Source organism: Abrus precatorius, unplaced genomic scaffold (assembly GCF_003935025.1).
Source record: "Abrus precatorius isolate BTA unplaced genomic scaffold, Abrus_2018 Scaffold3, whole genome shotgun sequence".
In the NCBI taxonomy this organism is placed as follows: Eukaryota; Viridiplantae; Streptophyta; class Magnoliopsida; order Fabales; family Fabaceae; genus Abrus; species Abrus precatorius.
Genome location: NW_020874373.1, coordinates 3,686,735 through 3,740,721, shown reverse-complemented (window position 1 = coordinate 3,740,721; position 53,987 = coordinate 3,686,735). Strand labels below are relative to the sequence as shown.

General features: G+C 33.4%; 8 protein-coding genes and 1 non-coding gene across 14 annotated transcripts; 6 read left to right on the top strand and 3 right to left on the bottom strand.

Annotated features, from left to right (window-relative positions):
* Positions 1-942: 942 nt before the first annotated feature.
* Positions 943-3,156, bottom strand: LOC113863062 (secoisolariciresinol dehydrogenase). 3 transcript variants are annotated; one of them, XM_027496459.1, is made up of 3 exons: positions 3,032-3,156; positions 2,573-2,650; positions 943-1,879 (listed from the first exon to the last, which is right to left on the bottom strand). In XM_027496459.1, the coding sequence occupies exons 1-3, from the start codon at positions 3,049-3,051 to the stop codon at positions 1,075-1,077; spliced, it is 903 nt and encodes a 300-aa protein (XP_027352260.1). In that variant the 5' UTR covers positions 3,052-3,156; the 3' UTR covers positions 943-1,074. The 3 variants fall into 3 exon arrangements, with proteins under 3 accessions (XP_027352260.1, XP_027352261.1, XP_027352263.1); XM_027496460.1 differs by having other exon boundaries at positions 2,573-2,644; positions 3,032-3,138; XM_027496462.1 differs by lacking the exon at positions 2,573-2,650 and having other exon boundaries at positions 3,032-3,142.
* Positions 3,157-3,820: 664 nt separating this feature from the next.
* On the bottom strand, positions 3,821-3,892 carry TRNAP-AGG. Its single transcript has one exon. It is a non-coding gene; the product is annotated as a tRNA-Pro (tRNA).
* A 246-nt stretch (positions 3,893-4,138) lies between these two features.
* LOC113863058 lies at positions 4,139-8,822 on the top strand. Its single transcript, XM_027496449.1, has 8 exons — positions 4,139-4,233; positions 4,585-4,959; positions 5,142-7,054; positions 7,130-7,399; positions 7,485-7,565; positions 7,717-7,828; positions 7,922-7,988; positions 8,710-8,822. Exons 1-8 carry the CDS (start codon positions 4,185-4,187, stop codon positions 8,789-8,791), a joined length of 2,949 nt encoding a protein of 982 aa, XP_027352250.1. The 5' UTR covers positions 4,139-4,184; the 3' UTR covers positions 8,792-8,822.
* Positions 8,823-12,740: 3,918 nt separating this feature from the next.
* LOC113861854 (RNA-binding protein BRN1-like) lies at positions 12,741-18,872 on the top strand. 2 transcript variants are annotated; one of them, XM_027494925.1, is made up of 9 exons: positions 12,755-13,049; positions 13,169-13,251; positions 15,910-15,961; positions 16,105-16,230; positions 16,320-16,399; positions 17,545-17,724; positions 17,902-18,235; positions 18,395-18,538; positions 18,616-18,869. In XM_027494925.1, the coding sequence occupies exons 1-9, from the start codon at positions 12,881-12,883 to the stop codon at positions 18,741-18,743; spliced, it is 1,296 nt and encodes a 431-aa protein (XP_027350726.1). In that variant the 5' UTR covers positions 12,755-12,880; the 3' UTR covers positions 18,744-18,869. The 2 variants fall into 2 exon arrangements, with proteins under 2 accessions (XP_027350727.1, XP_027350726.1); XM_027494926.1 differs by having other exon boundaries at positions 12,741-13,049; positions 16,105-16,209; positions 17,902-18,872.
* A 4,218-nt stretch (positions 18,873-23,090) lies between these two features.
* On the top strand, positions 23,091-23,462 carry LOC113860987. Its single transcript, XM_027493577.1, has one exon. The coding sequence runs from the start codon at positions 23,091-23,093 to the stop codon at positions 23,460-23,462; it is 372 nt and encodes a 123-aa protein (XP_027349378.1).
* Positions 23,463-24,651: 1,189 nt separating this feature from the next.
* On the bottom strand, positions 24,652-27,654 carry LOC113862692 (rho GTPase-activating protein 2-like). Its single transcript, XM_027495818.1, has 4 exons — positions 27,067-27,654; positions 26,306-26,426; positions 25,846-26,196; positions 24,652-25,666 (listed from the first exon to the last, which is right to left on the bottom strand). The coding sequence occupies exons 1-4, from the start codon at positions 27,378-27,380 to the stop codon at positions 25,070-25,072; spliced, it is 1,383 nt and encodes a 460-aa protein (XP_027351619.1). The 5' UTR covers positions 27,381-27,654; the 3' UTR covers positions 24,652-25,069.
* Positions 27,655-32,670: 5,016 nt separating this feature from the next.
* Positions 32,671-37,292, top strand: LOC113861887 (NPL4-like protein 1). Its single transcript, XM_027494977.1, has 2 exons — positions 32,671-33,825; positions 36,583-37,292. Exons 1-2 carry the CDS (start codon positions 32,842-32,844, stop codon positions 36,835-36,837), a joined length of 1,239 nt encoding a protein of 412 aa, XP_027350778.1. The 5' UTR covers positions 32,671-32,841; the 3' UTR covers positions 36,838-37,292.
* Positions 37,293-38,505: 1,213 nt separating this feature from the next.
* LOC113863173 (sister-chromatid cohesion protein 3) lies at positions 38,506-48,257 on the top strand. 3 transcript variants are annotated; one of them, XM_027496639.1, is made up of 22 exons: positions 38,506-38,792; positions 38,896-39,097; positions 39,359-39,471; positions 39,686-39,778; positions 39,966-40,129; positions 40,208-40,444; positions 40,574-40,718; positions 40,833-41,011; positions 41,108-41,253; positions 41,345-41,472; positions 42,650-42,823; positions 43,250-43,411; positions 43,489-43,689; positions 43,783-43,920; positions 44,012-44,215; positions 44,314-44,458; positions 44,757-44,863; positions 44,953-45,090; positions 45,613-45,878; positions 45,962-46,086; positions 47,343-47,651; positions 48,005-48,257. In XM_027496639.1, exons 1-22 carry the CDS (start codon positions 38,748-38,750, stop codon positions 48,016-48,018), a joined length of 3,435 nt encoding a protein of 1,144 aa, XP_027352440.1. In that variant the 5' UTR covers positions 38,506-38,747; the 3' UTR covers positions 48,019-48,257. The 3 variants fall into 3 exon arrangements, 2 of the variants coding, with proteins under 2 accessions (XP_027352440.1, XP_027352441.1); XR_003504521.1 differs by having other exon boundaries at positions 38,622-38,792; positions 38,893-39,097; positions 45,613-46,086; positions 48,005-48,233; XM_027496640.1 differs by lacking the exons at positions 45,613-45,878; positions 45,962-46,086; positions 47,343-47,651; positions 48,005-48,257 and adding an exon at positions 45,395-45,494 and having other exon boundaries at positions 38,590-38,792.
* A 1,389-nt stretch (positions 48,258-49,646) lies between these two features.
* LOC113863041 (60S ribosomal protein L21-1) lies at positions 49,647-50,506 on the top strand. Its single transcript, XM_027496421.1, has 2 exons — positions 49,647-49,947; positions 50,066-50,506. The coding sequence occupies exons 1-2, from the start codon at positions 49,711-49,713 to the stop codon at positions 50,321-50,323; spliced, it is 495 nt and encodes a 164-aa protein (XP_027352222.1). The 5' UTR covers positions 49,647-49,710; the 3' UTR covers positions 50,324-50,506.
* Positions 50,507-53,987: the final 3,481 nt, after the last annotated feature.

Sequence of the window (53,987 nt, the reverse complement as noted above, 5' to 3'; positions counted from 1 at the left end):
AGTATACAACCAGAAAATATATATTCCTTTTGTTATGATAATTAGTGTGCCTTGTGTAACAGGCACATGTGCAATTCTAGTTTTTTAATGGAGTATTACTAATCATCTATTGCTTCCAAATTTAAACATCAATTTATTTCTCCTTATATTTGGAAACAAGGTATCTAATCTTCTTGTCCCAGAAGATGATGTGCAAAATTGTTTTAACAATTTTTATTTCTTCACACCCTACTTTGTTAGCAACAAGATGCTGCATTACCTACCATATATTTGTATTCTACGACCATGGCATCTTATGTCAATACTCACCAGAATGGCAATCCAGCATAGAAATGCATGCAGGTTTTGTTAAGGTCCTACTCACTATGAAATTGTTATTCACTTGCAAAATAATGCGAGGCTTGGTTTCTATTTTTTTAAAATTATATATAACGTTTAATGGTTAATGAATGAAAATCAGTTTATGAATAGGCTGCTTGCTTACTTCGGCTTTGGCATTCTTTATATTCCTCTTTCTGCGGATCTGCGGCAAAAGTTATGATCACTAAAATTACTTTCACAATCCTCCAACATTTTTACGAGAATAATATTTGTTCTTGTTCTGTAATAAAAATATATGATAATTCCACCGCCGCCTCTTTTATATACTTTTAAGAAGTTGTTTTATCTACAATAAGATCGAAAAACTCTTTGCTGAGAGCTTGAAACCGTCTTGTTTTGCCCGGACTGAACTAAAATGCCATGCCCTTTGTTAGTCCTTTCGTGGGTATCCCAACCTTTTGGGTGTGAAAGTGATCTTGTTCGAGGTCACCCCTCAAATGCTGCACTTTAATGCATTTATAGCATGTTTGGTTTGCTTAAATCTAGAGAAATAATAGCTTATTTTTCAGAAGCTTTCTTAAAAACTATAAATAAATAAATGATTATTTTTCTAAAATAAAATGAACCAAACGGGCACTTAGAAGAGTACTCAGAAAAGAGAAATCTGAAATTGACTCATTCTTAGTATTTAAAATTTGAAATTGGAAGTGTTTTTTCAATCTTGTTACCTTTTTCTGAGTATACATTGGACTTTTACTGCACTTGATCTGGTGCAGGAAACTCCAAACTCTTAAAAGATGTGAAACCTCCATCCACAACCAAATTGTGCCCACTAACATATTTGGCATTATCAGATGCAAGATAAAGTGCAGCATTAGCAATATCATTAAGTTCACAATTTGCTCCCTGTAGGACACCAGCACTGTGAACAATGTCTATGTGTCGCTGAGCATCAACATGAGGATATATCTGACTCATTTCACTCATGACAAAAGGAGTGGGGATGGCAAAGGGTGATATGCAATTGACTCGAATTCCATACCTGCATAGCTCTGAAGCCAGCGATTTAACAATGGCTATAACTGCACACTTGGATATAGAGTATGTGTGTTGAGCCATCCCTCCCATCACTCCTGTGACACTTGCCGTGCACAGAATGGACCCGCTTTTACGCGGAATCATTACACGTGCTGCATGCTTGATGCCTGCCACAACCCCACGAACATTTATGTCCATGATTTTGTCAAATAATGCCATGTCCAGATCAACAATGCTAGGAGGAGTTCTGCAGGGTATCCCTGCATTATTGTACATGATGTCAAGTTGTTTGTATTTAGATATGGCATAATCAACGGCACCGGAAATATCTGATTCTTTAGTAACATCACACGTTATGAAAGTAGCATTAGGTCCTAATTCTTTTGCAGTCTCTTGGCCTAGTTGTTGTTGAATATCAGCAATAATAACCTTAGCCCCATTGCTGATGAATTTGGTAGCTGTGGCTTTTCCTATTCCACTAGCCGCGCCTGTGATCAGTGCAACCTTGTCTTGTAGCTTCCTGGATTACCACATCAAACGTAAATAAAAAAAAAAGGTGCAAAGATTCTTTGATAGCATTTGTAGTATGCTCAGCATCGTGTGATATGCATCTAATAATTGGTGGCATCAGATATTCATGACTAAAAGGTTTTGAAGTGTTAAATGTTCCATCTAGTCTTGTATGTCCGTATGTGATTAATCATTGTTAGAGCTATAGTCCACTCTTTGCACTTATACATTAATATAAATTATATAATGCATCTGAGTAAAGCAACTAAAATGCAAGAGCTCAATTAGAAGTTAAAACGGTAAGCTTACTGTGTGCGAAGTATCTTCATATAAGACTGCTATGCATTTATTATATTAATTTATCAGGTATACACCAAAAGACTTCAAATTGAAATTTCAGTTTACTATATTAGACATGTAAAACCACAATTATACAAGTATGTGAGTGGTAACAGCGAAAATGCAAGGACTATAAATTAGGAACTTATCAACCATGCATCATGGATTCATGCCTAGATACATTATAAATATTCGTTCACTCCCCCTCCCCTTTCTTACTCCTTTTGCAAAACTTTCAGGTAATCAACTATAATGGTTTTTCTTAGTCTGGTCAGAATAAATAACGGTTTGCCATCATATAGATAATTAGAAAAAGGAAATGTAAACCAAAGACAGTAGACACTGAAGGTTAACTTTGCCTTACCTTCCACTCTGGGAAGACAATAACCTGTGGAAGCTCTCAGCAAACAAAGCCCTTGAATAGAAAACTTTGGCACTGTTTCCAACAATTACCACCCAGTAAGCTGTAGTAGTGTAGGATTATTCATAATTCGGAAATTATCAAAGAACTGAAACGAAAATCCACATGCAGGATCAAAGTTTATAATAATTAGAAAAAATAAACTGTCATTAATTTCATTAACAAAATTGTCAACCCTGCACACACAATCCTTCCTCCCAGCACTGTAAAGAAAATCTATAGCCATTTTCTTAATCCAAAATATTTCCATAAGCAGAAAGCTGATTCAAAACATTCAACACTAGAATAAGTGGAAAGTACAAAACATCCTATAATTAATTTTTTAATCATGAAACTGAAAAGATAGATATACGGAATAATTAAAACACACAAACAGGTGTAGACAGAAAGTGTGAAACCAACCTCAAACCAATTCTAAACATGATTTTCTGCCACAAAATAGCTTAGAAGCAGACACACAGATTGGAGATATTGCCCGTTGACTGTTTGAGCTTTTAGTTTTGGATCTCTGTCAGACTAAACAAGAGTTGGAGAGAGAATGAAATTTGTGGAGCATGATATAATATCATATAAAATGCTACAAGGGTAGTTTGGTCAATATGGCCAAAGAATATATATGTACGATTGGCATTCATTCATAGAATAATTTTGCTATTGAACCTTTCTCAGAATGCATTGCATTGCAGATACTGAGAACTTAACAATGATGGAATCAGCTCCTAAGACTCTGAAATATGAAACCGAATATCTTATTAATACTAGTTTGATTCAAGTTCATGCACTAACCTAAACAGACATATAGACGTAATTTTTCAAATATTAAATTGACAATTGAAGTGCCATATGCACAATTATGTTTATCATGGACACAAATTGGTAGAATTATTCTCAAATGCTGCACCCACAAAGTTTCTCTTTTAATCTATTACTACGTACTACCAGTAAACTCGTGTGACACACACGTGCATATGTGTCAATAATAAAATTTACATGAATTGAAAAGAGACTAAAGTTCAAGGGTCATTTTCAGAAGAAAAAAGGTGAAGAGTAATTAAGTGATTGATTCAATTAAAGCTCAGTTACTTTTGGAGGTTACAATTGATAATTGAATATCCATGAAATGGACAAGTACATGGAAAATTAACTAGCAAATATAACTGAATATAAAATTGAAAATAACAAAATTTGTATGGGGCATTCCGAGAATTGAACTCGGGACCTCTCGCACCCTAAGCGAGAATCATACCACTAGACCAAATGCCCGCTTGTGATTACGGAAACATTACATAAATTAAAGATTTATAAAACAAAGTCGTTTCCCTCCAAAACATCGGACTGAAACTTTTACTTTATTTTTTGTCCTTTGATTTTGATTTCATCTTTAAAATTGGTGGTGCGTCTTCTGAACTTCACCTTCTTCTCTGTACGCACTGTGATCAGTGATCACTGAATTAGGGTTTTACTTCATTTTCACTACTGCCAAATTTCATCATCCATCTGCGTCCTGCTTTCAAATAAGATTTTAAAATAATCATAATAATAAATTCCCATTCTGATGGCTGACGGTTCTTCACCTCACTCTCAACCTTTATCACTACTAGCAGGTAATTCTTCATTATTTTTATTAATTTGTTGTAAACTTGTTTATCTTTTATTTCGATGATTTGATCGTTCCCTGTACCTAAAATGCATAGAGAGAGAAAGAAATGCGAAAAATCGAAGACGACAAATGGGTTGTTCTTTGATCGTATTGAATTTATTGTTTTGGGTACTTAATCCAATCATTAGATTCTATGCATAAATTGAGTTGAAAGATGTGGTTTTCTAGGAATAAGAAATGTTTGAAACTGAAGTGTAATTATGAACTTTATGCTTATGGTTCTGCCTGTGGAATGTTATGGATAGACTCATAGAACTACCTTAGACTGATGAGAATGTTGTTTGGCTTCAATTAGGAGATAAAGTTAAAGATGCAAATCAAGATGATCGGTGTAGGGAAACTGAACTCTTCGAGGACACCTTGGCACTCAATAATCATTTCACTGAAATGGAGCTTGAATATCTCAATCTGAACACTGAGATTGTAGAGGATTCAGACCCTGCAGAAAATGTGACAACCAACCCAGTATGTGAGTACGAACAAGAAGTGGTGCTTGATAGTGAGGACGAAGAAATGAATAATAGAGATGCAGCAACTGTTGCCAAAGGATTTATTGAGGATGAAACTAGTCCAACAGTGAAAAATCCTTTGATGCTCCAGAAGAGGCTATACAAGCCACCTTGTGAGCAAGCAGACTCAAATGCCACCATTTTTGGAAAATCTGCTGCTGGTATGTGTTTGTTATCTGCATTTTAATGTTGAGTACCATGTTTCTGTCTTTGTAATAATTTTTATTTTTTTCTTTTTTCTTTTATTGGTATGGTATCTCTGTAAGTTATTCTTGTTACTTGCATTTCACTGAAATAACACTTCATGAATGATTAACTTTCCATGATCATAATATGCTTGAAGGGGCCAAAGTAGCTTCCGTTGATGCTGACAGCTTTGATAACGACAACCATTTATATCTCTCTGCAAGGTTAAATCACATCCACTCACCAGAGCCTGGGGATTCAACCCAGGCTGCACTTGGCTTTGTGGATCAGTATTTGTCATTGAATGATGTGGATTTGTTTCAAGGAATTCATCGTAGAAAGACCACCAGGGAGAAATCACCTCATGTCCTGAGTGCAAAAGGACCACTAAATCTGGCTAAGAAAATTAAAGTTCAAACTCAAAATGAAGAAAAAGAACCTTTCAAATGGGTTGACAGTGAACAAAATGACGACAAAGCTGGTTTGTTTGGTAAAAAAATTAAAGCACCTCCAAACTTTGGAAGCTACAAACAGACATATACACGAAGAAGACAGAAAAAAGGTGGTCATCTTCAGAGCCAAGGAAACTGCAGTGCAAGCAGTAGATGTGATGAGACTTTAGGCCAAGGACCAAGAATGGCAACTGAAAATAATAACTCTATCAATGAGTTGGATGTTCAGTCAAGTGCTATGAGAGAGAACTTTAATGTTTATTCCAGTGTAACACATATAGGAGACATGTCTGATATTGGTTTAGACACTCAAATAGCTGCTGAAGCTATGAATGCCTTAGCCTTTTTGCACCCTTCTGGCTGTCATTTCAATGATACTCACCTACCAGAGAATGCATCTGATGGCTCTTTAAGTGATTTCATAGAGAATGAAGGTCTTCTGAAAAATTCTTCATATAGACAGAATCCTGGTTTACATTCTGTCACAATAGAGTCAAATAAGAAAAATGCATCTTCCTCTAGATTTAGTAATATAACTTCTAGCTCATCTTGCAAACACACTGACAAGCAGGAGCCAAATCTTGTCTCAGAAAAAATGAAAAAACTTATGAAAAGCAAGTTAACTGCTGAGGGACAGTTTGAAAATAATACTAGTTTGCCAATATGCAGTAAACATGCATCACTTGAAGAGGATCACTCACTAGGAGCGCATGTAAGTTTTCAGTCTACTACAAAGGAATGCACAAATTGGAACAATGAGAGCAGACAGACATGGATCAAAGATCAACCAAGCTATCCTACAGAGAGGAAGAATAATGTCAAGGATAAGAGTATTATTAGACACAAGAGGAAGGGGAATGGTTTAGTAGCATCTGATCCAGTGAAGTTGGGTGTTGGGACAAAGCGTCTTAAATTGCCTACCAATTTGTGTGCAATTGCTAGGAAGAGCGGGTTGAATCATCAGGCTCAAGTTAGTCCACAATTATCTGCAACCAGCACTCTTTTAAGGATTGACTCTTTCTTTTATCCAAAAAGACCAAGAGGGAAACGAAAGGGGCCTAGTGTGCAAATCAATCTCAATGCACCTACAGATTTGTGCATTGATGAAAAAGAAAGCAATGCCTTCTCCATTGGAAGTCTGGAAGACCAAGATGATGTGGATAAATCATGTTTTCCTCACAACCACCCACTTTGCAATGCTTCATGTGTTGACAATGGCAGATGCATGTTACTGGGGAACTCTGTTCAACCAGGCCCAGCTAGTGATGCAATGAAATTTGAAAACCTGCTTGATATGCATCCTTTATTGCTGGCACATGTTGAAATATCATCAAACAAGAGTGTTGCACAATCGAGATCAGAAATTCCAGCTACAGTTGCCCCAAGCAAAGGCATAAATATTTCAAATGCTAACCATACTTACACTGGGCACCACAAAAAGCCATGTGACAAAAACCTGCCAAAGACTTCGCTTTTGAAGGAGCTTATCAGAATAGGAGGCCCTGACTCCACTTCAGATATGATGTGGAAAGATCTTAGACACCGGAGAGATATGACAGATGTTAGAATTCTGTTTAGCCAACATTTGCATGACAGTATCATCAAGCAGCAAAAAAAGGTAACTGTTGAATTTATGTCTGTGATAGGAGATGCTAATTGTTTCTAGTGACACTGTTATTTCCCCTCCTTGCAGATCTTGGCACGTCTCAATATATCTGTTGCAGCAAGCTCAATGGAGGCCACACATTTCGTAGCAGACAAATTTACACGCACAAAGAATATGTTGGAAACAATGGCCCTTGGGAAATTAGTCGTGACACACTTATGGCTTGAGAGCTGTGGACAAGCCAATTGCTTTATTGATGAGAAAAATTACATTTTGAGGGATACAAAAAAGGAAAAGGAAATAGGCTTTAGCATGCCTGTTTCTCTTGCACAAGCAAGACAGAAGCCACTCCTAGAGGTACTCATATAAACTTCAGTTAGGTATGCTCAAATTCTTCTGCATTTGCCATTTTTTGCCTCAATCTGGTTGCTTGCCTCAACAGGGTAAAAGAGTCTACATCACGCCACATGTTAAACCTGATAAGGAAGTGATTACAAGTTTGGTCACTGCTGTTCATGGACAGGTATGCATATTCACCTGTGCATCCCACTCCAATACTGCAGCTGACCTGTGGTTGCAATATTAGGCGTGTTTGAGCTATTAAGATATTGTGATCCCCACCTTCCCTGGATTTTCAAAAATTAGTTCATGCATTTTTTGTCTTCTCTCTTCAGGTAGTGGATGAAAGTCAGATATGTTCACACAAGAATGATAATACCTTAGATGATTTGTTGATTATTTCTTGTGAAGATGACTATGCGATATGCCACCATTTCCTTGAGAGAGGTGCTGAACCTTTTCACCTACTTGATAAATAACTGGGTTATGATTTTATCTTATATTCGTGTTCCAGAACTCATGGACTAAACAAATTTGCAGGAACTTCTGTTTACAGTTCAGAGCTTGTTCTAAATGGAATCGTAATCCAAAAATTGGAACTTGAGAGGTATGATGTTCTATTCTTTTTTGTCTGCATGTATAAGGAGTTTTTCTAGTATATTCTTTTCTACTTTTTTAACATAGTTTTATATATTAGCCTAGCTATATAAATGCCACCTTTGATCTCAACCACGTCTGGCTGTCTCCCACTGCAATGAATATTTTGGCTTAAAGTGAAGCACCTGTGGATAATACAAAAATTGAGCTCAAAGTGATTTCTAGATACCGAGGGTTTAAGACCCAAAATGTGTAAAAAGCACACGTTGGGCTGTTGAATTACTATGTGAACCTGTATAGTTTTTCATCAGTCTCTCTTGAAATTATGTCTAAGCTAAACTAACTTAAGCATACAAAAAAGCTCTTATAAAATGAGATTATCTCAAAGGTGAACAAGCAAGGATGTATCTATCTACTGTTGAATTATAGCGGGTAAGATCATGATGCACTTAAATGAAGGGTAAGTACACCCTTACTTGTTCACTTCGGAGATAAGTTCACTAAGTAGATCTTTATCCATAGGCACAACTTATGCTATGCCATGAAGATGGGTAAGTTTCAGTCAACTTAATTCAGATTTAGGAGTCTATTAGGAATCTTTCTCATATTTGAATGTAGCGAGTCTATTAATTCATCCCTGAGCCCTGAGGAAAAGGCGTTGTTTGCCCTATAAAGTGATTAGCAATCAAGCATCTCAACAATCTATTAAAATTTAAAATGATCTTTGGCAGACATCAACTCTTCATGAATCAAGTTACAAGGAATAACCCAAGTACGTGTAAACGGTATGGGAAGGTTTACAGTAGGCGTTGAGGCCCTTTTCTGGACCGTGGCTGATTTTTGATGTAAATGTAATATAAGTTGACCAAGGCAATAGTATAAAGACTAGGAAATTTTGTTTATATTCAATGTTTCTAATTTCTTTTTCTGCCTAAATGCAGGACGTAGTTTAGCCCAGCAGCATTATTTTGAACATGTAGAAAATATTAACTGTTGAAGTTCTTTTTTTTAATTTCTAACGCACGATAGACCCATGTGCACAGATTGTCACGTCACAAGATTCTTTCAAATGGCGAATGGCTAATAGATTTTGGTTTATCTTAAAGTAAATCAAGGTTAGAAATATTTTATTTATATGCTTTACATAAATAAGATTTCGGTGAGTAAATTTATTATTTAGATAGATAAATTGACGCTAATTAGAAAATTTTTACAAAAATAAGATTTCATGTAAATAATATTAAAAATAACATCTTGAATAAAGTACGTCAAAAAAGATGAAACTAAGTCGGATAAATCATAATTCACACGTAATTAATTCAGGCAAGTAATTTTTTTAGATAATAAAACATGAAAAAACGTTGTTGATCATAATTTAAAAAATAAGTGGAGAAAAAGAACTTAAATTTAATACTACTTGACACAATTGTACTTTATATGTGCTTTGTGAGGTTATGTCGCAAATTTTTGTTATTTGATTATGTATTGAATTTTTTATATAATAACTGTATTTGAATTATATATTGCAACTGCTAACTCTTAGATTAAGAATGTTTTTGGTCTTGAAGTAAATAGAAACTGAAGCCCACAAGGTCTGTTAAATTTATATTTTTGTAAAGCTAATTTTAAATATCTCATTTTAAATTAATGTTAAAAATAATATTTAAAAAAGGACAATATTTCTTAAAATATAATATGCATATATTTAAAATTATTTTATAAGTTTTATATTTATAACAATTTGTTTTCCATAAAAGTATTTATCTAAGAAATATTACACTTATTATCATAAAATTATTTTTATTTTTTAAAAAAAGGAGAGAACAAATTGAATACTGTTTAAAAGCATTTCGGTAGCCGCAATTGTGAATTTTCACCAAAACAAATGGTCTATAAATCAAACTCATAGAGCAAGAGCCCAAAGGAGACAAGCACAGGACAATCTGACACTGAAAATGTTTATAACAGACCTTACCTTTACTGTTTCTTCTTGTTTAGGAAGTGGCCCAACCCAGGAATGTACCATAATTCACACTCTATTGCAAATGTGACAACCGTCACTGTCCATCCTTTAACTCCATGAGATTATTTCCCAACGTAGCAATCTCATGCAAAATAAAAAAAAAGTGGCCCTACTAGATCTTGATTTGAGCTGGTCCATTGGTGGCGTTTGTATTATTATTCAATTTGAATGCAATTGCATTGGATAAATAGTTTCCCTTTTGCTTCAAAGTTGAAAGGGAATTGCCCTTTTCTTCTTTTGCTGATCGCTGTCATTTTTATAGATATAAGTGATTGGGTTGTTATCATGTGGTCAGGGTCACTTGAGAAATATCCAATATTATGCTACCCCTCACTCACCATCAAAAAGGTAAACGCCCTTTATATTACAATTTGACACCCCTTTTCATTGTCTTGAAAGTGAAATTAAAGAAAGTGAAAATGAACCATCAACTATCTTTAGTTTAGTGCGAATGATTCTGGTTTTCCACTTAGATTTGGAGTATGTTATCAATGAAGACTATGGAAGATAATCAACGGGAAAAGAATGTTCCTCGTTTGTTCAATTCATGACGCATTGACATTTCTTATTTGAATTAAAGATACATGGAGTGGACTCAACTCTTTATCCTAGGATCATGCAATATATAAATTTGCAATTGACATTTGTAACCCAAAGAGAAAAGAGTCTTCACGGTTGAAGTAATTTATTATTTTTAGCTTATTACAGTAATTTTTAAATTGTTTAAACATTTACAAACCAACTAAATTTTTTTAATTCTATTTTCATTCTCCCAAAGAATCAAGACAAACCAAGGTGTCCCCCAAACTAAAAACCAAGAAAGTTAAAGAGGGTCCTTAAAAAACAAAAGGGATGGCAAGGATTGGTGCCATTCTGCCATTATAACGGATACAGTAAAATGGGGGAAATAAATTGAATAAAATTTGAATGCCCTTTTCTTGTCTTGATTCTGTTTGGGCAATGGAGCATTGACATTGGCAATGAAAGCTTTAGTAGAGAGAGAGATGGCAACATTCATCAACCATTTGCGCTGTCTTGGCGGGACAGTCTGGCTTACTTATCTTTGTACCTCGTTTTTCTCGCTTACTACCATACTACCCCTTTACTTATTATTTACTTTTCTGCCCTTTTACATTTTCCTTATATATAATTAGATTATATTATCATTTCATTAAAAAATAAAAATGTCTTATTCACCCACTCCATGAGATCATCATTCTCTGTAAATTTTTTTATCCCCTCACTTCACACCTTAATGTTTGGAGAATGTTTTATTTTAAATTTTGTTAGAATTGACGTCAAAGTGGATTTTAAAATAATTGAAGTTAAAATTTTAATTTGCATCTAGAAAATATTTTTTTTTTAAATCACATATATATTTTTTTATCAAAATTAATCTTATTTAAATTTAGTAACAAATTTATCTATATTAGTATTTAATTGAGCTGCATTTGTTAAGCTTATAAATTAAAGTATAATAATTCAGTTTTGGTTTATTGACATGCTTGATAATAAAAATGTATTTTAAAATTAAAATAAGAAAAACTAGTTTGTTTTATATTGTAAAGTAGGATATTTTAAAATACGAATACAATATATACATGGTATAATATTTCAGGAAGTTTTGATGTAGTGATGAGTTCAATTTTCCTTAATACTTGTTTTTCACGCAGTCTGAGAGGCTTGATGGGAACCTGTTCAATTTTCTTCAGAAAGATGATGACTACCTATCAATCGAAATCAATAGCGTGTGTGATGTGATATGTGTTCCCTTCATCACTCTCCTTGTAGGTTTTGATTTAGCTCCATGTGCTTGCTCCTTGGATTGAAATTGGAAATTTGATAATCGTAAACATGTTTAATTGAATGCTTCTAACTTTTTGGGCATAAGTATGAAAGGAATGGGGATAAGTAGGAACATTGAACATGAAATTTACCATAAAAATAAAATATTAAACTCAATAGTGAAAAAGTTGCATCCAGCAACTAACAATCATGTTCAATGAAAACAGAAGAAAGAAATATAAACAAATGGAATTAAGAGGCATGATGGGACCTTTCCCCATTTTGCTTTACTTCATCCAAACCAATACTCTTCTATAGCAGTTTTCTTATTCTAATGAACTATTATAATGTCTCTCCGTTTTCAAACCATTAAAAGCATCACTAATTTTTATTGTTAGTAACATTATAGAAAGAAAAATAATACAGCATTTGGATGTACATTGGATACCATTACTCAGTTTAATACATATATTTAAGTCAAACAAACTACACTCGTGTACGACAAACGACAAGTCAACACAAAATTCAAGTTGCACATGCTGACTACAATCAATCACTGTGTTTATCCCTTTAATAGTATTACTTATATAATTCATTAAAATTAAATTCTTTTACCTTTAATAAGTCCAACAACTTCTAAAACTTCAAAAATCCCTCATTTATTAGTTTTAACTTGCAAGAAAAATTTCAAGAAAACCATTGTGTCAAGTTAATAACAATAATAAGGGAAAATATATTTGTAATATGAGTTTATTTGAATGTGTGATAAAAGAATTGATTTATTAATTTATAATTAAAGTGATAAAAGAAAAGGATAATTAGATAATCCACTCCACTAGTAGTAGGAGTAGTACCAGCTGTACGTAGTGGCAGAATGGTAAAAAGGGAGAGAAAAATGTCGTTAATGAAACCTTATAATAATTAAAATTGTAATAATTAATAGTTATTATATTTATGCAATGAATTGAAGATCCAAGTTTGCCATCGCGAGAGAGTCCCCAATTTGGCAGCGACGACCCCAAAAACACGAAAACAAATCTGAGAGCGAATTCGAGAGAGAGAGAGAGAGTGAGAGAGAAAGAGAAGCGCTGTTAATGGCGGAAGGGAAGGAAGAGAGTAAATCTAGCGAAGAAAGTGTAAAACTGTTCGTAGGGCAAGTGCCGAAGCACATGACGGAATCGGAACTGCTTGCAATGTTCAAGGAGTTCGCACTCGTCGACGAAGTCAACATCATCAAGGACAAAGCCACACGCGCTTCACGAGGTACCGTTTCATACCCTAATACTCAGTATCAAACTCGCATTCTCCGTAGTCGCTTCCTTATTTTCCGGCATTCGCGCCACATGTCTCGTTGCAACCCTAATTTTCCGTTTCCGTCGCAGGTTGTTGCTTTGTGATTTGTCCATCCAGGGAAGAGGCTGATAAGGCCGTCAATGCGTGTCATAATAGGAAAACTTTACCAGGGGTTGGTGCTGCGATTTTCACGCTCTCTTTATTGATTTTCTTTTTTGCTTTTACGACCGTGTTGAAATGAAAGTGATCCGTTTTGGTGGAATGATATGATGCATTGATGTGAATGGGTGATGCTACTATAATAGTTATTGATGCTGACGACTACATCTTAGTAATGAGTGGCTTGATTGGGCAAGAACGTGTGTCTAATTTTAGCAATTTTTGTGGTGCTACTTACTATATTTGGGTAACCGACTCAACTCGCTCTTACAGCTTCTAAGTGTTATACATTGTGGTGTATTTTCATGTTGGTCACTGGAATCCCCCTGGGTTAAGTTTGGATTTCAATGGAAATCAATCATTATATCAGTTATTTTAGTCGGAAGGATTTTGTTTACATTTTTTTTGTTCAGGAGGAGAGGGGGTTGAGCTTATAGAGTGTCACTGTTATATTGAGCCTTGCTTGTTAGGCATCACAAGCCTGAAATAACTTATCTTGGACTTTGACGTATATAATTATACTATTTTGGTTGATTTTCTATTTTATTCTTAATATTTCTTCTAACATTAATATCGTTAAGGTCTTAGGCCTTGATTCTTATTAGCATCAGGAAATAGAACACTATTTTATAAAGTATTTTTGTTATTGTAATATGTTCATTTATTATTCTTATAAGTGTACCTAACTACATATGACTATTGCATTTAATTTTTGTTAATTAATAAATACATTTAGAGAAGGGGCTTATTATTGATTCAGCTGCCTTATCATAACTGCCCTGCCCCTAACATTCTTCAAAAATAGTAGTGTCATTTGCAACCATTATATCACAAATGTCATGCTTAAGATTCAGTTGTGTGCCCTGCTTGTTAGGTGTGACAAGCCTGAGATGAGTTATCTTGTAGATGTATACTCAAAATCTTAGTTGATTTTCTATTTTGTTCTTAATATTTCATTTAACATTAATATCATTGATGTTTAACATCAGGAAATAAAAAAGAAATGCAAGTCAATGGACAAAAAATAAAAATATTTTATAATTTATTTTCATTTTCATGATGTTTATTTATTAATTATAATTATAAGTGTATGTACCACTATTTTAATTTTATTTTTTTTTATTAATTAATAGATATATGTCATGTGATGTAATGCAAGCAGGATGCATCATTAATTTTTCATTCATTTATAAAGAAGAGGATCATTATAATTTTTTGTCACCCTTAATGATTGAGAATTTAAGTGTATGTTTGGTTTGGAAAAACATGTTTTGTTTTTACTAATAATTACAACAATGCCACCTTGTTTGTTTCCTCTTTGTTTCTTATTTTTAAAGATTTGGCCTATTGTCACCAATTCCAGGATAAATATTTGAAACTAAGAAATGAAGGGAAAATCATGTGGCATTTTTGTGATTATTACTGAAAGTAGGGGGAAAAAAGAACATGGTTTTCATACCAAACATGCCCTAAACATCCTATCAGGAGACACCTTACATAACTGTCCTGGCCTTGATCAATTAGTAAATTGAACCTTGCCCAGAAATATAGCTGTTTAAGATTTTGCAAGCATAGTTAACAATCTCAAATATCAGCTCAGATAGCAATGTGTTGTGGCTGACACCAGAAATGCTATAGTAGGATGGCCACAATTTTAAAAATTTATATACAAATTAAGTATATTATATACATATAAATGCTAAAAAATTTTGAAACTAAAAAATATGACATATTCAAGATTAAAAAAAAATTATATATATATATATATATATATATATATATATATAGGTCTTAATAAAAAGTACGAGTAAATGACAATAAAAGTTAAAAAAAAAAAATGCAAAATGATACAACTAGTTGCAGTGTTGGTGTTGCACAGTAGATTAAAGCGAGGGAAACAATGTCCAATTAAGAATTTTTAAATCCTGCAAAGGGGGAGAGAAATGTCAAAATTGCCCCTAACAAAATCCCCCAAAACAATGCTTTTTTTTAGAGTAAAATCGTTCTTTTTTTAAAAACTTCACTCTGGCACTGCTATGGCTGCTATTTTTACAGCTATGACAGCTGCTGCAGCCACTGTTGAAAATGTTCCACCACTCAAATTTTGTAGCACCTTGTGGCCGCTCCACTATAGCACCACTATAGTTCGTTATTGATAACTATGTTTGCAAGTAGAAATCAAATATGTAATTATTGAAAAAATAATTCTAGAATTGTGTGTAAACATCAGCCTCAGTTTGTTCACAAAAGTGTGGCCTGGGGAACATGTCATTAGTTAAGAATTTAGTAGTCCAATAGAAAATCATTTTGTCAGTGTTTGTTTCTTTCCAAAGATATTTCTATGCATTTTTGGGATTTTTTACCTAAGTAATTTATTTACTGGCTGATGCCCTAGTCCCTACTAGGTCATGCTCCACTTTCAGTTTGTCACTAATATCAAAAGTCTGGCTTCTGTGTGCATGATTAATTGTGTTTGTTGATTGTTCCAGATGGCTGTGATCTAAATATGCATAAAAAACTGAATACAACTGAAAATTTTGATGTATTGATTATCCAAAGCCTATAGCCTTAGTAATATTGTCGTGGAAGTTGATGCTTTAATAACCATGTGATGTGATATGGTATTATTCTCGTTCTGACTTGGAATCATCCTGTTTTGTGTCTAATTCAGGCATCTAGTCCATTGCAAGTGAAGTATGCAGATGGCGAGTTGGAAAGATTAGGTATAAGTTATTCCTATTATTTAATTATTTAACTTCAAATTTTGTTTAGCAGATCAATTTTTGAGAATCATTCATGTGATAGAATTCCTTTCTTATATTGTAGTAATCTCTTTATGAGTAATTTTCTATTGTCTTGAATCCAGAACACAAACTCTTCATTGGCATGCTTCCAAAGAATGTTTCTGAAGTTGAAGTATCTGCACTTTTCTCCAAGTATGGAACTATAAAGGATTTGCAGATTTTAAGAGGTTCTCAGCAAACGAGTAAAGGTGCTGATTTGTAGCTTAATCCGTCCTTTACACAGGACTTTGGTGTTTCTTAATCACAAAGCTTTATTCATAGTTCTATTTTGTGGTAGGTTGTGCATTTTTAAAGTATGAAACCAAAGAACAGGCTCTTGCTGCCTTGGAGGCAATCAATGGAAAGCATAAAATGGAGGTTGGTATTTATTAAAACCATCACCTGAATTTCTATATATATATTTTTTTTAATTTGGTAGTGATGTAGTTGTTTGAGCAATATAATCAATGTGTTAAAATTTCTTCTATTATGCTTTTATTAATGGAAGGAAGGAGAGAATTAGCTTTGATGTACAGGATGGGACTATATTGTTAGCTGACTAATAATATTTAGCAACTTAGTGGTTACTATATTAATTTTGCTGATGTAATATATGCGTAGACATGTCTTATAACTGAAACCCTGTCAAAGATGGCATGATTAGTCATATACACATGAACTATTTTAGATTCAATAACATGTTTTTGGTTCCTTGTGTGTGGTAGAATGGAAAAGTGCATGCCTTTAAACTCAATTACAATTTTAGTTGTAAATGGTGTTTGCAGTATTTTGGACCTTCAAGCGGCATTCAGCCACAAATATCCTGTTGGTGAGGGACGTGAACATTTAATCATGTGTCTCAGATTTCATTATAGATGCACCAATACTTATTATCTCAATTTTTTTTTATCATTGTCTCGATTTGGAAATCTAAGGCTGTCGGTGATTCCTACATTGGTTTGTATAAGATAATGTTTTGGGCTCAGGCTTGACTCATTATATTTATATGATAGGCTTGAACTGGATTCAAGCTTGGAAAGGGAAACTCAATCTAGGCTTGTGGTGCTCATTAAATTTTTGCAATAAATGTGCCCAAGCTGAATAAAACTCAAGATTGGGATCATTACACTTGCACAATCCCCTATGCACGGTTTCAGTCAGCATATATAATCACAATATATATGAAATGTATAAAATGTTTGAATTAAAGCTTATGAACTTGCAAAATGGTGGCATATTGGAGTTAAACTAGCATCTCACTTTTTCACAACCTATTGGACTAGGATTTACTAAATATCACATTTCCTCTGGGCGTTAAATCTTCCAGTGAGATTACTGATCAAACATTAAGCTTCATCTAGACATTATTTTTTGTACTGTGTTTGCATAGCACTAAAGTCATTTGTTTGTGTTTGCTTGATATGTTCTCTTCTCTTACATGACAAAAGTTGTTACTGATTTTGCTAACTTGACAAGTATATTATTTCAGATAACTGCAATCTGATATTTGTTGTCTTCCATAGGGTTCAAGTGTTCCCTTAGTTGTCAAATGGGCTGATACTGAGAAGGAAAGGCAAGCTCGAAGAGCACAGAAAGCACAGTCCCAAGCTTCTAATGTACCACATACTGATTCCCAGCACCCGTCATTGTTTGGAGCCTTACCTATGAGTTATGTTCCTCCGTATAATGGATATGGTTATCAGGTTAGTTGTATTATAATATGCTACAAGACTATTTTCTAGCATATATTTTTTAATTCATGCAGTGTTTCTTCTGCATAGTTATTCATACAATCAGAACCCTTATATTTGTGTATTAATGTTAGTTTCATGTCTAACTTCTTGATGAGATGTGTGATGATAATCATTTTCTCTTGTTAGGCTCCTGGAGGTTATGGGATCATGCCATACCGCTTGCCACCAATGCAGAATCAACCTGGTTTCCATAATATGATGCCTCACATGAACCAAGGAAATGCAATGCGGCCTGATCTTGGCCCCAATATGAACCCTAGAAATTATCATATGCCTCCTGCAAGTTACGTTAGCTCTTATCCTACTGTCCCGGGTCTACAACATCCAATGGCATATCCTGCAGGAATGATTAGTCCAAGGCCTATGAATAGTTCTCCTGGTTCTGTTTCACCTGCTGGTGGAAATAACAACTCTGCTGCATCTTCAGGCGCCAGCAAAAATTCTGGGGGTCAGGTTGAAGGTTGTTATCTATATCTTATACGTGCTTGGGTGTAAATGATTCCATTCATTTATGCATGTTGATACATGTATTTCTATATTTTATCATCACTCTTTCCACACAGCAAGAAAGGTTACTTGATGATAATTCTATTTCTAATTATTTTATGTTCTGACTTAGGACCACCTGGTGCCAATCTATTTATTTATCACATACCTCAAGAATTTGGGGATCAAGAACTTGCGAATGCTTTTCAACCATTTGGTAGAGTTTTGAGTGCTAAAGTTTTTGTTGATAAAGCAACCGGTGTTAGCAAATGTTTTGGTAAGCCTATGCTCCATTTGTTAATGAATTTGGTGGGTTTTGTGTGGAGCTTGTGTTTGATGAGCTCCAGTATGCAGGGTTTGTTAGTTATGATTCCCCAGAGGCTGCTCAATCTGCCATCAGTATGATGAATGGATGCCAATTAGGAGGTAAGAAATTAAAGGTCCAGCTTAAGAGGGATAACAAACAGGGTAAACCTTACTGAGGAAGCTGAACAATGGAATTTTGTATAATTCACATTGTAATTCATGATCCCTCTGATGTTAATACAATTTGTAATTTCTGTAACATGAAAGTTCATTTAGACATTGATTATTAATTTATTGATTTTTCCTCACAACTCCTCTTGATTGTATTATCTTTTATAGTTTCATTCAGGATGAGATGATAATTTTGTTTGGCAAGCTTAGACAGCAACCACGGGTTTCGGACATGGCTTTATTTTCTTATTTGCAAAGTAACGCGGATTCTAATAAAACATAACACACGGCGCATAAAATAAACGTGAAATGACAGATTAATTACTTGATGTTTAATAACAAAATTAGAGATTTAAGCATACTATTTTGTGGAGTTTGCATGAATATCTGCTACATCAATTACGTCCGTTGAGAATGGCAGTGACAAAAGTGAACAGTGGCTTTTAGTTAGGATTAATAAATGGTAATGGATACCTTTTCAATAGGAAATCCATGTAATTATGTTTTAATGAGGTGCTTTTGAACATGTTCTACAGAATTTATTGAGCTTATTTGATTGTGCAAGTTTATAAACTAAAAATGACATCTATTTTGGTTAAAATTGTAAGTATTCGCACACAGTGGTCAGTGGCTTCGTCCCCTACGGATGTGGCGAAAATTAAAATCGATGGGATTCTTAAGCCAGGTATTTAAGAGGTGGGAATCGGAGGTGTAATTACAACTTTTGGGGAGCTCTTGTTAATGGATCAGCAACTTTCGGTATTAAAACTCTTATATTTTTATATTTATTTATTTTTCTACATTCATTCTCGTTTATCTTCTTTCTTCTATGTCTCTTTTTTAATTATTACGTAATCCATTACATCTTTTTTTATTCATATTTCTCTCCTTTTTTTTCGGCTCACCTAACCCAAAAATGTGGGTGTGAACACTTTGATACTATGTGTTTTAATATCTTTATTACTTTGTTTATCCCACTCCGTACCCCCAATGCACACTTGTTGGATACTTATGTAGCTAGTAAAAATTAGAAACATCATGTCATTTTCTGGAAAATTAGGCCCCAACCTCCAATTGCTTCTTTGTTGCTTTGGGCTGTGTTTATTTCTCGTGTACAAAAAAAAAAAAACAAATATCAAAGTAGCTTACAATTATATTTAAAATTAAGTAATTTTAAATTATTAAAATTGTAAAAAGTATGTACAATTAATTTAGGTAGACTTTTTAAAAAATAAGTTTAAAGAAATATTCAATTTGAAAATATGTATAATTGGTTTTTAAACACAGCAGCAGCAGCAACGATAATAATAATAAATAAATAATTTTATGCGCATTTATTCAATTTAATATGTAAGATAGATGCCTCCCAAAACATTGATAATGTGCAAAATGTGTTTTTGGATCCAAAATGTAAATAGAGTCAAATACAGTCTGACAAAGTTTGCAATAAAGAACGTTAATAATATACTTTTATCATTAGATAAATTTCATATAAATCTTATAAATTGAAGAGTAGGTCCAAATTATTTAGTGAGATCTGCCATGAAGTTAACCTAATAATAAAAATGTTTGTAGGAAATAACGTGTTAATAGCATTTACCGTGTGCAATTTACAATATGTGGTAATGAAATATAGCATAGATTAATATCTAATAAGTTTGGTTTAGTTTATTTTAAAAAATTAATAACTTTTTGAAAAACGATTTTAAAAAAATAATAATTTGAAACAAATATAAGTTAAGTTGCAGTTGAACTCTGGGCTGGCATCATTTACGTTGGGATTCAATATGCATCTCACAACAAGGATGGACACAAAGCTTTTGTTTAAATGACTAGTAATTTCTTTTATGGTTTAAGTAGGTTTTTATCCAATAAACAAAAATAAGTTTTTATCCTTATAACTATTATTTTTAGAATTAGCCTTTATCAAAAAGTTTTGTCAGTATTTAGTTTCTAACATTTTAAAGAAATGAAAAAATTAGTTCATATTAAAGATTAAATTCTAACAATTTTTTTTTGCAACAATGACTAATATTTTATTTTATTTTATTTTTATAAATATTAAGGAATAAATTCTAAAATTTTGTTACAGGGATTAATTTCAATAACAGTAATATTTATGGAAAATAAGAAAATGGAACATGATGACAAAAAAAAAGTCATTGTTCGAAGGATTATACAGGAAATGGAAGAAAAAAAACATGAGATTTAAAAACCGTCAATAATATTTTTTAGTGTAAGTACAGAAATTTTTTAAAAAATTGAAAAAGTAATAAAGCGTCAAAAATTATTAATAGTGATTTTTAAAAAAATATTAAAAATAAAAATAAGTTACTAATAACAATTTTTAAAATATTAATTAAATATTTAAAAATTAACAAAATGTAGTAAAAAATTGCTATTGACAATTTTCAGGTAAAAGTTGTCAACAGCAATTTAAAAAAAAAAAACTATATTTTTGAAATTTTCACAAAAAAATCACAAAGAAAAGAACCATTAAAATAATGAATTTATGATTATAGATATTCAAGAAATATTCGTTTATAATTATTTGCTGATGTTAACATGTTCAGTTATATTTAGATAAACTTTTGTTAATATGTCTTACCTTTTCGAAATAGAAAAGATAATTTTTGATAGTTAAAGAAAAAATACACTATATGTTAAACACATCCCCAATTTAGTATTAATTATAAGTATATGCATTCTATTTTAATTATTCTTTGAAGGCATAAATGATGAACACCATAAACTTGTTTTAGACATCTGATGCAATGACAATTGCCCACACGCTTCTCAGATATATGCTGGCCGCCTAGTGCCTTCCACAAAAGTCAAGCTTTCTGATTATCACAACTTTTCTTTTCATTTTTTTTCTTCCTTTCTTTTATTTTTTATTTTTTATTTTTTAAAGAAACGAATTGCCACCCACCAACTATGGACCCATATTCAATGAGCACATCCATATTTCACACTTAATTTTTGGCAAAACAAAATGAAAATAACTTCAGATAGGGTGTGTGTAGATAAAATGTTTAGATAATCACAAATTTAAATGTTACTATATACCTAAAAAACAAATATAAAAAAGAAATAATCATAATATATAGTTAATTAATTATACCTAAAAAAAAAACCCACTTCTCATTTTTACTTATAAATATGAAAATTGTTTTATAAACATTCTTTAAGGTACGAACATTTAAAGACATCAAAAAATATGGTTAAATGTAACAAGTAATGTATAACAAACAAAATTGATTAATGAATAATAGTACTATTGAAAATGAAGGGTCAATTCATGATAATAATATTTCTCATCTCGTACCCCAAAGAAACTTAAAAGTAGAATCTGATGCAAGACAACTTGAACAGTGAAACTTAATTCACACATGTAGAACAACTCAACGGTGATGATTTCTCTTTAATGGACACTTTATTTCCTTATTACTATATTCAATAGTTTTAAGCTACTACCTACCCTGTTCTCTCTTTCCCGCGGCAGGTTAGTTCCTTACATAATTTATATTGAACCTTTGTCTCTCCCTTGCGGTGGAATTAGGAAGTGTAACACAGGTCAAATGTGACCAAAGATTTTTTCTAACTTGGCTGCCTTAAGTTTCATGCAGGCTATGCACCCCATAACGTGTATTCGCTATGCATTATCAAACACGGAATTCATCAGCTCATGACATGACAACAACATTAGCCAACATACCAACCTAAGGTTGGAGAATGTCACAAACAATCTGTACTTCAGTTTTGCCCCTAATTTTTATGCTTCATCTAAAAATATCTCTAAAACAATAACACTAGTACTAATACTAATAATAGTGCGGCAGATTTTTCGGACTTAGTCATTTTCTTCCATTGGTTCCCAAAATCAAAATTAAATATTTTTGGAGTAAGTCATGCATTGATCCAACTTGACTTGAGAACCATGAATTTTGACACCCGGAAGCAAAATATGTACGAAAAAAAATGTGGTTATTAAGATAATTCCCATTCATGTTCCTTTGTCTTCGATTTCTTCTAGAAGAGTGTTGGAACATGTCCCAATTACCATTGGACAAGCTAGTTGCTAACCCTCTAGAAGACCATGACAAATTTGAGGCAAATCCTTCTCCTTTAATAATGACCATTGACTAGTCCCATCTGATAAGAGGCCAAATTTATTGAAAGATTGCTCCATCAGTGTCACAAAAAGTATCACACAAGACACCGCTAGTTTGCCTTTTGATTTCACTGTTATTGGAGTAGCTGAGAGATGCCCTTTTATTGTCTTGGGTCCAAACATTGCAGAATTTCAAGACATCAAACGATAACCATTGCCTCTGGTTGCTACAAGGTCGATGGACATGAAGAACCCTTATGATGTTTCTTCTTCTTGTATGCTTCTTGAGGCCACTGGTGACTCTGAAGTTGATTGTAGTCCCATTATGGGTGATCATGCTTTTGAATTTGGCAGAGCTGATGATGATGATGCTCAGTCTTGCAGCTATGATAATTCTGAGACTTTTAGTGCTGCTGAGCTAGATGGATATGAGTCTTTGAATGATGATGATGGAGATGAGAAGAAAAATGATGTTCATGGAACTTCATATTGTGAAGATGATGAGATGCAAGGACACAATAAGTCCTGTGTGTCTGATGATTCAGGCCAAGAGTTGGTGGATGAGATGGAAAAGAATAGGCTTTTCTGGGAAGCTTGTTTGGCATCTTGATTGTGTTTATGGGATTTTTTTCCTCTCTGAATATGTGTTCTGGCTTAATGACTATCCCAGAGGAGCTTAGCTGCAGAAGCATTTATTCTTATATATATATATATATATACAGACGATTGTGGGGGACGGGTCTATTAAACTTGTCTAAAAGATACAGCTTTCAATTGTATGTATTCATAAACTGATTTGTTTACACCACATTTTATGGTTTTTATCCATTCAAAGGTTCAGGTCTTTTATGCAATTCGTTCCACAATTCATAGTGGAACATACAGGCTGCAGCATCATTCTAATAACTTTAAAATGAATTTTTTATATAAAATTTTTGGTATGTTTGTTTGTACTTGTATAAATCAATGATCCTTTCATTGTATATTATTCAACAAGTACCTTTTATCATAGTTTAACTATTTGTGTAGCATACTCCTGTAGTAATCTTGCTACAGAATTGGTTGATTCAGTAGTCTTTTGAAATTCAGATGATCAGGTATCACTGTGAAGGAGATTCAGAAAAGTGGAGTGCTTCGAAATACTCTCTTGATTTCTGACTTTTTGATGTGGAAGACACGGCACAGAGACACGGAAGGCTTAATGGGCAGGAAAGTATTTGGGTTTAGTTTCGGCTCACCGATTGAAAATCCTCCCATCTTGATGAATCTCTGAAGCTTTTTAGTGAATAATAATTGCAATATAACATGTGATCTTTAGAATATTTGAAAATCAATTACTTTCCAAGTCGGTTGGTGAGACTTTCACGAATTGTGTTAGTGAAAAATAATCGGAATATGACATGTGATCTTTAGAATAATTAAAAAAATCATTTATTCTCCACTGAGTTTTGCACTATATTACTAATATGTATAATCGAATATTCAAATTTCACACATTATCAAAGAACAACTTGCCTTACCATTGAAAAAGAAAAGTATATGGTCAAGTTAGTGGACCTTCGTGACTTGAATTAATGAATAATAATTGCAATACAACGTGATCTTTTGAATAATTGAAAATCACTTACTGTCCAACTCAGTTTAGCATTATATTACTACTAGGTATGATTGAATATTTAAATTTCAAACATAATCAAATAGCAATTTGTCTTTACCAATTTAAAAATAAATAAGTATTTGAGCAAGTTAGTGGACCTTGTTTATGTAATGTGCATTCAACCAAACTTCCAAAATGGTGGAGGCTAGAATAGGATTCAACATTGAGCTACCAGTAATGTAATTTGGATTCATTCCCATCAAATTTTAATCATGCACAGATACAAAGCAAACACCATTTTCAGGCTAGAACAATCTCCCTATTTTCCTAAGAATTCATCAATGCATACAACTTAATCCTATGTGAAATTAAATGGACTAGCTACTCCTTAGATACCCATCTCAAGTACCATAGTTAGAATTGTCTAGTACTGGGACACACAGAATCAGGTCAAATTCAGCCCTAAACTGAACATAACCGTCCCAACAATTCACAATAAACAAACACATTGCTAGTACTAGCTGCTCCGGGTCCTAATTAATTTACACAAGCAACCCTGCTTGTAGGGACAAAATCTAAAAACAAGGGTACTTAAACACTGCGTAAAAGAAACTCATTTCTTAACTAGATGCAAACAATGGAACTAGTGAAACAGAATCTGTAAATTTATCCATCATCTCCACATCATTGGTGCTTGTACTTCCTATAGATGGACTACTTGTGTCAACACATGACCCCTCAGCAGTCAAAGTTGTTCTTGACTCATCTCCACAAGTGGAACTTGAGCATGAATTCCCAGTTTTGATATCAGTAAATGATAAAGCAGATTCCAAGTTATAGCTAGAGGCCCTTGGGCTCTCCAACTTCTCGTTTTGCAAACACCCTGCAGGTTCTTCTGAAAATCTTTTTGTTTTCTCGTCCAATCGCTTCAAGAAGCATTCCACTATCTCACTTACAGATGCAGCACCCACCCCTTCCTCTTCACTGCTATCATCATAATCTAACTTGGTCTCTCTCAATTCACCATTGGTATCCATTTCTTGCTGACTATCATATTCATCCTCAGATTCACGATCTGATGAATGAAATGACATTGGTGAACATGTTGCTATTGCTGCAGCTGTTTCTTCGCGCTCTCTAAGCGTCTTTAGTATCAGAGTCTTCAGTAAATTCATCACTTGGACCGCATGCATCAGGGCAGTTAGTGGATCAGACATCTGTTTCAGGAGACAAACAAAAATTGCGAATTAAGAATACACAATTTCCTAGTTTGCACGGTTGTCATGTTAACTATATAACAACAAAGTATTACGATTGTCTTATGTAAAAGAAGATCAAGCACATTAAGAATATTAATGATTCAAATTTCAAACAGAAAAGGAATATGGAAACGTACCTGAGTCATATTTGGAGCAAAGACCATTGCGATGTTTCTTGCATCCATTTTGTTATACTCCTCATCTACTACAACATCGGCCATTAGATCAATGGCCCAGTTGAGCAGGGCTGACTCAGTTGGCTTTAGCTGCTTCACAAGCTGAACAGATTCTTCTTCTGTGCTGCACTGAAGAACTTGCTCTGGGGATAGTCCATCAAGCACTCCCGAAGGAAGCTCTCGGAACCATGCTTTAATTAGGCCAGCCAAGCAATGGACATCAATGTCATCTGGCACAATGCCCCTATTCAACTGCTCCCTCAAGTGCTCCTCTTGACTGTTTTCAGGGTTTATGCGAAATATTCCTTCAGCCTGAAAATTCATTCAGAAGAGACAACAAAAATTATAGTCAATGATACATTCTCACAACGCAGTAGCAGTTGCTATAAATGACAAAGTATATCACAAATTTGCTACCTACCTTTAGGCCTCCCTGAGAGTATAATTTCTCCTGCATTAACAATAGAATAGTGGGGACACTGTTTCCTTTGGAATCATACGAACACTGCATTGATTCAGCTGAGACGCCAAATACGCTGACACTGCAAGTGTTGGTGATGACAAATCACATTAGAGTACGGAAAAAGAATTAAATAAAACCTTGCTAGATAAACTTTAGGGAAGAAGGAGAAAATGACACGAGTCAAAAATTTTCTAAAAATTTAATTGTAGCAAACACCTCATAATTCATAAGAAACGTTAAATAAACATATAATAGTACACAGTTCAGTAAACAACTCTTGCTTATTTGAAACCAAAACATCCTCAATCCTAGTCGGGCAAAATGGCTTGCTTGCATTTTACTAAGTACACTGTACACGCAAAAGCTGAAGAAAATATGAGAACTTTTAAATCATATATTACCGTTACCCACACTTTTCAGCAAATAAAAGCAAACTTTAAATTGCTTTTAATGCAACTAACTATTAACTTTTTAAATTGGCACCCCCATTCCTCCACACAACATAACAAGAACCTCATCGAAGGATAATGAGAAGCCTCATTACTCTTGTTTGAAGCATTCCTCCGTCAACTCAGACATTAGAAACGTAGAAGAAAAACAGAAACAAACCCACCAACAATGAAATCTCTAAGCAGGAAAAAAAAACAATTGAAAAAAATAAACTTTAAGCGTTTTAAGCAAACCCCATTTGAAATAGAGTGGAAAGAAAGAAGAAGTACCTAGCACTGGGAACAGGAGCGGGTACATCAACCTCTAACTCAAGGGGAAGACCCAGAAAGCCATTGAAGCGATCGAAGGTGACGTGGCTGACATGTTTAACGTTGGTGGGCCATCCAATCTCCATAGGATGCACGGCGGAGATGACGTCATCCGGACTGTCGACGCTGCACGCCACCATCGATTTTCTTAGCGCCGCCAACAGAACCGCCACCGGCGAGGCCTGGTTTTGGTCTTCTTCGCCTTCTCTTGCTCCTCTCCTTCCCTTCCCGCCACCGCATCCTCCACCCTTTGTCACCATCACTGGCCCTGTCATTCTTATCTTCTTCCTTCCACACACACACACACTCTCTCTCTCTCTCTCTATTATCTCTCTCTCTTAAATGGACGAGTGGCGACAGATGTATTTTTATATTTTGTTTGGATTGGGAGTGAAGAGTGGGAGACACAGATTTTAAATCTTAGGATGAGTTTGTTTCCGAATGCATTAGTAGTTACTATGTTTGTGTTTGTGTTTATGTTTAATGTTTATGTAGCTCTCTTCCTTTCTTTATCTGCCTCGTGAACTTTGAAGCGCAACGGCCACTCGTTTCAAATTTTGTTTGAGAGGCTAACTTTATCTAACAGTACTCTGTCCTTTTTGACCTTCGTGTCTATCCCCATTTAACATTTAACTCCATCTTTTGTCTTCAACTCAACAATTGTTTTTTTAATTCTCTTACAACGTTGACACCTGTTAAATTAACTTATTCAACTAAATAATTATATATATATATATATATATATATATAAAGTTATTATAATTTTTGGTTGTTTTAGTTTCCTTTGAATTATTGTCATTCTTTTCAAGGTAAGATATTTTTTTGCAAAATGAAACATAGTTAAATGGTGTAATAATAACGAAAATAAACTATTGAAATAAATAGTACAATGTTGAAGGAGACAATAAATGGAAAACAAAAACACTAAAACGTTGAAGGTAAAAAAATAACTTATGGGATATAAATTCAAGTGTTAAAAAACTATATCATAAACTAATGAAATAAGCCCGTTTCCTAATTAAATCCCGTTTTGATCAAGCAAGTTCATAAAATAATGATGTTATAAATTTACTAAACAATTATGAGATGGTTGAAGTGATTATTAGTACATGTCTAAAATTTGCTGCATATTATTTTGTTTCCTTCTTAATCACTGATATTTTGGTTATTGCTGTGCAAAAGAGGAATAATTTTGAATGACAAACTTTTCCTTCCTTCTCCATGCATTTTGCACTTGGACTTTCAAGTATATCATGAATTTTGAATTCGAAAGAAAGTGATAAAAATAAACGGAGTCAAATTTAAGGACTTCTCGTATTTGGAAATTAGAACAAATTCAGGAATGAAACAATAAATAAATACCTTATTTTTATTTATGGAAACAATAAATAAAAAATTCAGGACTTACCATAGATCCCACAATTTTGTTTTCTCTCTATTCGAGATAACATTTGAAGGATGAATGAAACAATAAATAAATACCTTAATTTTTCCACATACACCTATTTGATAATAAATTAAACTGTGCATTGTTTTATATAAAGGATAAAAACATATTTATATAATATCCAATCAAATAAGTAAATAAATTTTTCATTCTCTTCTACTTTTTCTGATTCAAATAACATAAAAAATTACTTATTTCTTTGTTTTCATGCTTTTTTAAAAATTTACCTTTTCATAGTAAAAAAAATATTAAAATAAATTTATTAATAATAGTTCTCGATTGATTCTAAACATATAAAAATAATATTATTTATTAAAAAGAATAATATCTATTAATTTTGTGTATTTCCAACATAATAAGAATTTTTAAAAAATAAAAACTATCATTTTTAATTTCTCAAAAGAAAATCCAACATTGAATTTAACATTTTATTTATTAAAAATCCTTTTTTTTTCGTTTGACTATTTATATAAATTAGAAACAAAGCAGGGGTTAAAATCTACTTATATAAATTATTAAATCTTAAAAATGTTTCAGTTTTCAGTTTTGATTCTTATAAAATTTTATTCTCATGTTTTTGTAAAATAAAGAAAAACGACTAAAATTAAAAGTCGTACTATTTTTAAGAAATAATATTTCTTAAAAACTGATAAATAATTGAGAACCCGTTAACCCTATAGTCTTTATAGCCAAAAAAGTGATATCATTTGCTACCTGTTAGTGAGTGAGCCAAAAAAAACATGAATGTGTAAAAGTGATTTGATTTGTCTATAAGAATAATGGAATTTAATAATGAAGAACATAATCAAATACTCTGATGGCTGGCGCAAGGACAAGTTATCAATTTCCAAGAATCATAGAAAACTATGTACCATTGCTTGGACAGTGGAATTCGAATTTTATGGAAGACCGTTGAAAAAAGAAGATGATCGTTTTTCCTTTATTGCTTCTTCTTCTTCTTATTGGATGCACCTTTTCATGTCCAGCTAAGTATATGCATCCTTTATACCACATTCTAAATGCTTTATGGGAAGCTTATTGCAATCACAAACGTTTACGTTACATATTCTAAATGCTTTTATGTGACACCTTCCAATAACCTTCTAAATTTTCCCTTCATTTTTATTTGCTTCTCGTTCCTTCAGTGTGTTAAAAGAAACATAATTATAGTTCCCTTAGGCTTTTTTAATGTCAACCAATTATGAGTTTTTTTTTAAATTATTTAAAATTTATGTTACATATGATAACATTTAAAATATTCACTTTGAATTATACATCAAATATTTTCGATCGATTACAGGGCCAATGGGAAGGCTCCACCTGTTACTTGTATACATTTTTTGAATAATAATAGGGTCCTACTTACTGGGTCCTTTTATTCGGTTCTTGGGCACATGGTTATGGTATATGCAATATTTCTTTGCTTTAAACTCGAAACCTTAGCTGTAATCCTTTTCACTTCTTTGTCGTATCTGCCATTAAATCATTCATAATGAGATAGTTGATTCTGTCGATTTTGTATCGATTTTTTTTTTATAGAAGTCTTGCACTGTTCTTCAATTCTATTTACTGTTTTTTTTAATATTAAAATAAAATTTACATAATCTTAAAATAAATGAGTCCTGAATTTTACTTAACTAGTTTGTTTGGTTTATCTCAATAAAAGTTCAGATGAGCTAAATTTCGAAACTTACTGAAACGTAACAAAATGTGTAGCGTCTATTTGCATTGAAAGTGGAACAAAGCTTGGTCATTAACAAAAATTGAGTTCAAGACTTTGATTTTGTCTGAAAAATGTGTTATTTTCTTTAAATGTATAAATTAAATAAAACCTTTGAAAACATTTAAAGAAATGCTTACACAAGGCCCCTGCTTTAGGAATAAAACTCAATTTCACAAATCTACGAGGGCATAAATTTGGTCATTATTAAATTGTATCAACATTCATTATCCTATAAGTAATACTAACTTTTTATTATTTATTCAGAATTATAAAAATTACATAAGCTTTGTTTTTTTATATCTTTAAATTAATATTTTTGTTTCATACTTTGTTTATTTTTTAATAACTTTTAATTAATGATAAAAATATACTATTGCTAACATTATTCTTTATTCAATTTTCACTTCCATTTATTTTGTTGAACAAATACAGCGTATGTGAATCATAGCAAACTGACATGTTTTTAATTGAATACTAAACTTCGCATTTTTCTCCTTATTTTGAATATATAATATACGACTTAAAATATAAATAAGTATTTACAGAAAATGATAATTTTTTTTGTAAAATTAGTTTAAGCAAATTTATTTAATTTAAATGTATTTTATAAATTTTGTTTAAACAAATTATAATAATTTAAACAAATTTTGTACGTTTAAAAAAATAAAAGCTAAGTTAAGTGTAAGAAAAAGAGAGGAATGAAAATAAATGGAGATAAAAAAAACAATTATATAAGAGTGATGAAAAATATAACTGAAGTTTCAGTTCTCGTTTTAATAGACTGAATTAGATTCGATTGTTAATGAGTTTGTTTTAATGTTAATTGAATTTGAAATTTTCTTACTTCCCTAAAACTCCGTTCTAAATGCCTCGTAACTCAGGATTCATCTATAAACTCGGTTTCATGGAATATCCAAAACAGTCAATATTGACCTGTTTGTAGAGCTCTTATAACGAAATTATGGAGAATTGATAATTCGCTCCTCATAAAACATGCCTTGATAAGTGTGTAAACTCAAACAGGTTACAGGTACCATAATTATTATTGAAGAACACCATGGCTGGTGAGTGGTCAGCATAAAAATATCAAAATTATAAAGTATGAATCAATTTAATTCTTAAAATTAAAAAATATTATTTAATTTCTAACCTTATTAAAGATAGATTATGGCAGTCAAACCAAAGAGCTTAGTAAGAGGGTTTGATCAGCACAGCTTATGGCCCTGAAGAGCATGAGTTTCCTCTGATTGATAAACACTAACATGCAAGCATGAAATTACTCAAGTTATATTGAGAATCAACAATTGAAACAAAATAACTAAATGCATTTACTGGGTATGTAACACACAATTGGAACAGGCCGCCACTTATTCAGTATCAGGCTTTTCACTTGAAATGAAAAATGGATCAAGATCCATCTTTGAACCTTTTTTACAATGAAGGTGCCAAGAAACATGTCCATGATGAAACCGTTAATTTGCAGTTTTGCTTTGTGATATACCTTTAAAAAATGATAAAAATGTTATTAATGAATATGTTTTGGATGCAGTTAGAATATTTGAAAATATTTTTTTATAAATTATTTAAATTTTATAAAATGATAAAAGGTAAATATTTTATTATATTAAAATGGATTAAATTAAATAAATAATATTTAAAATAAATTTTATAAATTTTAATTTAAAATTATTAAATACTTAATCTAAAAGAAGACACATGATCCTATGAAAATCTCATTTAATATATAAAAATAAATAATTTAAGAAGATAAATAAATAAAGTAAAAAAAGTATGATGGAGATGTAAAAACAATATAGTGAAAAAAAGCATATTTAAAAAGTTATTGATGTTAAAATTTGATATTTAAAATGTTGCAATGACTTTTTTGTAGTTTTAAATTTTTAGTTGTGAGTTGCATTATTAATATTTGATTGACTGATTTATTTTTTCAATATTATCATCGGAATTTGAATTTTATTGATAGTGGTTTTTTATCAGACTAAATATACGATGGCAATTAGGATATATGAAATTACAACAGATGTGCGATTTATCATATTGTATCTTTAACGATGGATTGTATAACATTGTTATTTATTAATTTAAAGTTATTTGCACCTATACACGTTAACTTAAAATTGTTTTTTTTTTATATTACATAAAATTCACATATTTATTTATAACCATCAACAAAATATTAAAGTTTTTAAAAAATAATAAACTGATATAATCAATCTATGTTAAATCAACCGTAATTCAGTTTTGACACAAATATACGGAGGTGATTTGAAGTAAGAAAATCTGAGCCGAAGATCAGATCCAACGGCGTAGGTTGCATCATGGTACATTTGTTACTGTTGAGTCTATATATCTGTGGCCGTCGACGGCGAGAGTGAGAGTTCTTTTCGTTGCGCGCAGCTTTTCTACTATCACAAGCCATTCCATTCCCCAAACGCTTGAATTCGACTCCAACACAATCAAACCAATTCTCCAACATATAATTGAAATTGCATCGTCTCAATCAGAGAGAGAGAGAGAGAGACAATAAAAAAGTTAGAAATCAACGATGATGCTTAGAATTCGAAGCCGCGACGGCCTGGAGCGCGTGACGGTGGAGAATCCACGCGCCACAACAGTGTCGCAACTAAAGAGCATAATCCAAACGCAGTTGGGGATTCCGGTGCAGAACCAAACCCTCTCCACCAACCAAAACCTTCTTTTAGCGAAGTCTCTTGAAGATCTCCTCCGATTCACCGACATGTCCAACCCCGACGCGCCCCTCTCTTCGCTCAACCTCTCTCACGGTTCCATCGTTTTCCTCGCCTATGACGGCGAACGGAGGGTCCCTGGCCCTGCCTTCAACCCCGCCGGCTCCTTCGGCCGCAAGATGACCATGGACGATCTCATCGCCAAGCAGATGCGCGTCACGCGCCAGGAGAATCCGCATTGCGAACTCGTCTCCTTCGACCGCGACTGCGCCAACGCGTTCCAGCACTACGTGAACGAGACGCTCGCGTTTGCAGTGAAGCGCGGTGGGTTTATGTACGGCACCGTTTCGGAGGAGGGGAGGGTGGAGGTGGACTTCATTTACGAGCCTCCCCAGCAGGGTTCTGAGGAGAATCTATTGTTTTTGAGGGACCCAGAGGAGGAAAAGTTGGTGGAGGCTATTGCTTTGGGGTTGGGTATGAGGAAGGTTGGGTTCATTTTCACTCAGACTATAAGCCAAGATAAAAAGGATTATACTTTGTCTAATAGGGAGGTTCTTCAGGCTGCGGAGTACCATGCCGAGAGTGGGTTGAAGGAGTGGGTCACTGCTGTGGTTAAGCTTGAGGTGAATGAGGATATGGGTGCTGATGTTCACTTTGAAGCCTTTCAGATGAGTGACGTGTGTGTTCGGTTGTTTAGGGAAGGGTGGTTTGAGACTGATATAAAGGAGGATGATGATCCCAAGTTGTCTAAAATGAAGAAGGATGTGGTTGTTGGAGTTAAGGATACAAGAGAAGTTGATAATGATTTCTTCTTGGTGGTTGTCAAAATCTTCGATCATCAGGTATTTATGTCATTCCTTGCTTTTGTTCCATGTCAATGTAATTCTGACTGTGAATTGTGATTTTCTCCTGGCAATTACCATGTTTTCTCAATTACTTCTGTTCTGCCCTTGGGCTCTGACTTGGTTCTCATGCTGAGATTTAAAAAAAAAAAGATCATAACCCCGCTGCAACTGAACCCTTGTTTTAGGATGATCGTCAAAAGAGTTTGTTTTAGTTCTCCATGGTTACGGGGTTTGAACATTTATGATGTGTGTGGGGTACCATTCCATCTAAATCTCTCACCTTTTGATCCCTCTGAATTTGGTAGTGCCGAGAAAGCTTTGCTTTTCTTTTGAAACTTGTTTATTATTTTACTCTATAAATTTAGTTGCTTATAGAAGCTAAACTTTATGCTTATAACCTTTTTTCTTTACTCATTAATTATCAAAAAATGGGAAGGGCGATATTTTTCAGTTTCATCGCTTCTCATTCCCTCCCTTTTCATACTATTCTTTCTTTCTAAAACTTCTGAACATATCGTAATTGAGTTTGTGGCTGTGTGTTGTCTCTTACCAATTACCATGTGGCGTCTATACATATCATCTGTGTCTCTACCGTATTCAATAAGTTTTGATGCATATACAATTGTGTCACTGGTATATCCATGTCAAAGATTTGTCTGACACTGGTATGATGGCCTTCCAGTTGTGTTGGTGCTTCCTAGGTAAAATTATTTGAGACTGAGGGGTATGACTGCGAAGGGTAAAGCAATGTGTGAGTTATAGTAACACTGACCGGAGTAAAATTAGCTGTTAGGCAAATTATATATATGCAAGAAAAAATAGTGGCGAAGAACATTGAAGACTTTTTTGTATATGTAAATTGAATCACACACTTGTATAGGATTAAGTACACGAGTCATGACTAATTCATTCACTGACAAATGATGAGGTAAATAGCTTTACACATAGTCTCTTGACATGCTTAGTTTTGTCTTATAAGGTGCATATTGGCGTTCTTTTTGACTTTTAATTAGTCAACATAAACTTATGCATTATTTTGTCTACAACACTATTTTTCATACAACATTCAATTTATGATCATAAGATGCAAATAATTATGAAATTTAAACAAGCTTCTGTAGTTCCTTCTGGAGCATGGGGTAACCTTCAAAGGCATAAAGTGAGACGGTTGAAACGTTGATTCTTAGCAAATTCATGTTGAGATTAATGTTGAGTATATAAAAATGGCATACTAAGCTCTGTTGAGCATGGGTTTTTATGAAAGAATCAAATGGACTGCATGTATGTTATGAATTTCAGGTAGTACAAAGAGAGAATAACTGTCTCTGCATCTGCATAAGTCAATTCCATGTTTTTGAGGATCTGGCTCTTCAAATTGATATTTGGTTTCAGTGGATGGTAGTAAGATCATAGAACAGTGAGTCAAAGTGATTTGCTTCTCTTCCATTTATAGACTTAATAATTGAAGGGAGCATGGTTTCCATGGAGATTGATATTATCAACAACTGCACTGCTATGCTACACTGTGATACTGCTGCAAAAGTGGGCTATTAATTATTCTAAAATAACTCAATTGTTTGATCGGTAGGGACTAGTTTAATGCAAAATAATGTTTCTTTGTTCATGCCAAAGAATGTAATTGGATCATTCAAGTGAACCTTTTTTTTTTTTATAATTAAGTCTCTAGCCTTTTGGGGGGAATAAGGAAATGTTTTCTATTAAGTCTCTAGCACTTTTCATATCATTCTTCCTTTCCTGCAATCTAGTAAATTTCCTGAACAAGGTTTGTGTAGAGGGTAGATATTTTGGTTTAAGGAGTCTTCGGTTCTCTAAGATAAAGGATGTTTAAATTTTCAAATGATGGTTATAGTTAGATAGAAAGTGTATTTTGTCGTCACAAAACTTGAGAATTGCCATTTGTCATTACAGGAATATCATTATACTTAGAAGCTCGAATGTTATTTATTCTATTGTTCATGAAAGCTGCAGTTGATTTAGAAACTTTTCACGAAAGTTTGTAGTATGAAATGGGTGCAATAGTTTTATTTTACACTACTCGCTGCATATTTTCACACTTTATTTTGTGCGAAAGTTTTGTTCTATGATACTGCTTTTGTTCTGCCTTGTTATTTGTGTGTTTTTAAAACATTTATAGATTTTCCATTTTTAGTTGTATTGTTTTGTTTTAACAGAGTAATGAGATCATCTATATATTTAGGAATCTTTTTTATTTTCTGTTGAGATAGGTTGGTTGTAGTAATCGTTGTTTTTAAAACAGATTAGTTGTTGTATCAGTGAGGCACCTGTTCTCAGTTCAATAGTTCACCCCTAGTTGAACTATGATTGAACTGATAATAATATAAATTTGATTTTTGACGGAGTTCAATGGTGTCATATTATCTAGTAGCTGACCTTAGCTAATGAGATAAAGATTGTTTGTTGTTGTTTGTGTCAATTAACAACTAATGTAAAACAAAGAAGGCATAGTGGGGGATGGGGTCTTCCTGCCTTCACCCGCCAAAAGAAGTGAACAAAGGAGCATGGGTCATATGGTCAATTAAGGACTCTAGTGTTAATATATCAACAGTCAAATATGTTAATGATTTGTTTATCAATTTGATATTCTGATGCGGTGGTTCAACACTTTAGTCATTAATGACAAAGGGATATTTAAAGCTTCTTCTGCTTGGTCGAGTCATGCAAGCTTGACCGAAATTGCAGGGAACTTACAAGTGTATTGTCCCCAAAATGCAGGGTCCTCTTTCATCAACATTTCCCATTGAGAACCGAAATACTCAAGTGGCAATGAAGGCTCTGAAGAATCACCTTGAACGAGCAAAAAATCTTCCATTTGTGAAGCGAATTTCGGATTTTCATCTTCTTCTCGTATTAGCAAGGCTTTTAGACCTGAATGCTGATGTTCCTGCATTGACAGAATGTGTGCAGACACAAAATGCTGTACCAGAAGGTTACCAGATCCTCATTGAGTCTATGGCAAACGCTGCTTGATGCTATATGCAAGTGCTCTGGGCTCATTTAGAATGGTGACAAACGAATTATGCACTCTATATTCAGGTCCTTTGCAGCAATATGGTACATATTGCTCCGCAGCTGTCACTGAATGGTGGTATTTTGTACATTGCTTCTTATAGCATTGCTGCGGAAAAATCTCGCATCTGTCACTATACTGAAAATGAGCTGATGTTGTGGTTCACTTGTTTTAATATTTAAATTAATTGGAGATAGATCATACCAGTGTTCACTATTTTAAGTGCGATAATCCTACAAATTATGTTATGAAGATGTTTTAAATGTTTGTGTTCAATGCCCTAATGGAATGGCCTTCACAGGCACTGTAGGCGTGGAGCTGAGTGTCGAACTTGGCGATGAACAGCATTCTTGATCCTATGCTCCACGAATATTTGAGTTTTTGCATGCTACGCATGACTTAAATATTGTTATATACATATTTTTGCGGTTGTTTTTTAAAAATATTACTAAGTATAAAAGTTCAATAAAATATGTTTGGTGTGCAATATTAACAAAACAGTACTCGCACTAATAAACAATAAACAAATATACCATAAATTATTTCTTTTTTGAAAAAGATAAATTATTTTTTCAATATTTTTCCTAAAATTATATATATATATATATATATATATTGTGACATATTATCAAAGAAAATATGTTTTATTCAAGTATCTTAAAGAAGCTGATTAAAAAATTATTCAAAGTTATAGGAGGTTGTTTCTTAAATGTATTTTTTAGTTACATTTTCTTTACTTGAGGCATTAATTTAGGGCTAAAAAGTTGATATAATAAAATGTTTATGAAATATATTCTGATTGCAAAATATGCATTTACTATAACAGGTCATTTGTCTGTATAATTTTTTATTAATTCTTATTAAGATCAATTAGAAACTTTCTAGTTTTTTGAGAGTCGTTATTTCTAACTTTCTTAGATTTTTAATTGTGTTTAATATTTTAAGTTAAATTTAATGACAATTATGTCAAAATAATTGAGGCGATAAGATTGACGTTCAAAATCATTATATAAATATTTAAGTATGAGAACTATGATTTGATAAACAATTTAGCTTCTTTGGATAAAAAATACTTTCAAGGCATTTGAACTTAAGATAAGATAGGAAATTTATTAACTATCATAGAATAGGATAGAAAATAAATCACGTATTAAAATACACTTAAAAAGCTAAAAATGCCCTAACTATGGAACACTCGACTCGAGGACTACATGATGCCTTGGACAGTCTGAACTCAACAATCCACAGAAATTCTCTTCTCGTTTTACACTAATCATACCTTTACCTTAAATTTCTAGATTCTTTTTTTCATTACTAAATATAATAATTGGCATCTTACTTGAGAAAACCATAAGTATGTCGTTTAATAATTTTGACTAATTATTTTTATCATAACTTTTTATGTAATTGCATTACATGACCAAGAAGCAAAACAACCATAATTCTACACCCAACCCAATAACTCAACTGTTTTACTTTTATTTTCTTCTATCAAATTTGTATTTAAACAGTAATTAACGAAACAAATTATTTTAATTTCACACACTCAAACCAAAAAAGAAGGCAAAGTTGTATCAGGCTCAACAAAATTGAACATCTTCCCTCGAATGTCGTGTAACCAAAATATCAATCATGAAAATTTTAATGAATAATCCATCGTCGCTCACCGGCTCAAGTTGTGAAAAAGGAAAAACAGTTAAAATCCAAATAGTATGGTGTATTGGGTCATAATTGGTGAATAACCGTGGTTTGGCGGGAGATTTCTTATCTCATATTTGGAGTCCCAAAACCCCTTTTCCACCTTCTTCTTTATAGTTCCATCCCCGCGTCGTGAGTGTGAAATCGCAGTGTGGCAGAAGCATATTAGGTCATGGAAGAGGCAGCACCACCCTCCGAAGCATCCACTCGCCGTCCCGTCAGTTTCAATTTTCACACTCCCCACTTATACTTGCTCTTTTTCTCCAATCGTGTAATTTCATTTCGACCTAATTTTGTTTCGCTGCTCTCAAATTTAGCAGAAGAGGGGAAGACCTCCGGCTGCAAAGCAACATGCCAAGGAGCTCGACGGCGACGCCGAGAACCGCGCTAGGACTAGCGAGCAAGCCGAACGAGAAAGTTCACCCGACGATTTCGACGAACCGCGCGCGAAATCTAAGCGAAGTCGTGTTTCCGAAGGAACCTCAAGCGTCGCGCACAAACTCTCTGATCAAACCTTGATTGGTAAACTAAACACACTCTGTTACTTTCCTCACTGCTAAAAAATCTAGGGTTCAGAGTTTTAACTTTTATCGTTGTTATTTTTGCCAATTTCGTTAGTACCGTAATTCTTGAAGTTATGCGTAGTTGTTCTTTTGTTATAAATAATATTTTTAGTCTAGATTATTTTGATTTACTTTTTAGGTCTGGAGTTTGTTTGGGGCTGTAGAATTTTTTTATGCAGCAACTGGACCGGGGCTAATTTTCATGTATGATTTTCTGTAGAGGTGGTCAAAGGAAATGGCAAGCTTATTCCTCATGTGGTTAAATTTTGGGTTGAGCGCTATGAAAAGGATCCAAAACCTTCAATGGTTGAACTCTTGACAATGCTGTTTGAGGTAATATAGAATTCTTAAGTAGTTAAAAAATTTAAAAGAGCGTTAGAGGTAGTCATTTTAGTTTCATGTGAAAATCAAGGGCCAGGAGTAGATTTGGTTAAACCTTGAAAAAATTATTATTTCATCAATGCTCAGGCTTTTAGTGGAAAAAAATATCCTTATTTATTTATGAACTCTAATGGGTTGCGATAAAATGATAGTTTATATTGTGTAGGCTTGTGGAGCCAAGTATTATGACAAAAGTGATCTCTTGGATGAGGTTGACGTTGATGATGTTGTAGTTGCTCTTGTCAACTGCGCTAAAAGGGTATTAGACTTGTTCCCTTTTATTTTTGTTTTCTGTTTGTCTTTTTTTCAAAATTTACTATTTTCTTTGTAGTGATGATGCTAACAGTATACCATTAACAAGTCTTGGCTTCCTCTCTTTTGATGTAATGTCAAATTATGAGTTAGATATAGACATTGATCCTCTGTTTTTACGTTTGACATTTTAGGGGGAAGTTGAAGATTATCAAAATTCCAAAAAGAAAGAATTTAAAAACTTCAAAGAGAATCTAGAATCATTCTGGGATAACCTGGTTCGTGAATGTCAGCATGGTCCATTGTTCGATCAAGTTTTATTTGACAAATGCATGGACTATATCATTGCACTGTCATGGTTAGTATGGCTATGTAAAACTTCTTATTTTAGCAAAAATATATATACAATGACTTATGTGCTGCTTTACCTATGTAGTACGCCTCCAAGAGTTTACCGCCAAGTTGCCTCAATGATGGGTCTTAGGCTGGTCACATCATACATAACTATTGCTAATATGCTTGGTGCTCAAAGAGAGACTACTCGTAGACAGTTGGATGCTGAGAAAAAGAAAAGAACTGAGGGGCCTCGGGTGGAGTCACTTAATAAAAGGTTTTCTGATACTCATGAGAGAATAACATTATTGGAGGAGATGATGCGCAAGATATTTACTGGGTAAGTTCGCTAAACTAAGAAACAACTTTTCTATAAAGGAAAAGAAAGCAATGTTTTATCATGAGCATTTTCTTTGTTGTGGGCCTTGTGGCTGTATATCTTAATTGCCCATTTAATGCTGTTTTGAAGGTTATTTGTGCATCGCTACAGAGACATTGACCCAAATATTAGAATGTCATGCATCGAGTCATTGGGTGCATGGATCCTGTCATACCCATCACTTTTCCTGCAGGATTTGTACTTGAAATATCTTGGGTGGACACTGAATGACAAAGTAATGAACAGGTTTTAAATTTTTTATCATGCAACTTTTAATTGTTCATTTACTATTTCACTTACTTATTCTTATGCTGTCCTTATACCTTTTCCCTCACCCTCCAATTTGTAGAATGCTGGTGTAAGAAAGGCTTCTATTCAAGCACTGCAAAATCTTTATGAGGTGGATGATAATGTACCTACCCTTGGTTTATTTACTGAAAGATTTTCTGGCCGGATGATTGAGCTTGCTGATGACATTGATGTTTCTGTAGCTGTTCACGCCATAGGTCTTGTTAAACAACTACTGAGGTCGCATTTCAAACCCTTTTCAATGATATTACCTTTTTATTGGTGGGTTTTTATGCAACATTATAAATTGAGAATTGATTTCTTGGTTCACTGTAGACATCAACTTATTCCTGAAGATGACTTGGGTCCTTTGTATGATTTGTTAATTGATGACCCCCCAGAAATCAGGCATGCCATTGGAGCATTGGTGTATGATCACTTGATTGCTCAAAAATTTAACAGTTTCCAATCAGGTTCAAAAGGTCTGAAGTGTATCCATGAAGTTTTTCACTTTACATTTGATAAGATTATTTTTACTAAGACAAGCATGTGATGAAGACAAATCTTTTTCAGGTGAAGCTGGCAGTACTTCTGAGGTCCATCTAAAGAGAATGTTGCGAATTCTGGAGGAGTTCCCACAAGATCCAATTTTGAGTATTTATGTGATTGATGATGTGTGGGAGTACATGACAGCTATAAAGGTACGATATATAAAGTTTTGTGAATAATAGGGAAGATATGGAACAGAGTGATGCCTTCTGCTTTTGACCAACATCAATTGTTTGACTTTTTGCTTGTGTATCTCTGTGGACTGGATATTCCAGTCCTAAGGTGTGTTTGGTAGGAGGGAAGTACTGGGATAAAAATAGCCTAGATATAGAGATTAGAGACATAATACCCGCCCAGATACAGAACAAAGTCCATGTTAGGAAAAATAAAGGTAAAAAAAGCGGGTTAATGACTTAGATGAGCTAGAGAGATGACGTGGAAAGGCATATGCATGTAAGATTTCTTTTAACTGCCTAGATGAATAGCAGCAAGGGAGAGAGAAGTGAGGAAGGGTGTGAATCCAGAGAAGGGGGGTGAAAGGGAAGTGTGGAAAGAAATTGTGGGAAGGTATTGGGCACCATAGGTCAGGTAGGTTGTCAGAAGATCTGAGGGTGCTACTGTCTTTTAGTCTGTTTTTCAGTGTAATAAAGAGGAGTTTACCTTATTTTAAGGAGCTATACTCCATTCTTTTTTATTAATAAATTTCAATCCCTATAACTAGGCCTAGTTAAACAAAAAGAAGGGTTGGCTAGGTTTGTTAGTTCGGTGTAAACCTTTTGTAGAATTAATATCTCATAATATTATTATTGTATTTTAGAATAAGGGTTAGTTTTATATTTTGTTTCACATCAAATCAACATAATATCAATTTCAAATAATTCAGCCTTTGGCTCTGTTCTCTACCTAAAATACCACAATTTAAACACACCAAACAATTGAGTGGTCTTTACCTGGAACTTTTGTTAGCTCAGGCTGCTCAGCAGCATACCTAATGATTTCGTGTATATATATATCTTTCATACATGTACAGCAATGGCTTTCTGTTCTAATAAAATATGTTTGGGCTAGCAAAGTAGAATGTTATTATTTTCTGAATATCCTGGCGAAGTTGATTGAGTAGAAGTTTTTAATATCTTAATCTCAGCCTTCTGGGGTTTCTGCATGATGTATTATTGTGAAAATTTTGAATTTGTATGTTTAGGCATTGCTGCCCTCAGGATTTTGTGCCAAAGAGCAACACCTAAAATTGTTCTAGTCATATTTATATCAATGTGTTGTACTGAGTAATATTTAGTGGTTTCTTGATGGTACTCAATATTTTGTTTGTAGGATTGGAAGTGCATTATATCCATGCTCCTTGAAGAAAATCCATCAGTTGAACTCTCTGACAGTGATGCAACAAACTTGGTGCGACTCCTGTGTGCATCTGTGAAAAAGGCTGTTGGAGAGAGGATTGTTCCTGCTACCGATAACAGAAAGCAATACTACAACAAAGCCCAGAAAGTTTGTGTCACTTTGATTTTCAATTTTTTGAATCCAATACCTGATTATGTAGTTTGTGTTTTTTTATTTTTTTTAATGCTGGCCTGTGACGTGTGTTGCACATGATGCTTAATGTTTATTTTGACAAGTAAAAGTTTCACCAATCCAGGCTTTCATATATAGTATAAATAATTTTGTTCTCACTGTCATTTATAAATGTTTGAGAAATTCCTTATAAGAACTTTGTAATTTTTTAATATTGTATTTTCAAATAAGAACTTTGTGTTTACTGGGTCGGTGGGTCCTTGACTAGTAACAATTCTATGAGTACTGTGTATCATCGTTTTTGTGCCTATGCTGGTAATTGTTTAATGTTCATTATGATAGAAGGTTTGGTTCTTGTTCTTTATGACAGACTCTAATCTCTTTTCCTCCAAAAAATAACAGGAAGTATTTGAAAATAACAAACAAGACATAACTGTTGCAATGATGAAGAGTTACCCATTACTATTGCGAAAGTTCATTTCAGATAAAGCAAAAGTGTCATCACTGGTTGAGATTGTTTTGTATATGAACCTTGAATTTTATTCCTTGAAGCGGCAGGAACAGGTTGGTAAATTCTTCTACCTGGTGGTCAGATTATTTATGTTTTTGAAAAATTAATTAGTGCTTTTTTTTTTTTTCAGAATTTCAAAAATGTACTCCAGCTCATGAAAGAAGCATTTTTTAAGCATGGCGACAAGGACCCTCTGAGGGCTTGTATGAAGGCAATTAATTTTTGTTGTTTAGAAAGTCAAGGGGAATTACAAGATTTTGCTCGTAATAAATTAAAGGAACTTGAGGATGAAATCATTGCTAAGCTGAAATCTGCAATTAAAGAAATAGTGGTATGTTTTATCACTTCTATGCAACTCAAATGTCATTTTCAGTTACTTTTGGATCTCGTAGGCAAAACTTAAGATAGTGAGATGACACTGCAGGATGGTGGTGATGAATATTCTCTTCTTGTAAACTTGAAGAGGTTGTACGAACTCCAATTGTCAAGATCGGTGCCTATCAATAACCTGTATGAAGATATTGTCATGGTGCTACGTGATTTTAGGAATATGGAGGATGAGGTGTGTACATGGTTGCTCACAACAGGTGTTATGTTTTCCACGACATTCTTACTTGTTTGTGATTATTAATTTCCTGCTTATTCTCCTTCAGGTTGTTGGTTTCCTGCTTCTTAACATGTATTTGCATCTGGCTTGGGGTCTACAGTCTATAGTAAATGAAGAAACTGTTTCTGGAGCATCCTTAACTTCTCTTCTGTCTAAGCGGGATACCTTGTTACAAGAACTTGAATACTTTCTCAATTTGGCTGCTGAGAACAAGGAAGGGGCTAAACCTGGGAGTGAACTTGCTTGCAGAGTAAGAGAGCCCTGATTTGTCTACTTTTTTCTTTCTGTTATAAATATTATGTCTTGAATCTCCAGATTTGGTCTGATGTGAATGTTTTATTGCCAAAGGTATGCACTATACTTGCAGAAACATGGTTCTTATTTAGGATGACAATTTTCAACAAGACAAAGCTGCAAATATTAGGATATCAGCCAGACACAAAGGTGCTCCAGAAGTTCTGGGAACTTTGTCAGCAACAGCTTAATATTTCAGGTGACCACAGACAGAATAACGGAATGAAACAGATTAATATTTAAGATGATGGACTCATGTTCCATAATTAAATTGAAACAAATTACAAAATGTGAAGATTTTTGTTGTCTACTGTCTTTAGGTTGAACATGATATTTGAAGTTTATATTGAATATTAAATTTGGTGTTATTAAGGTTAAATCTTCTCATTTGTGTATTTCCTTTATCCTTCATATATATATATATATATATATATATATTGTGTAATCATCTTGTTTATAATGATAGAAGTCTGTTTCACTTGCCTATTGGTTTTCAGATGAGGCAGAAGATGAAGATGTTAATAAAGAGTTTGCTGAGGAGACAAATAGAGATGCTGTTATGATTGCTGCTGCAAAGCTGATCGCGAGTGATGTTGTTCCAAAGGTAAATTGTTGCCATTTTTTCTCGCCAAGAGTATTTTTCTTGGTGGTGAGATTTACTTTGATGCCAAAATTTGGCTATTTCTAATGCAGGAATATCTTGCGTCTGAGATTATTTCTCATTTTGTGATGCATGGGGCAAGTGTTGCTGAGATTGTAAAGCATCTGATCACAGTTTTGAAGAAAAAAGATGATGATTTAGCTGCCATTTTTCTGGAAGCACTTAAAAAGGTAAGCCCTTTGGAGTAGTTTTTGTAATTGCTGTTCCTCAATACTGGCTTATATATGAATTTGATGATTTAGCAGTCAATCTTTAGTTGCATGTCCTATTTAATTGAAATATAAATACAAAAGTAACTTGCTGTATTTGTGTTTAAAGTTGGATACGTGACTTATTATTGGCCTCTAATTGCTAAGGGGTGTCACTATCTCAATAAAGAGGAAGGGTACCAGAGAAAGAAAAATAATATTTTAGTTCAGAGTGCTTCCAAACCTTTTAGTTTACTCTTTTAACTCAGGCTCAATGTTGATGTAGTTCAATGTAGTATCCACTTCTTGCCTAGAGGAATCAGTGCAACTAAGCTTCTTTTTCTGAAATGCTTTATGAATAAAGAATTTTAATTTGTACTGGTAGGAAATGTGGGTTTGTTTCCACTGTCCCTCTGCCTCGGGAGGATCACCATATTTATGTTTCACCCTCTTGTCTCCTTCTACAGTTTTATTTTCTAATTCTTAACCAATTTATTTTGGTAGGCATACCATCGGCATGTTGTCAATGTCTCTCGAAGTGAGAATAATTCTTCAGAAAACAACTCTTTCTTAGGATGTAAAGATCTGGCTGCCCGGCTTTCTGGAACGTTTATTGGTGCTGCCCGGAACAAACACAGGTCAGACATTTTAAAACTTGTCAGGGATGGTATTGAATATGCTTTTGTAGATGCTCCAAAACAATTGTCATTTCTGGAAGCAGCAGTGCTCCATTTTGTGTCAAAACTCCCTGCAGCAGATGTGTTGGAAATGTAAGAGTTTGTCTCCATTTTGTTGGTGCTATTTAATACCATTTGCAGCTATATGCATTTTAATACATCTTCTTTGTGAGTAGTATGAAGGATGTGCAACAGCGAACAGAAAATGTCAATACAGAGGAAAATCCCAGTGGCTGGCGTCCATATTACACATTTATTGACAGCTTACGGGAAAAATATGCAAAGAATGAGGGCTTTCAAGGTAATTTTTGTAATTGCTTTTCCATTCTAATTTCTTATTCTTGTACCGTACAGCCAAACACTCTTCGTTATAAAGCAACAACTGGTTAGATCTCACTGAACCATTATATAAAATAGTCATCAATTTTTTTTAGGAAATTTAGAAAAATTTAGCCAATGTGTAACTAGTGAGTCTTGTCACCTGATTAACTACTTGTCACTTGCAAGTTCATTCATGGTTCAATGTGCTGCTGGGCTTGGTTTACTGACTCAGTCATTCACCTACTGTTGTTTCTTTCTCTTGATTGTTATTTTTGTGTTATGCTTTTTCTTTTTACTGGTGCACACTTGTAGTCTCTACTTCAAATTTTCTGCTGGCAAATTTTCATTGTATCTCTGCTACCTTTGCATTTGCTATTTATTTGGTTAAAGTCAAATTATACTCTGGGTATGGAGTTTTTGGATAGTGTTAAGACACAATTAGTGTATTATAAGGTATACTAGAATCCCCAGATTTGGTGGATGGTATGATGTTGAAATTAAATTGGAGGTTTTAATGCTCTGTCAGATTTATTCATAAATAGCTGCTCAACAGTGTATGTCTGTATGAAAAGTGCATACTCAGTTTTTGTAGCATATCAAATAGCTGTTAGTGTAAATAGTCAGGGTTCTAATAAGTAAATTTGGTTGGCTATAGAGGGACGATAGATCGAAGTTAAGGTACTGTTACTGATGGCTTCTTCGTTGTTGTGGCATACTGGGAGTGAAATTGAATATCATGTGCATCTGGTGGGTATATTAGTTTATTATTGAGTTCAAACATGATTTGTCCCATTATTTTAAACTGGGTTGTTCTTGTAGGTGTGTTTGCTTTTGCTAAATTTGCCACTTACTGCAAAGCTGTTTGGAGTCATAAATCCCTACATTTTACCTGTTCCTTTTGGCTGTAGCTTCTCTGGTTTTATACTCATCTCTCTTAGTTTCCATGAATTTGAGATAGTCATAATACTTTTGACTGCCTGCTTTGAGTACTATGGTGCATGTGAACTAAGTTTTCGTCTAGTGCCCACATCTTGCTATGATTATATTTTTCTCAATATTAGTAATATGTCAATGACATCCTATATCTTTGCTTTTCTCTGTGTGCTATATGGTATGACTTAAACATGTCAAGAAAGGATATATTTAGTTTGTTTGGGAAAGCCTTTTTTTAACGAACTAAATCACACAACCCATTTCTGAAGTGAGATAATAAAAATTTCAATTAATCATTTTCAGATGAGAAAGAAGGGGTTTCTGTTAGGCGCAGGGGTCGTCCTCGTAAGAGGCAAAACATACCAGGAAAGAAGCTTTTTGATGAGCATAGTTCAAGTGAAGATGAGGATTCCATTAGTGCATCTGAACAAGATGCACAAGATGAAGGAGGAAGACAAGAGGAGGAAGATGAAGAAGCTCCATTGATACATTCAATCAGATCGTCATCCAAGTTAAGGTCACTTGGAGTTTCTAGGGAGGAAAGCAAAGTTCAGACAAAGACGGGGAATTCTGTGAGAGCTACAGATAATTTATCTGCTTCTAGAACATCAGGTATCTTGCTTTAGCAAATCAAGATTTGGATATCCATCTTACTGCCAGACGCTAATTGAATTGGAGATATTCATTCGAACGAAAGTTTATTTCAAGTTTGCATGTCTGACTTTCGAAATGAATTTTGCTTTCCCAGCCAAGATAATTTTAGATATTATTGAAGTGCTTGTTTGATATTTTTGCTGATTTAAAGTTAGGAACAGTCACTTTGTGATGTACTTGCTTGTATTATATGATGAACGTTTGGTTCCAAAAATTATATAAATTATATAGTCGGATGTGCCGGCGTTTCCCTCCGGGAAAAACCCAGTGTATTTTCTCCTAACTTTCGTCACTTTTCTTTCATTGTGCAGGGGCGTCCAGCTAGTCTTCCACAGCTGTAATATACGATTATATGGTAGCAATTGCCTTGGCACATACTAATTACCACTCATTAAGATTAGTTTGTATAATTCAACTTGCTGATTGTATAGCTTGTTCTGATCTAGGATGTTGGCCTTGCTGTTGAAAATAAATTAGTACAGTGCTATGCCACTTGATGGCCACTCTAAACTAAAATTGATATGGTTATTGCATTATCTTCTCACTCACAATTTTCATATTGGTCAACATTGTCTGCTTTTTTACTGAGGATTATACACTAGCAATATCGGGTTGTCCGCCGTAATAGCCCATCGTGAGCGAAAAATGGAACGAAACTTTATATTGTTTTGAAAATTAATCAATCTCTTACCAATTTTTTAAAAAACTTTGGAAAATATTATTTCTTCGAATCTAGTTACAAAACAAGTTAGTCATTTAGTATCACCAAAAAGCACGCGGTTGAACCATAATACATAAATTATAGAGCTCATGACAAAGCTCGTTCATGAGGTTTTTCTCCTTGGCATCTCCTTGGATATTCGCTCAAATATTAGAGATTTTTAACTTTGGGAAATTATTTTTAATCATAAAAATGTTTATTCTTGTTTTTAAAAACTTTCAAAAGAAATAGTGAAAATAACTTATTAATTTAATTATTAAATTATAATTAATTATGTTGATTGTGTTAAATTTTGAAAAGAAAATAAAAGATATGGTTCTAATTAAACTTGTTCTTTTATAATTTTTAAAAGTAAATATTAAGTTAATTTTGATATATATATCGATGAAGTATTGATAATTAAAAATCAATGTGCACTTTTGTAGTGTTTATGATAAAATTAATTATGTTAACGGTGAATTTTGCAAAGGAATATCTAATAAAGTTATTAAATAGCACAAAAGTGATGTTTACTAATGATAGGGTAAATTGATTCGAAATCGTTTTATTTTTATTATAACAATATCTGCTAAACATTAAATTAATGAATAAAAAAAGTATTTATCAATACTTTTATTAAGAAAAAATATATAATCAAATCATAAATGAGTTGAAAGCATCAAGTCCACGCTTCATATGTTTTAACTAAATCAAGTTTAAGTTGTAAAATGAATTCATTTAAATAAATAAGTTAAATTTAGGTAGTTTCTTTACAAGCCAAGGCTTGAATTTTAAGGGATAATTTAGTTCAGTTCACTTATATCCCAAGTTGATATTATGTTATTGTTTTAAAATAATAAAAAAAATCTCTTGAAAGAACAATTTAAAATGAACAAAACCAATCTATTGCATAGCTAACTAAGTAACTATAGTTAAAATGCTTTGTGTAACAGTAAATATAATATTTTAAAGGAAAAATAATTTTGTAACTAGATTGGGTATTTTAACTAAAGTCTCAAAGTACGAATGAAAAAGATTGATATAATATATGACAACTTTTTTGGGGTCAAATATCACAATTTGAAAATCAACAAAATGATTTAAAGAAAGAGGGAGAGGAGTAAGAGAAGAAAAATAATGGTGCTGGTAATTAATGGTCCAATATAAATGCGGTTTACTAGTCCAGCCCATTAACCCAAAACCCGACAGAAAGGAACCCAACTATAAAAAACAATTGCAAAGAGAGAAACCCTAAGCTTTGCACAGAGAGAGAGAGAGAGAGAGAGAGAGAGAGAGTGAAACCCTAATTGAGCAAAGATGCCGGCCGGTCATGGTTTGAGGGCTCGTACCAGAGATTCCTTCTCTCGTCCATTCAGGAAGAAGGGTACCATTGCCCTCACCACTTACCTCAGGACCTTCCACATCGGCGACTACGTCGACATCAAGGTCAATGGCGCCGTTCACAAAGGTATGCCTCACAAGTTCTACCATGGCCGCACCGGTCGCGTATGGAACGTCACCAAGCGCGCCATTGGCGTCGAGGTCAACAAGCAGGTATCTTCCACCTCTCCGATCTGTTCTATGTATTCGACGCCTTTTTTGTTTGTCTATTTCTTCTTATTGTTCCTCGGTTCAGTTTTTAGCTTATTGAAATAGTGTATGTGATGTGTAGGTGGGTAACAGAATAATTAGAAAGAGGATTCATGTTCGTGTGGAGCATGTGCAGCCATCAAGGTGCACTGAAGAGTTCCGTTTGAGGAAGGTGAAGAACGACCAACTCAAGGCTGAGGCTAAGGCTAAGGGAGAAGTCATTAGCACCAAAAGACAGCCTGAAGGTCCTAAACCAGGTTTCATGGTTGAGGGTGCCACTTTGGAGACCGTTACTCCCATTCCTTATGATGTCGTCAATGACCTTAAAGGGGGTTACTAGTCTGTTCTTTATGTTTGTTGGATTGCCTATTTTTTTCTCTTTTTTGGGTTTTAGTTATTTTTCATTGGAAGAGCCTTATAATTTACGAACATTCAGACTCAAGTTTTGTCTTGTTTGATTCTAAATACATGGATATGTTCTATTTTGCTCCTCTTTAATATTATGCTTTAATATTTCTTTATCGTATGCTCTTTCATGTGAGTAACAATCGCATCAGCTCATAACTTCTCATATCACATTAACGAGGTAATGTGAGTTCTGCCTAGTTTGAAATGTTTGCTTTGGTTCTTTGCATTCTGTTTCATATCAGCACCAAGTACATTACTTGTCATGCGTTAAGTTGGTAGCATGGGAGTGTGGATGATGTGAATATGGCTAGGTAGCTTTTTGTGTTGGTGTTTTCTATATACCCTTGATTTGCTTATTTGATTGACTTTTTAAAAAAAAATTTAATAACTAGTGTAAATCAATTTTGAGAATTAGTTTTTGAGAAGGAAAAAAAACTGGTTGGTAATTTTGGTTTCGGTAACTGTGATAGAGAAGATAAAAAAACAAAACTTGTTAAACTAACACGTAAACGGTACAGCCACAAACAAAGGGAGAGACAATCCTTAATTCGATCCAAATAAAGAGATCTGTGACAACTATAAGAGGAGTTTGAATTGTATATTTTACTGAGATTACACATGAATATATACAACCTTCGAGGGTAATGAAATAGCTAGAAGAGTAACAATCTAGTAATAGAAAGATAATAGTAATGTCTCTGTTAGTTGAAACTGAAGTTTAATTTGATATTACGCCTACACCACCACCACCACCACCACCACCACCAAATTAAAGTAAAGTAGTTGTGCATGACGGAGAACGATGAGGAGCTACACTGAGGGGAAAACAAAATAAATCGAAAACCCAGAAGAAGAGTACATAATGTATAGATGATGAGAAAGCTAAAACAGAATAACAGCAAACTATTTTGAAACAGGATTAAAAATTTTGAGTATTTACTCATTGTAGGCCTCGTCTATAATTTTATTGTCAGTTTCTCATTTTATACTATCTTTACTTTAGGCCGCGTCTATCATTTTATACTATCTTTTTTATACAGAGCGACGATAAAAAAAAATGAAGTAGAAAATGATTAAAATAAGTTATTTTTGACATTAATGAGTGAAGTGAAATTTTTATAAAGTCAATGTTTTGCTTTTTCAGTTTTCAAACTAGAAAAATCGCTCAATGTTAACACAACTTTAAAAAACTTATTAAACAAGATTTGTAATTTTTCAATTCTAAAAAACTAAAAACTGTTTAAAAAATAGTAAACAAACACGCACTAATTGATTAATTTTGGGATGAAGCTCTCTACTCTTTCTTTACTTTGTTTTATTTTTAAAAAATCTTTGTTGGCATAATGTTAAAGAGTTTCAATACCAAATAAATCGATAATTCACCAGTGTAGTTGATTCATTTCGATATTTTGATAATAATAGCTATTCTTCGAAAATATGCCCCTGTTCTCTGTTGCACAACGACCCTCGGGTTATTATGCGGTCATGATTGGATTGGTGGTAAAGAGTAGAATGGGATTGAACGGAGTGATATTTTATTTTTTTGGAATGGAATAGTGACAAAGTTTCATCTTAATCTGTCATATTTCTCATTTCTTGTTCTTCCCAATTTAGCATAAATGTAATGAAACTAATATTATATTATTTTGTAAAATATCTACCTAATGAAGTGATCTCTCTAATTCATTTTATTTTATCCTTTTTATTTCGTTCTGTTCATAGCTACCCAAACATCAGTTTGTTAAGTTAGAAGAACAAGTTGGGATTGAAGTAATGGAAGACCTTGAAACATCTGTTCTGTTCTCTGGCAATTGTTTAGGATGACCTTCAATATCAATAGGTAAGTGTCTATGTGCTCAATAATATAGAAATTAAAATCGGCGTTCCACTCCAATCCTCCATTCATATACCATTTGTAAATTAAGTGTTAACTTTGTTTGTCCGTTTAGTTGGCCATTTGTAACTTTGCTGACAACGTGTTAACATAATAAATAAATGGGATAACAAAAACTGTCTTATTTAATTTATATATATAATATTAAATATGTTGTCAATATTTTGACGTTAAAGCATTTGAGTTGTGTTGATCGTGTTAATCTCCTAACCATGATTATATTATGATATTTGAATACGTATTTAGTCAAAACACGAAGATTAATTTAATTGAAGAAAGCATAAATTTTAAAATTAGCAACTAATTGATCATTGTTATATTTTTAAGAATTAATTAGACTAGACTATTCAATCCAACAATAATTCATGTTGTCAAAAAGTCTTGCTGATATGAAACTTTATGCGCACTAAGAAAACCAAAGCCACTGGGGCGGAGAAAACTTGTAAACCTACCGCATTGCACGGTTAATACTTGAATCAATTTACTTTGGAATTTGACAGAAAGATGTTGAGTAAATACAAAGGAAAGAATAAGCACATGAGGAAGAAACTTTGTGACAAGTACTACATATAGAAAGCAGAGTTGGGTTATTAGATACTTTGAGTTGTTAATACTCTTCAAGTAAAATTGTTTTACAGATAGAGACGTGGCAAAACATGGGGTATCCCTTAGCATGCTCCATTCTACCTTCTTCATCACTCCTTTCCAATCCAAAACAACAGCTGTCGGTTTTTAAAGAACCCGGTTTTGCTTTTTGGTTTTTGACTGAACTAAAACTTGACCATTCTATGTATATACTCACCCCACCTTAAATATCAATCTACTTCTCTTCCCCATTTCTCACTCCTTGTAACAAAGATTTGGCTTATACGAGTGTGCATGTTGGAAGATGAAAACACCTTTTACACTCTCCCATCTCCTCCTAGTGCTTATTTTCTCTGGTATTCATCCTCTTTTATTCATTCTTCAACTTAATTTTCTCACTGTATCATCTTAATGTGTGTCTGGAAATATGTTAAAAAACATATAAACATGGATTTAGTGTATGAATTATACCTTCTAGTAGTGTTGAGGAGCTACCTGAATTTATAGTAATTCAATCGTGAATTTAAGCACTCACTTAGATATTATGTGCTCTTATGTCTTTATGCTTCCTTCTTTTAGTCTCTTTCACTGAGATATAGAAAGCATAGTTGCTTATGATTTAATGATAAAAACATCATGTTGTTTTTATGACTAGAATTCAAAAGGGTATCAATTTATGTCTGAATTCACAAGTTCTGCATTGTTTCTTTGTGTTTTATTTTTATTATTATTATTTTCTTATTCTAACAGTGAAAGTTCATCGATCATTGATCATTTTTCAATTTTCTGAGAGCAGGTGGATTAGCCTCTGATTTTGTAGTGAGAGGCCGTGCTGATGGGGCGAAGATCCCAGAACATTGGTGCCATAAGCTGATCCATTTAAGCAATTGTGAATCGCAAAAGTGCTTTCAAGAGTGCTCTAAAGAACCATATGGCATTGGAGAATGCAAGGCCTCCACTTGCTTCTGCACATATTATTGTAAAGATCCCCCTCAATGATGTTTTTGTTTGATAAAATTTTATTACAGATCTTTTTTTTTTATGGTATTTATCAATCAAAATTAAATTTTTACTTTCATAATCTAAGATGACATTAAATATAGATACTTTAATTTTA

Excerpts from the sequence above, each read along its gene's own strand:
- LOC113863062 (XM_027496459.1), bottom strand. The coding sequence starts at position 3,051 with ATGTTTAGAATTGGTTTGAG. Across the intron at positions 2,651-3,031 it reads ATGTTTAGAATTGGTTTGAG|AAACAGTGCCAAAGTTTTCT; the intron begins GTTGGTTTCACA and ends GGTAATTGTTGG. Across the intron at positions 1,880-2,572 it reads TTGTCTTCCCAGAGTGGAAG|GAAGCTACAAGACAAGGTTG; the intron begins GTAAGGCAAAGT and ends GTGGTAATCCAG.
- LOC113863058 (XM_027496449.1), top strand. The coding sequence starts at position 4,185 with ATGGCTGACGGTTCTTCACCTCACTCTCAACCTTTATCACTACTAGCA. Across the intron at positions 4,960-5,141 it reads TTTTGGAAAATCTGCTGCTG|GGGCCAAAGTAGCTTCCGTT; the intron begins GTATGTGTTTGT and ends ATATGCTTGAAG. Across the intron at positions 7,400-7,484 it reads GACAGAAGCCACTCCTAGAG|GGTAAAAGAGTCTACATCAC; the intron begins GTACTCATATAA and ends TTGCCTCAACAG.
- LOC113861854 (XM_027494925.1), top strand. The coding sequence starts at position 12,881 with ATGGCGGAAGGGAAGGAAGAGAGTAAATCTAGCGAAGAAAGTGTAAAA. Across the intron at positions 18,236-18,394 it reads TTCTGGGGGTCAGGTTGAAG|GACCACCTGGTGCCAATCTA; the intron begins GTTGTTATCTAT and ends GTTCTGACTTAG. Across the intron at positions 18,539-18,615 it reads CGGTGTTAGCAAATGTTTTG|GGTTTGTTAGTTATGATTCC; the intron begins GTAAGCCTATGC and ends TCCAGTATGCAG.
- LOC113860987 (XM_027493577.1), top strand. The coding sequence starts at position 23,091 with ATGGACATGAAGAACCCTTATGATGTTTCTTCTTCTTGTATGCTTCTT.
- LOC113862692 (XM_027495818.1), bottom strand. The coding sequence starts at position 27,380 with ATGACAGGGCCAGTGATGGTGACAAAGGGTGGAGGATGCGGTGGCGGG. Across the intron at positions 26,427-27,066 it reads GCTCCTGTTCCCAGTGCTAG|TGTCAGCGTATTTGGCGTCT; the intron begins GTACTTCTTCTT and ends CAACACTTGCAG. Across the intron at positions 26,197-26,305 it reads ACTCTCAGGGAGGCCTAAAG|GCTGAAGGAATATTTCGCAT; the intron begins GTAGGTAGCAAA and ends ATGAATTTTCAG.
- LOC113861887 (XM_027494977.1), top strand. The coding sequence starts at position 32,842 with ATGATGCTTAGAATTCGAAGCCGCGACGGCCTGGAGCGCGTGACGGTG. Across the intron at positions 33,826-36,582 it reads TCAAAATCTTCGATCATCAG|GGTCCTCTTTCATCAACATT; the intron begins GTATTTATGTCA and ends CCCAAAATGCAG.
- LOC113863173 (XM_027496639.1), top strand. The coding sequence starts at position 38,748 with ATGGAAGAGGCAGCACCACCCTCCGAAGCATCCACTCGCCGTCCC. Across the intron at positions 44,864-44,952 it reads CGAGTGATGTTGTTCCAAAG|GAATATCTTGCGTCTGAGAT; the intron begins GTAAATTGTTGC and ends TTTCTAATGCAG. Across the intron at positions 45,879-45,961 it reads GCAGCAGATGTGTTGGAAAT|TATGAAGGATGTGCAACAGC; the intron begins GTAAGAGTTTGT and ends CTTTGTGAGTAG.
- LOC113863041 (XM_027496421.1), top strand. The coding sequence starts at position 49,711 with ATGCCGGCCGGTCATGGTTTGAGGGCTCGTACCAGAGATTCCTTCTCT. Across the intron at positions 49,948-50,065 it reads GCGTCGAGGTCAACAAGCAG|GTGGGTAACAGAATAATTAG; the intron begins GTATCTTCCACC and ends TGTGATGTGTAG.